Raw genomic sequence first — 72,089 nt, 5'->3', positions numbered from 1 at the left:
GATGGCTTAGTGGTTAGAGAATGAGCTTGTGCGCCTTTATAAGATGTCCAATGAGTTTGATTATTCCCATTATCACACGTAATAAATTTCTATTAGGATCCGATCTTATTTGATCCAAAAGTTTTCTATTTCATAGGCCGAAGATAATTACCATATGAGATGGGGCTTCCTTCTAAATACAAAAAAAAGAGGGAAATATGTAGATGCATATGATCTTTGTAATATTCAACCATTGAAGATTCATGTTGATCATGAGGATTTCACAAGCTTTCTCCAGTGAAGTCTGGAAAGTTAAAAGCTTGCTCGCTGTAGTTTCTAAAGTCTGATATTTGCCAAACAAAAAGAGAGCAACATCAAGAATCTCTCAACAGAAAAAATGTAAGACCGAAGAAAATAAGGGGTAGAGCACACCCTTCACCAACAGACAATACTGATTCAAACGAGGCGTGGGCCAATCAGAATTAAGAAAAAGCGAGTGGTACTTTCGACTGATCTTTTATGACTACCATGTCGTGGAAGTACGAAACAGCCTGCCGAACTTCGAGTGCCTTGACCGATATAATCAGTGGGCACGCCTTAACTGCATTGCTGGTTCAATCTTTTTGATAAGCAGGGAGGAGGTGCGTGAGTATTGTACAAGAGTGAGAGAACTGGTGCTCAAACTGTTGGGAGCCATATCAGAAAGCTTGGGGCTTGAAAGGGAATACATAAGCCAGAACTTGGGCGAACATGGTCAGCACATGGCTATGAACTACTATCCACCATGCCCACAGCCTGAGCTCACTTACGGGTTGCCCGGCCACACTGACCCAAATTTGATCACCATCCTTCTTCAGGACGACGTGCCTGGGTTACAAGTCCTTAGAAATGGAAAATGGGTTGCTGTCAATCCCATCCCCAACACCTTCATTGTCAACATAGGAGATCAAATGCAGGTACTTTGGCTACATTCTTTTAAACCATGTCCAAGTATGAGATTCTAAGCTAATGAGGAAGAGAATTTGGTACGACAATTTATTAAAAGTGGAAGTAGCGACTCTTTTAGCTAAGTACAAGAAACAAAATCAGCATAATTATTCTGGCCAATGAAGATTGATTCCATCTTTTTGCACAAGTTCATCAGTTGTTTTCCTAACAAGTCCAAGAACTGGACATGATTGTTGCTTGAATCAGGTCATTAGCAATGACAAGTACAAGAGCGTCCTTCACAGAGCAGTGGTAAACTGTAACACTGAGAGAATCTCCATCCCAACGTTTTATTGCCCATCCCCAGAAGGCCTAATTCGACCTGCTCAGGGTTTGATTGACCACGAACATCCACCAGTTTACAGGAGCTTCACTTGGGAGGAATATTACCACAAATTCTATTACGGAGTACTCAGGACTGAATGTTGTTTGGACATGTTCAAGATACACTCGGCTTAGGATATATTTAAAACTTCTGGATGACAGTATATCAGGTCTAGGATATGCGTTACTATGTGTCAATCTGTTTAAGGTAGGGTACATGATATTATCAGGAATAAAGTGACTCTATGTAGACCAGATAACAGATCATTTTTCTAGAGCAGCCGGAAAAAAAGAGCTTAATGATATGTACCGATGATTAATCGATGATAATGCCGTGAGGCCGCCGACGTCAGCATAGAATACTTTGATTGCCATCGTGCTTACATGGGGACCGCGTGGGGGATGACGAGATGACGAGTGACGGACAGATGTTTCATTTATATAACGATGACGAGAAAGGTCAAAGATTTGAAAGACCTTCAGGTCGGCAGGGAATCCGCGAGAAGAGTCCTCGTGGGATCCACAATTCTGGAGAGAAAAAGAGATGCTATTTTGAAAAAATTTCAGTCGGAGCCGAGAAGCAACCGGGGAGGTGAGCGCCTTCGAGCCGCAGAAGTTGTCGTCAACCTTCGCCTCCTTCGACGCCGCCGCCGCCGCCTCGCCGCCCTCAAAAAGCAGAATATGACGTCATCGTGTTGATGTGAGGCCGCCGACGTCAGCATAGAATATGCTCTACGGCTGTTTAGCTGTATTAATCATGCCAACGAATTGTGGCATCCCAAAATTTAAGTCATCCTCTAGAGAAATTAAAGCCTATAATTAGGTAATGAAATTACCTATGGTCTATGTGTTAGCCATTAGTTTTCTTAAGGCTAGGTGTTATTGTGCTTGTGTTTATGAATTTTGAATTTAGGACTATAGGATAAATTAATAATCTATGCTTGGCCATGCACTTTATAAATTAAATTTCAATAAATGAAATGTTGAAAGACTTTGGCCATGTGGAAAATTTAAAGTTTAAAATATTTATAAAAGAAATTTTAAAAAAAAAGAGAGAGGAAAATGTCAATTTTTAGGATGGGCGTTAGGCCCATTGGCCTAAGCTTTTAATGGGCCAAGTTGGCCGGCCCAATAGTGGCCCAAGAAGAGGAGTAGTCGCCGGCCCAAGGAGGGGAGGCCCAAGCCCAACTCCAAGGCCCATGATGCATGCAATAGGACAAGTGGCATGGAGGAGGTGAAGCATGGTGGACACTTGTCTTCCTCCACAATTACACTTGTCCCTCATGCAAACCTAGAGTGCATGCAAATATATACAACCAAAAAGAGAGAGACGGAGAGAGAGAGAGTGGCTTGTTCGGCCAAGAGAGTGAGCCGAGAGAGTGAGATGCGAGAGAAAGGGGAGGCCGAGAGAGGAGGAGAAGGAACCGTCGCCGCCCGCACGCCGTTCGTCCGTCGCCGGTGTGCCGTCTCTTTTGTTGCTGTCCGTCCGGTCTAGAGGCAAGTGGAGTCCTCTAGCTTCTCTTGCATGCTTATATGTTGTTTGCATGTTGAAATCTTGAGTGATAGATGTCAAAAACCGAAGCTTGGATGTGTGGTGTGTGAGTAGTGTGACTGTTTTCGTTCGGATCATGTGAGTCAGAAACTTGTTTGAGCTTGCATGTGTGTTTGGAGTCCGATTTTGGCTTCGATGTCTTCATGGAAGTTGTAGCTAACATCTTGTACTATAACTTAATGAAATTTCGTGGAAAATGATGGAGATTTGAGGGGTTAAAGTCTTGTTATACGGAGACCTCAGATCTGGAGAGTTTTTACTGACCTCTTGCTGGATTCATGGTTGCATGTTGGTTTTTGTTGAGAATCTCACTTCGGTTTCTTAATGAAAGTTGTAGGAGACATCTTAAAATATAACATAATAAAATTTTAAGTGAAATGAACAAGTATAACCTAGTGAATCGACTAGATCTTGAAGAAGATGATTCTGGTGATGTATTTTGAGATACCCGAGACTTCAAGGACCTAAATTATGACTCTACTTTGGTTATTTGACTTGGATCTCTTCATGAAACTTGTAGATCATACATTTATGTATAACATATCCAAATTTCAGAGGAAACGAAAGAGAATAGGTAGGTTAAATCTCAATATTTCGGAGATGTGTTCACTGGATGATGCGGTAATGGATCCAGAAGCTTCGTGAGGTTGTATAAAATAATATAAAAATAATATGGCTTGGAGTTCTTCATGAAAGTTGTGCGAGAATGTCTTGGCTATCACTATGTAAAATTTCGTAATTTTTGGAGGCCATATGGATATTTTAATCGAATTTATTCGGAAACCGTGCATTCTGGTTTCATCCGAGAAGCATAGGATGTTTTGGGAAAATTATGAAATTTTATAAAAATTCAATTTGGCCATGAATTTTGCAAGTAATTATCATCCTATGGGTTTGTTTAATAATTTCTTGAATTTTTATAATTTTGGGAGTTTATAGTTATTTAAAATAATAATAATAATAATAATAAATAAATAAATAGAAAAAAATAAATAAATAAAAAGGAATTATTTCATTGGCCATAGTTTCCATTTAATTAATTTATGTTGCATGTGTAATAAAGCTTTGATATGTCTATGATATTGAATTGAGATGCACATGTGATAAAGTCTTGATATGTCTATGATATTGAATTGAGATGCACATGTGATAAAGTCTTGATAGGACTGTGATATTGGTGTATGTATGACATTGAATTGTGATGCATGTGTGCCAAGTATGACTTGTTTGATGTCACGCCATATGCCATGTTAAATTGAGATCAAAATAATGGTAAATGTGGATAATGATAAGTGAGGAAGTGGTTGTGGTGGATGATGATGCTCGGTGGCCTAGTGGCGTAATTCTGAGATTCCCGGGAGTGTCGGGATGCCCGGTGGTATACGGTACGTAATTCCAGGGGAGGCCTGGTGGTATGTCGGTACATAATTCCGGAAGCCTTGTCGGAGGTCTTTGCCCGAAAGAAATGCCTCACGATGCCAGGATTGGGGTGCGAGATGCCTGGCTAGAAGGGTAAAGGCCGGAAGCCCCGTCGGAGGTTTCTCGCCGAAGGGAATGCCTCGTGATGCTAGTTGGGATGCGAGATGCCCGGAATGTGGGGGCCTGAAGCCCGGTGGCCATGAGATGGCTGGAATGCTGGGAACCCTGTCGGAGGTCTTTGCCCGAAGGGATGATGAAATTGATGATATGAGAAATGGGTGATGTGGTGATCAAATTTAAAGATAAAAGATGAAAATTAACCCATGATATGATATGCATGATGATGATGATGATGATGATATGTGATGTGATATGATGATCACCCATGATATGATATGCATGATGATGATGATGATGATGATGATGATATGTGATATGATGATCACCCATGATATGATATGTATGATGATATGGATGGTGATGATAATGATGATGATATATGATATGGCATGTGTATTGTGATGATGTCATGATGATGATGACATGTATGATGTAATGATGCCATGATGATGATGACATGTATGATGTAATGATGCTATGATGATGATGACATGTATGATGTAATGATGCCATGATGATGATGACACGTATGATGTAATGATGTCATGACGATGATGACATGTATGATACGATGATGATATACATGTATGTGTTATAAATTGATATGATGATGCATGATAGTATGCGCATGGCTTCAAGGTAAGTAACGCCTGCAATGCATGTATGATCTGCCTGATGCATTGAGTTGTTATTGGATTTCCCTATCTGCTGAGTGGTTGTACTCACCCCCTTTGGGGAATAACATTTCAGATTAGTAAATGGTTTGAGCGGTTGGATATGACCGCGAGGAGAAGGATAGCAAAGGAGGGAACCTTTGGACGCCGACACTAGTTCTTTGGACCTTAAGCATACGATTGTGGGAGGAGATGTCGGTCATCTTTTGAAGTGTAGCCGAGTATAGAAAACTACGGCATTTTGATGTACCGACTAAAGATGTCCATCTGCTCTATGTAAATAAACGTGTTCGGTTTTAACTTATATAAGATGTTTAGTAGGTGTGCATCGTTTTCTGAACATAAGGAAGGGAGTTGTTGGATGTGCTTCCGTATTTAAATTGCGCAAGGGACCGATCTAAAAGATGTAAACCCCCTATGTTGTATGGACCCGTTGCAATTGAAATGGTATCAGAGTGACATGTTATTAGGAAAGTAAATGGTAAGCAAACTGTGGCGACCCAAATCGGATCGGGGGCCGTCGAGGGGTGTCACACGAATACTTTGATTGCCATCGTGCTTACATGGGGACCGCGTGGGGGATGACGAGATGACGGGTGACGGACAGATGTTTCATTTATATAACGATGGAAAGGTGGACAGATGTTTCATTTATATAACGATGGAAAGGTGGAAAGAGAAAAGAGTGAAAAACGGAAACTTTGTCTGCCCTTTCGATGCTTACCGACACCATAAAAATTGACTCAACGTTGACGAGAAAGGTCAAAGATTTGAAAGACTTTCAGGTTGGCAGGGAATCCGTGAGAAGAGTCCTCGTGGGATCCACAATTCTGGAGAGAAAAAGAGACGCTATTTTGAAAAATTTCAGTCGGACCCGAGAAGCAACCGGGGAGGTGAGCGGCTTCGAGCCGCAGAAGTTGTCGTCAACCTTCGCCTCCTTAGACGCCGCCGCCGCCGCCGCCGCCGCCGCCTCCTTGCCGCCCTCGCAGCTCCCGCTGCCCTCCAAGGTCTAGTGGCTAGCGGATGATGTCCAGGTTTTTCCGAAACGCTCCGATCGTCTCGCGCTCTGTTTTTGGCTCCCGATTGAGTTGGGGGATTCGGTCGATTCCTTCTTTGTTGCCGAGCTCTGAGAAGAGCGATTTGCGGATGCAGCTTGCGAGGCAGGATTACTTGGAGTTGAGACAAGAGGCGAGCGAACTGTAGGGATATTCCAACGCGAAGCTCGATCGAGTCACGTGCTACCTCGGCGTTCTCGCCGACAAGACGCGGAAACTAGGTGAGGCGGTGCGGCGTCTGTTGTGCCTCGATGCGCGTTTGCTTTCTCATTTCGGTTTTTGACAGGTTCTGTGCTTTGTGTCAGATCAAGTCGCCCTTGAAGGCGAGGCAAAGCACCGCTCGTCAGTGAGAAGAGGAAGTTGTTCAATGAGTTGTTGACATCTAAAGGTCAGTCTTTGGTTTCTTAATTGAGTTTTCCCACTTTCCACACGAAGCACGTGGAGCGGAAGTATTTGGATACATGAGCCGATAATTAAGAAAATTTCTAGTTTGAATTGCAATTCATTTTCGGGATGATGTTCCTGTCGGATGGATGGGTAGAGATAGGTATGGCAATTTTGCCGTGTGTGGTAGGAGGACAAAACTTGAGTTTAACGAGTAAGATTGAGTTGGAATATGACTGATAGAGTTTTGGCAATGAAGTGCAGATTAACTTGAGATTGCACTGTTAGCTGGCAGTTTGTGATGTATTTTAGTGATCATTGTTAGTCTGAAAAATTGAGCTGTTTGTTAGTTCAGGACTGATTATGCCTCAGAGATTCATTAATCTGTAAATGGAGGCTAGATATCAAGAACATAAATGACTTTTTACTCTGTGTATCTTCTTCCTCCTCCGTTAGGATTAGTCTGATACTTTAATTGATATTTACATAGAAATTGAATCTCTTGGATTAAACTAATGGAAGATGATATAGCTAGTATACGTACCTAGAGGGGGGTGAATAGGTATATAAATGATTTTTCTCAATAATTGCACAATATGCAGGCAGTTGATAGATTTGAGACAAACAATAATCAAAGTAAGACTCGAGAGAAGGGAAGAGAAAATTGAACACGCGGTTTATAGTGGTTCGGCTTATTTCAAGCCTACGTCCACTCTTCTCGCACCGACAGCTATTGGCTGGATTCCACTATGAACAAAGAGATGTTACGGCGATGTTCTCTCTTGATTTCTCGGTGTAGATGATCTACCACACTCACTCAAGATATCAGTAAGTATAGACACTCTATGTGTATACAATTTCGCTCAAAATGTATCGACTAATAATCAAGGTGCTTTAGACTCTGGAATTTCTCTATCTGTCATGCACTAAAGCAACTAGAACGTCTTCCTTTTATACTCATTTATGCCATCATACCCGTTGGCACTTACCAAAGGAATTCCTCCAATCTACCCGTTGGACGGAATCAATCAAGAAGATCATTCGAGCTATTAAAGGAACTGACGATAGCCCATCAATCTTGTTCGCCCATACAATCAAGATCTTGGTTTCCAAGAATAGAACATTCCAAGAATATTTCGTCGACCATCGGATCTTCAAACGATCTTGATTACGAATAAAAGAATCCGTTATTTTTATTCAGCCAAGAGATCTTCTCCGAGAGGATAGGACTAAATCCTCAACCAAATACTTCGGCTCGATTGCCTTCGTCACGGATTAGAAAAAACTGTCAATGAGAATAGTCTTGAGTCTTGAGTCTTGAGTGCTGAGTCCGGTGATCCGAAAGTCTTCGACTCTAAACGAAGGTCTGTATTTATCCGGACTAGATTGATAGAAACGTTTTGTCGGCTTCAAAATATTCGGAAAGATTTCTCCAACAATCTCCCCCTTTTTGATGGTGACAAAACTTTCCTGTAGATTTAAACAACTTTGACCTGCAAAACATTACCAAAATGGCCATCTCATAAAGATTAATAAATCAACCAGACTCTGCATCCACAGAAAATCGGTTAGTCTTTCATGAGTAAGACCATACAACAACACTTGATATAAATGCGGATAGACAGTCAAACATCAAAATCCACACACAAGTCAGTCAAATTCAAGTTCACACCCAAGTCATACTCAAATATTCAAACACGTCAAAGTTTAAAGAGTTCTTTAAAGAGTTTCAAATAGAGTTCAAATTGCAATTCTCCCCCTTTTTGTCATCATTAAAAAGGTGAGAGAAGAGTCAAGTCTGCAGGGAACGCGCACAACTGAAATCTCCCATCGACCGGACTATGCCTTCCTGCCTCTTCAAGTCTTCCCGTAGATGAGCCACCTCTTCTCCTTTGGCATTGGCTTGAATTTGAAGAGCTAGGTCTTTCATTTGATCTGCCAGGGTAACAGAAGATGCTTGTCCAGCATTCTTCATGACTTGAAGTTCACATTCCAGAGCATAGATTTGACCATTGCCGGGAAGAACATCAAGGATATGATGAAAATCTGCGGTATTGTCCGTCTGTGTGCTTGCATTTGCTCTTTCGGATGGAGTGAAGGCAGACGATGGAACTTCGGTGTAATCGAGCAGATTTGGTGTTGACGTATCATGTCCTTCCTCAGGCATTTGAGAAGCCTGAAAATCTTCTGGATTTGCTGGTGAGCGATTCACACCTTCACTGTTGACAGCATGTGGAGTAGTCCTTCCTTGCTCGCTATCTCCCCTATCTCTAGGACCTCAATTGGGGAAGAGTGATGGTCATGCTCTTCAGCATCTTGATTCCCTTTCTCTGCGGCTTCATCTGCAGATTTTTCTTTTACTGCTTCTCCTTCTTCTTCAGCTTCTTTCTCTTCGTCTTCTTTCTCTTCCTCTTGTTGCTCCTTTGCTTCTCTGTTCTTTGGTTGTTCCTCTTCTTCTCTCTGTTCTTTTCTTCGCTTCTTTTCCTTTCTTCCGTCGTTCGTTGATTCAGGTGCAGAACGTGGGGTCCTTTTCAATGCGGAGATAGTGAGATCTTCCTCCTCATCTTCATCCTCCAAGATAAGAGTTCTCATCTTTTTGGATGGAGCACCCATGGGCTCCTTCCCTTTTCTCTTTGATGCGAAGATACTTTGAGTCTTCACTTTGAACTTCTCCATTGCCTTATTAAGCTCTTTCAAACGCATTTTTGTCAACATTTTCAAACCCACCACCATTTTGTCGCATGGTCGAATACAAAGAGTATGTGGAGGTTCAAAGTTCAAGTGTCGAAGATCTTGGTCACAAGACTGGATAAGGCAATTGGCCATTGTCCTTCACCATTGCTCGTACATGTGAAAGAGAATGGTGTGAGGGAGAGAGAACTTTTTCCCTAAATTGATCGCGTACATCAATTTCGCCTCGGAGTTAGACACGTCGGTCTTGGATGTAGACTTTGGCCCGATACTGATTGATCACAATTTTGTGAAGCAAGATGTTGATGGCATGCATTCTTGAGTAGGTAACTCTTCCTTCGTACTCCTGTCTTTGACAAGTTCCGGTGTGGTACGAGCGATTGAAACCTTGATTGGTTTATATCATCCTCTTTCAACTCCAATTATGTCTACGCCAACATGTCCACATCTACCTCATAGACTTGGTCTCGAACATGAAGGATATTCTATTCGCATCTAAAAAGCTAAGATTCGAATAGAAGTATGCTGTCAATTGCGCATAACCGTACGTGGTATCGGAGCAAAATTGCTCAAGTTGAAGCAGATTGAACTTCTCCCTTAAGTTCACATTAATGGCATCCAAGAAATCGAAATCAACACTCCTAGGGTTTATCACCCCTCGTTTCAATAGTCTGAAGAACAGATTCTCCTGTTCCTTTGATTTAAACAAATCCATCATTTTTCCCTTCACCTTCGCAGCAACACCCATTCTAGATTGAAATTCATTGAACATGTTATCATCATCGTTCCCGTCGGTCGGATTCGGTCCCGATATACGAGGTCACTTGGAATGTTCGCAAGTGCTTCCCTCAGCCTTTCCTTTGGGAGCAATTCCCAAATCCTCCATTCGTCGCAAAAATATATACTCATTCCCATAATTCTTATCCTTAAGGAAATCATCTATATAGTTCAGCGGAGTCCTAATGCTCTTCAACGCACGATAGAACTTGTAAATAAAAGAGGGTTTTTGGACTCTTACAGGGTCTGCGTCCTCGATTATTTCTTCCTCCGGTTGTTGACCCACACCTTGTGGGGTAGATGATGAAGAGTGACGTGGTGGAGAGTGAATAGGGCTCATTGCTGACTCGGTAATTCTTCCTCTTCGGTGAGATCGAAATGGGTAGGCCCCTCCCTCATTCTCTGTGGTCCCCATTCGCAATTCTTGAATACTTTCTCGAAGAAGACATCCTTCCTTGTCGTTGAAAGATTCCTTTACTCGCTTTCCCAAGAAAAGATGACAACTTTCTCGAGGGTGAACACGAAGTAGAGACAGGATTGGGAGGAGAATGCCTTTTAGGGTTTTGAAGTTTAAGCGAGGAAAATCGTATATATATGTAACTCAGTTTAAAAAGGAAAAACCAATCGGCACAAAGGAAAATGAACCGACGCCTCTTTTAAAATCAATAACTGCCAAATAGAAGTTAATCTTTTTGAAAAGACAAGATTCAGTTTTTCACGGAAATTATAAATTAACTGAACTAATGATCGTACCTTTTCGAGATTGAATATAATAATAACTTACGCCTATAGCCATGAATGTCTCGAGTCGAGGGTTGGAGAGTCTCTAGACTTTAACTTCCTCAAGCTTCAAAATGTTGAGTCTGGAACGGATAAAATCGAATTGATTTTTCTCCAAAGGCTTCGTGAATATATCCGCTAGTTGATTTTTTGAATCAACAAATTGAATCGAGATTTCTCCATTTTGAACATGATCTCTAATGAAATGGTGTCGAATCTTTATATGCTTTGCTCTTGAGTGAATGATTGGATTTTTAGTGAGATTGATTGCGCTGGTGTTGTCACATCTAATCTTTGTGCATGATTCTTCAATTCCAAAGTCTTGTAGCTGTTGTTTTATCCATAGAATTTGCGAACAACAACTTCCAAGAGCTACATACTCTGCTTCTGTTGTTGAGAGAGCCACAGTGCTTTGTTTCCTTGAAAACCAAGACACTGTTCTGCTTCCAAGCAACTGGCAAGTTCCCGAAGTGATTTTTCTATCAACTCTGCAACCGGCCAGATCTGCATCTGAATATCCCATAAGATTAAAGTCTCCCTTCTTAGGATACCAAAGATCGATGCTTGAAGATGAAACAACGTATTTAATAATACGTTTCGCAGCACCGAGATGGGATTCTCTAGGATCGATTGAAACCTAGCACGTCTGCAAACACTCAACAAAATGTCGGGTCTAGAAGCAGTAAGATAAAGAAGTGAACCAATGATGCTCCTGTACAGCTTTTGATCAACTTTCTTCCCTTCTTCATCTTTGTCTATCTTCAAAGAACTTGACATCGGTATGTCGGTCTTTTTGCACTTTTCCAGTCAAACCTTTTGACAAGATCATTAGCATATTTTTCTTGATAAATAAAAGTTCATTCTTTCAATTGTTTTACTTGAAGACCAAGAAAGAATGTTAACTCTCCCATCATACTCATTTCAAACTCGTCCTGCATAGACTTAGAAAATTTCTTGCATAGACTTTCATTAGAGGATCCAAAAATAATATCATCCACATATATTTGAACAAGTAAAAAACTTTTGTTTTCCTTTTTGATAAATAAAGTAGTATCTACTTTACCTTTGACAAAACCATTTTGTATTAAGAACTTACTTAGCACATCGTACCAAGCTCGAGGTGCTTGCTTTAAACCATACAAGGCCTTTTTCAGGTCGAAGACGAGTTTGGCTTCTTTGGGTCTTCAAACCCCAGGTGATTGTTCCACATAAACTTCCTCATGGATAAATCCATTTAGGAAGGCACTTTTGACGTCCATTTGGAATAACCTGAAATTTTTATAACAAGCAAATGCAAGTAATAGTCGAATAGCTTCTAACCTTGCTACTGGTGCGTAAGTCTCATCATAGTCTATTCCTTCTTCTTGTGTATATCCCTTGGCCACGAGTCTTGCTTTGTTTCGTACGACTCTTCCTTTCTCATTCATTTTGTTCCTGAACACCCATTTAGCTCCAATAACAGTTTTACCTTTTGGTTTAGATGTCAATTCCTAGACATCATTAATGTTGAACTATCTGAGCTCTTCTTGCATAGCTTCAATCCAGCTTTCATCGATAAAGCTTCTTCTATGCTCTTTGGTTCAATTTCAGAAATGAGAGCCACAAAGCACTAGACTCTTCACGCTTTTTGGATCTGTGCGAATTCCTTCATTAATTTCGCCGATAATGAGATCTTTGGGATGACTAGACTTATGCTTCCGATTCTTGGTTGATTTGTCCAGTTGATGATCTCTTTCTTTATTTGAATCTTCACGAACAGCTTGATGCTGGTCTTCCAGAGTCTGAGATGTTTCTTGAGTTGTAAGCTTTGGAGGGTCTGGAGCAGGTTTAGACTCTTCATGATGAGTCTGACTGGATTCATCTTGCGTAGAGTCTTGAAATTTGACATTCATTGACTCCTCCACAGACTGGCTCTTTTTGTTATAGACTCTGTAGGCTTGGCTTGATGTAGAATATCCAAGGAAGATGCCTTCATCTGATCTTTCTTCAAACTTACCAACTCGATCTTTTGCATTTTTCAATATAAAGCATTTGCAACCGAATACATGAAAGTATGAAACAATAGGCTTCTTATCTTTGAATAACTCATAAGGGGTTTTCTCTAGAATAGGTCTTAAGAAGACTCTATTGATGATATAGCATGCTTTGAAACAGCTTCAGCCCAAAATCGTGAAGAAATCTTACTTTCAATTAAAAGAGTTCTAGCCATTTCTTGAAGAGATCTATTCTTTCTTTCAACAACTTCATTTTGCTGAGGAGTATATGGAGAGAAGAACACATGCTTAAAGCCGATTCATCACAAAATTTTGTAAAATCTTGATTTTCAAATTCACCTCCATGATCTGTTCTTATACTTGAGATAACATATCATTTTTCATTTTGAACCTTTTTAGCAATTTTTTCAAAATACGAGAAGGTTTCGGACTTACTTGCAAGGAAATATACCCAAGTGAAGCGGGAGTAATCGTCCACAATTACTAGGCAATATTTCTTACCTCCAATGCTCTGGGTTCTGTTTTCCCAGAATACATGGAGTGCATGGATCAGTCTTTTGGTATGGTAATTTGGGTAGACCTCGAACAAGCTGCTTTGATGAGATTTTGGCTAATTGCTTCATATTGATATGACCAAGCTTTCTGTGCCATAAGCTTGCTTCGTCTTGAATTGAGATTAGGCATTGTGATTCATTTGGTTTCACATCCAGAAGATAGATATTTCCATGTCTTCGACCCATGAAAGACTGAGTAGAGTCTTTGCGATTCGGAACATGTTCCTTCTTGAAAGAAGATCTTAAAACCAAGTATCACACAATTGGCTAATGCTGAGAAGATGTCCTTCTACTAGGGAAACATTACTTATTGTGAGATTTCCAATTTTTACAGTTCCAAATCCCACAATACTTCCTTTGCTTTTCACTCCAAATGAAACTTTTCCACCATTTACTTGAACAAGCTTTATGAAGCAATTTGAGTTTCTCGTCATGTGTCTTGAGCATCCACTGTCAAGATACCACTTTACCTTTTTCTTGATGGAGACCTACATTTAAAATAGAGTCTCAAGCTTTCTTTGGTACCCAAATTTTCTTGGGTCCTTTGGTGTTAGTATGATAAGCAAGATATTAGCCCATACTTTCTTAACGGGTTTCCAAACCGTAGGACACTCTTTTCAAAGTGATCCGAACTGTTGCACTTTGAACACCAAGGCATTTCGACCTACAAACTTTACAAAAACTTTCTTGAAATGATTTTTGTAAGCCTCTTTCGAGGATCTTTTCTTAATTCTTTCTTTTACTTTAGGAAAATTAATCAAGGGAATTGTTTCTGCTGTCATACTTAGACCGGACTTATTGAAGTAAGGTCTTTGAGCTGAAAGAATTTTTTCAAGTTTTTCGGACCCTATTGAAAATTTCTTTGAAATATTTGATAAGTCAGTTTTTAAAAGGGCATTTTCTTTCAAAAGATTATCTTCATTTTCTTTCAAAAGATTATCTTCATTTTCTTTAAGAGTGGAAACATTCAAGTCTAAACTTTTAACTCTTTCTTCTAAAACATTTTCCTTTTGTTTTAGAGCTGAGTTTTCCTTTTTAAGTTCGAAAATTCTTTTGAGAGAAGTCTTAAGACTAAAACACAGTTCATCAATGTATTTAGAAACTTTGACAGGAATTTTAAAATTACTTGCCTCAAATTCACTGGGTTCGAGTCGATCCGAATGCGAGTCCAGTCGATTGTGCCATCGGACATAGGTTGGCATATTCATTATCACTTTCTTCACACTCGTATCACTCCAGTGGTTTCGGCTTTGAGAGCTTTTCGAAACTTTTCAGCTTTTCCTCTCTTCTTCTTCGAAGAGGACAGTTGGGTCTGATGTGTCCCTTTTTCTTACATTAAAAGCAAACTACATCTTTGTTTGGTTCCTCATCATCAACAGACTTGGTCTCGCTGTCTTTGAAAACTTTGTTTCTTTGAGTTGAACCTTCTTCATTTTCTATTCAGTTTTCCGAATCTTCTTATCATGAGAGCAAGCTCCTCATCGTCCATATCATCTTCAGAATCTGTATCATCAGAATCATCATTTGATTTTAATGCAATGGATTTCTAACCTTTTGGATCTTCATCTTCATTAATTCGTTCCACTTCATAAGACTGAAGAGTTCCAATTAGCTCGTCGACAGATAGTGGCATAATTCTTTGCGTCTCTCTTATTGAAGTCTTTATGTGATTCCAATCATTGGAGAGTCCACGCAGTAGCTTGTTTACCTTCATGGGATCAGAAATTGTTTGTCCTTGATTCTCAAGACCATTGACAATATTTGTAAAACGGCTAAACATGTCGATTATAGATTCTCCTGGTTTCATTTTGAAGGCTTCATATTGACCGAGGAGAATGTTAATTCTGGTTTCCTTCACTCGTCTGTTCCTTCATAGGTGATATGTAATCTGTCCCAAACTTCTTTTGCTGTTACACAAGAAGATATTCTGTTATATTCAGTTGGTGACAAAGCACAATATAAAGAGTAAATTGCTTTTGCATCGAGTGCTTGTCTCTTGATTATCTCTTCCTGAGTCATTCCGCTGGTCTCAACAGTTTCTTTCCCTCTTTCAGAGACTGATGCAGCTCTAGGAGTAATTCCTTTTTCTACAACGTCCCATTCCAGAGGATCCTTTGATCATAGGAAAGCTTTCATCTTGTTCTTCCAGATGTTGTAATCCTTTCCATCAAAGTAGGGTGGTCTGGTATTGCTTTGCCCTTCCACCAGCCCTGGTGCTAGCATACTAGCCATGGATATTTTACTCTGAAGTAAAACACTTCAAATAAAGTGAGTACACTTGCTTTGATACCAATTGATATAGCTAGTATACGTACCTAGAGGGGGGGTGAATAGGTATATAAATGATTTTTCTCGATAATTGCACAATAACAGATAGTTGATAGATTTGAGACAAACAATAATCAAAGTAAGACTGAGAGAAGGGAAGATAAAATTGAACACGCGGTTTATAGTGGTTCGGCTTATTTCAAGCCTACGTCCACTCTTCTGCACTGACAGCCTATTGGCTGGATTCCACTATGAACAAAGAAATGTTACAGTGATGTTCTCTCTTGATTTCTCGGTGTAGATGATCTACCACACTCACTCAAGATATCAGTAAGAATAGACACTCTGTGTATACAATTTCGCTCAAAATGTATCGACTAATAATCAAGGTGCTTGGACTGAATTTCTCTATCTGTCATGCACTAAAGCAACTAGAATGTCTTCCTTTTATACTCCTTTATGCCATCATACCCGTTGGCACTTACCAAAGGAATTCCTCCAATCTACCCGTTGGACGGAATCAATCAAGAAGATCATTCGAGCTATTAAAGGAACCCGACGATAGCCCATCAATCATGTTCGCCCATACAATCAGGATCTTGGTTTCCAAGAATAGAACCTTCCAAGAATATTTCGTCGACCATCGGATCTTCAAACGATCTTGATTACGAATAAAAGAATTCGTTATTTTTATCCAGCCAAGAGATATTCTCCAGAGAATAGGACTAAATCCTCAACCAAATACTTCCATTTCGGATTGCCTTCGTCACTGGATTAGACTAAAACCGTCAATGAGAATAGTCTTGAGTCTTGAGTCTTGAGTGCTGAGTCTGGTGATCTGAAAGTCTTCGACTCTAAACGAAGGTCTGTATTTATCCGAGACTAGGATAGAAACGTTTTGTCGACTTCAAAATATTCTGGAAAGATTTCTCCAACAGAAGAACTCCCAAGAAATATGATTTTCAGACAAGAGTCCAGTCACCTCTGATATAATTTCCATTTGGACTCCTTTCACATCATCAATTCACCATTGATTGCCCAATCACTAGATTGGTCGACGTAAGTTATACTAATAGTGTTTAAGTGAGAAGGACGATCATCTTCAAGCCATTTGGTTGGCTATGAGTGCACGAGGTGCACACACGTTAATTAACTGTTTGGTTTAAAAGTTGGGCTATTTGTTAGTTAGTTGCTGAGGGACTATAGTTCAATTGGTTACTCTCTCATGGAAGCACAGGAATCGATCAAGATAGGGAATTCCTTTGTTCTTTGTGTGCTCTCTTCTCTTACTATAATAATTTGTTTCAACAGCTCTTCTCTTCAATTTCCAGTCCTCCCTTTTTGAGGCTGTACGAAGTTTTTTTGTCAGAAATTTATGGGTATTTTCCTTTCCTATAATGATTTGAAGATGCTTTTAATTTCAGGGAACATAAAGGTATTCTGTCGTTTGAGACCATTATTTGACGATGTAGGTCTCTTTGCTGTAGAATTCCCATGTGATCTTACTATCCATGTCGACACTGGTGATGAGACTAGTACCAATCCTAAGAAGGATTATGAATTCGATAGGGTGTATGGACCTCATGTTGGACAGGGTGAGCTAGAAAATGATTAATTTTGTTACATAACAGGCAGCATTTGAAACTTTTTTTGGTATATACTAGCTACATGGCTGGTTTGCGTGGAGGTTTGTTATCTTACAGTAGGACTGATGCATGTGCAGCTGATATATTTAATGATGTTCAACCGTTGGTTCAATTATCTTTGGATGGATTTAACGTGTCAATATTTGCTTATGGACAAAGTAACTTAGGAAAGACGCACACTATGGTCTCTCTCTCTCAAACATGCTCCCACTGAATATTATCTCCCTATGAGCTAAATATCCAAATATTTTGGTATGGCTTTTTGGATAAAGTATTTTGTTTTTCATTCTTATTGTATTCAATAGGGTACTGATCTGGAATGAGGATGTGTTTTGTGAATTATGCATGTATGGCTGCCATTACGGGCACGGTCCATTAATGCAGATACTTCTGTCAGATATTGGTCTTATGTCATGTCTGAATTTAAGGAGCTAAAAGTTCTTCTGCTTGCATTTCTTAGATCTGATTGTCATTGGTTTGATCTTTGGCAATCATAGTTATCTGAACGGGGGCCTTTGTAACATTATGATGAACCACGTTCACCCACCATGTCATTCCACAAAATTCTGATATAGAAGTTGACATGATAGTGTTTTTTTATGCTTTTCAGGAAGGATCTAGCCATGATTGTGGTCTGTATGCTCGTTGTTTTGAGGAGTTCTTCGATTTAGTGAATTCAGCTGCAACTGCTACATCTAGATATGACTTTTCTGTCACAGTTTTTGAACTCCACAATGAACAGGTTTCTTTTCTTTTTTACTCACCATAAATAGCTTCAAGTTAGGTGTTCTGAATGTGTACGTTTTGTTCTTGATGTAATCGTGCTTCCACATGCTTATTTATGTAGGTACGAGATTTGGTGCATGAATCAGGAAGGAATTCATCGAAAATCTGCATGGGATCTTTGGATTTTTTTGTCGAATTTACACAGGAAAAGGTCGACGATCCATTGGATTTTTTGAAGGTTCTGAAAGACGCATTTCAAAGTCGAGGAAATGATGTTTTGAAATTCAATGTTTCTCACTTGTATGGTTTGAATTCCACGCACCCTCTCTTGTTGCTTTTCTGGGTTTTGTGCTTTCTTGATATATTATGATGACAGTGTTAGCTAGAAACTTCATTTTGCTGAAGGGCGAATAAGTGTGCATTTTTTTCTTTTTGAAAGAATTAAAAAATAATTCGTGAGGATACAAAGAATGAAAAATAAATTTGAGCAATTAGTACAGGTATACCGTAATGTCTACTGTTATCAATTACCTTTTCAATGGATCAGAAAATAATTTCTGACCAAAAAAACAATTAGTACAGATATACCGTAATGTCTTCTGTTAAAGCACTTTAATACAGAATTTCTGGCCCCTGTGAATATTTCTATTGTTTGTCATCAAAAAGAGGAAAAAGCACTGAATTTTTGCAGGTGCGTGTCTTTATCTTATTTAGGCCAATGATGCGAGGAAGGATTTGTATGATAAAGAGAAAGAATTACAAGATGTTAAACAAGAGGTTTTGGGGCTAAAACAAGCGTTGAAAGATGCAAATGATCAATGTGTCCTCCTTTTCAATGAAGTTCAGAAGGCATGGAAGGTCTCCTATACTCTGCAGTCAGATTTGAAGGTGTGCAACTTCATAGTGGCATTTCTCCAAGTTTTGTGTGGAACTTGTATGATGATCAATTACTCCGGTTGATGGTTATGTCATTTGCACTTCTGATTAATGCTGGCTTCTCTGAGGAAAAATGTGTCCCAGATTTATTTGAGCAACCTCTTTGAACAAATGTCTTTCTTCAGGGAAATGCCATGGTCACGAACATGGTCATGGTCACGGTCAAGGCCATGATCATGATCACTGGCATAGTGGAGATGGTCATGACCATGGAAGCCATGACCATAATGACGAGGATCATGCTGGACCTAACCCAAAACCCCAAGTCACAGCTGATGCACATCACCACCATCATTATAAAGAATTTCTGGAACATCATCATGAGCATGATCATCATCATGGCCATGAAACAGATCTTACAGAGCCATTGGTCAAGGCTTGCTGTGATATCAATAGCGAAAAGAGAGTGGGCCGAAACAGAAGAAGCAATGGAATATTAATGTACAGGGTGCTTATCTTCATGTGCTAGGAGATTCGATTCAGAGTGTTGGCGTGATGATTGGTGGAGCGATCATATGGTATAAGCCCGAGTGGAAGATCATCGATTTGATATGTACCCTTATATTCTCAGTGATTGTGCTGGGCACTACAATAAGAATGCTTCGGAATATTTTGGAGGTTCTCATGGAGAGCACACCGAGGGAGATTGATGCCACAAGGCTGGCACAGGGTCTGTGCGAGATAGATGATGTGACTGCAGTGCATGAGTTGCACATCTGGGCAATAACAGTCGGGAAAGTCTTGCTGGCTTGCCACGTTAAAATAAAGCATGAAGCCAATGCGGACAGGGTGCTGAACAAGGTTGTTGACTTCATCAGAAGAGAATATAACATCAGCCATGTCACTATTCAGATAGAGCGTGAGTAGATGTTGAGCTAGTGAGATGACCCATCTGTAGTTAGGCATCGATGCACTGAATATATGTGGAGATGTTTGAAGGATCTGGTGATTCAACTTTTCTCGATCACAAAGATGATGAGCACCTACACTATGTTTCCTTGAGAAGCCAGCTGGATCAACACTGAGGTTAAATTTCATCTCTTAATTGTCCAGTGGACATGAAACCTTTCACCATGTATAAAATGCAGTGTGCACGGCCCTTGTTCGCAACTTTTGGACATGCTACCCATGCTTTTATATTGCCTGTGTTAATTGATCTCGAGTAGATGTTTAGCATATGCTGAATCAGGGCTGGGATGCGAATTGCGATTGCAGCCTGGACTCTTTTTCTCTCGCTAGGTAGAAAATATTTAACAACGGAGTGAGCATCCTAAATGGAATGGATCGTATTAGTCATTTTTCCTTTTGGGGTGCATATTCGATATTAGAGTCAAATGATTCTGGATTGCCACAAAATTTCTGCACACTAGCTCATACATTTCCATGCCTCATTTCGTTAGTATTCCTTCGGTTCCTCATTTCGCATTCATTCCTCCGGTAATTCCCTTTCCACCACATTCGCTTGCGCTAAGTATGCAGGAGCAATGGCAAAGGATCCATCCTGCGAAGGTGGCAAATGTCTCTCTCATGAGTTAAGACGGCAGTGTGAAACTTATTCTGTGATTCCTGAATGCCAATGCACCCCTTTGTGAGAGACTAGAGTAGCAAGAAAGTGGTAATAGCCTTACTGTATACTTGGGAGATGCAGAGAGTTGTAATAGCCTTTACTTATGAAAATTTTCATCGCGGAAATACTGAAATTCCACTAACATTGCATCCTCGTCATCTTTTGCCCTACCGCGTTGCTCATGCTGAGAGGCGGTGTGAAAACTTTTAATGTAAGTCGATCATCGACACCGGTCACTCCTCACCAGACCGACGGGTCCAATTCTCTCTTGTCCGAGACTCGGAGCTGGCCAGCTTGACATGGAAAGTCTATTTTTTGGGGCAGAAATCCAGAAGATACTCCCGAGCGTTCGTCACAATTTGTCACATGAACAACTCGATGGTCATCCTCTTCGCCTTCAGGTCTTTTGTTTGCGTTGCCCAGTGAGCTCGAGTACCTCGGTTGTCTGGTACTCCAGAATTGTTGCCACGAAGGCAACCGTGGGGCTAGCAGCTTTCATTTCACATCTCATGGGTTGCCCCGACACTGCTGTTAGCGGGGATCCAATTAAGCATTAGGACTAGGGTCATTTAATTGGGATGGAGATTGGGCCTCAGCAATTAAGTGTCGATAATCAGCCCCTTTACTGTTAGGGACAGAGCATCAGAAACTCGAATCTCACTATACTCTAGGGTGCTGTATGATAACCATCCCAACAGTAACTGATTTTGATTTTTTGTTCTCAGGAGCAGCTTCGAAACAAAATCGCGTTTGGTAAAATTTTTGTTCCCGGGAACAGATTTGAAGTAGAATCAAGAATAAAAAAAATAAAAATTGATTATTGTTTCGGGAATAAATCTAAGAATTAAGTCTTGTTTCATTTTCTCTTCTTCTTCTTCTTCTTCTTCTTCTTCTCTTTTCTTCTTCTTCATCTACCGCCATCTTACGATCGCCTTCCGCCGTCTGCCGTCTGTAGTTCGTCGCCGTCATCGCTGTCAACTAGTTGTTGGCAATCGGTCCAGCGAGCTTGCTGGAGGCAAGCCTAGCCACTGGCAAGGCTAGGCAAGCCTCGCAACGCCTAGTCTTGTCGGGGCTGGGCAAGCCTCACGACGCCTTGGCCTCGGCGGTGGCCGACGGGCCAGGTGAGCCTCGCTGGTGGCTAGGCGGGCCTCGCCCGGCCCGCGAGGCTCGGGCGGGTCTCGTAGAGAGCCGGCGATACTTCGGTGAGGTCGTTGGCCACAAGAAGAAGAAGAAGAAGAATAAGAGAAAAAAAGGAAAAAAAGAAAAGAAAAAAAGTAAAAAAATGTTTAAAAATTAAAATAAATTGATTTGGAACAATCAATGAGTACAAGACTAAACACAATTTTATGCTAGAATAAAAAAATTTTGAACAGTCACCAAACGATTTAAAATATTTAGAAATTGTTACCGAGAATAGAATAAAAAATAATCATTTTTTTTATCATAATCTATTATCGAAACAAAATTGTTACCAAACTCACCCTAGGAGACCCGAACCTATTTCTTCATCCTGTAATGTCCCAACTTATTAAATTTAGCAGAAGTATGTGGGTAGGGTGTCAATGGGTCGGGTCGGGTCGGGTAGGGTTGGGTTGCTTTTTTTTTTTTTTTTTTTTTTTTGGGGGGGTTCGTTAAATCCTTTTAAAAGCTTGAGAATTTGAGGCTGCAGTTCTTCGTCACGAAGCTTCTCAATCTTAATTAATCGATTTAAAGCAACTTTCTTCTAGGTGCTTGGAACCAATGCTTCTGTCAAGGACTCGCTGCAACCCGCATAGACACATTGAAGCCTTTAGCTTCGATGATACAGAGATGGAGAAGACATCAAATGCAGCAACTCTTTTACCTCGTATTTTTTTACATTAGAAAACCTGTCTTTGTGAAAAATGTAGCACAACCATCTATTGTATTGATATTCCCACCATAAACCTGCAGACAATGGACATATAAATAAATAAAATGACGTGAAACCTAAGACAACATAAAAGGAGAAGTCCATGAATAAACTCGATCGTTTTTTTCTTGTATAAAGCTTCATAACCATGTTTGTCTAATTCAAGAGCGAAAAACTCCTTGAAATGATCACTTTGAACCTGGAAAAGAAAACATATCTGTTTTCAATGTACCAAACATGCCAAAAAGGGAGGACAAAACTAATAGTCGATCTCCACCGACGCATGAGGAGGAGGCCTAGTTAACATTCTGTTCTTCCAAACAAAGTAAATCTGATCAACATACATCCTCTTACTATAAATTCATTTCCCATTACTCTATCTACAAAGTAAAGAATCTGCCACAATGGCTAATATATTTAAACAAAAACAGTAATTTAGCAACTTCATCTAGAAAAAAACTAGATTCTCTACAAAGACCTTTTTTGCTTCAATTACATAAACAACAAAATTAAGATGTCCGCGACTTGGAACTTCCATTGAGAATAGGAATGCTTATCTCAATGTATACCAGATAATTATGATGGAACTCCAGCTACCAGTCTAACAAGACATCAATAAGTAACACGAAAGAAAGCACTCGTGTACCAATAAATTGGTTGATGGTTTTGTGAGAGTCTATGATAAGTTCTTTGTCTGCTCTTCTTCTTTTCTATTGTTTGTTGTTTTGTTTAAAGTACAATTCAGCTATGCTTTGTTCTGTCAGGATTGGGTGGTGTTTCGCCAAGGAGTAGAATGTGGCTTTCAAGGGAGAGTCAATAAACAGGGAGGTATGTCATATAAAGAAAATATAGTCCTCTGTTTCTACTTCCCTTTGCATTGTAAAAATGAACTTTCTTTTGTGATTGTAGATCCCAGTCTGTTTGCGATAAAAAAATATGCGCTATCTGCTTCCATTATGGATATCACTCATGTCATGTGGGATATGAACCTAAATTAATTTGTCAAGTTGTTGTGTCTTATTTGTTGTTACATGTGAAATTGCTTCTTTTCAGAGACACGAAAATCAGAAGTGGGGTACTTAAACTTATGCGCAAGATCTAACTTCAATTCACAGCCTTCCGCTCTCCAAGAAAAGGAATCACATTTCCATGATAAACAAGTATACTCCGACAACTCACATCACCTAATTAGCACAAAAAGACGGCACATTTTGCAGCACTTTTTCTCTCGCGAGCATCTTCGCAGTTTTTTCATTCTAGCCTAATCCTGGAAAGAGAGAAAAGATGCTCTCTCGAAGTCAAGCTGCCGAATCTCTTCTTTTCTTGGCAAACACCAATTACACAAATCCGACGGCAACTCTCCGATTCTTGTTCAGCTTCCTAAATCCAACTCCACCCGACGACTCACCCCATTTCCCGAAATCATCCAAAGCTAAAGAAGACGACGCAGAGAAACCCATCAATCATTTTAGCTATAAATTTCGGCGGAACAAGAACGCCGCACTCGCTCGACATGAAAACCAAACAACTCGCAGGAAACAAAACGAAACGAAAACCCGAAATCAAGAAGCAGCGGATCAAACCTATGTAGAGCGTAATCGAGGACTACGGGGAGAAGCGAACCTTGAAATTCCACTCGGAAGCTGTATCGGAGCTCGGGGTCGAGAGCCGATTCGTCCTCCTCCTTAGCGTCGTCGGCAACGATCGACGATTCGGCGGCGGCTAGGGTTCCGGCGTTGAGACGAGGGGTGGCGACGGAGACGGCGAGGCGGAGGCGCGTCGACGGGCGTCGACGATCGATTGATTCGGCTGTGGCTAGGGTTCCAGCGGTCGTGAGCGTAGGCACAGTCGTGTCGTCGGAGAAGAAGGTGGAGCCGAGAAAGATGAGAACGTGTTTGTGTTTACTGTTTATGTTTGGATTTGGAGTTATCGTGTTTCGGGTCGAACAATGTTCCGACCCTAACCGACCCTAAACATATCTTCATTGCTTGTTTTATGTCTGTGTCTCAAACAGTATCAAGACCCGAAACAAGTATATTACTTGTTTCGTGTTCGGGTCGGGTCGGGTCGGGTCGGGTCGGGCTTTTTGACACCCCTAGTGGGTAGGGGAGGGGAAATGGGGGAGGGCACTTTGTAGCTGAAAAGTATAGTTATCCACCATGAAAAATTCAAACATAAATGTATTCCCATAGTTTTACACTTTGAAGAAAGATTAAAACAAAACGTGTCTAAATCGCTTAATCGCAATGTATATAAAAGCGCACGCCTACGTCAGCACGCATTTGGAAATGATGATCAAAACGGGCCGAAAGAGCGGATGAAGAACGAGGGCACTTGATGGGCAAGATATGAGCCGTATATCGACTAGAAAGCGATCGGAGCTCCGTAAAGATTGGAGCGTGGAGAGAAATGGCCCCTTTCTCGGCTGTATCTTTGGCTGATTCGATTATGATGCTGTCGACATTGCAGCTCAGCGGGGACAAAAGTGCTAGGAACCCATGTGCCTTGCCTTTCTGACCGCGGGAAGATAATGTGGCCAATTATTTGAAAGCACCGATTGTATGAAAAGCTACTCTCGATTAAGACCACACGCACATGTTAAAGGGTTGACCTCAACCGGTTCACGGACTTTCAGAGAGTTACGTGATCTTTTAAATAGTTGAGTCTCTACATTTATGTCCTTAAATTATTATAAAAATTCTATATCTTTCTAACTTTTTGATATGTACAAACAAAATACTTATGAGTCATGTATGTATGACAAGCAGAAAAAAGAAAAAGAAAAAGTCAAATTAGACTTTTCTTTTCTTGAAAATTGGGTGGTTAGCTCACTGGCGACCTCCTTTGGGCTATCATAAGGGTCCTGTACCTTGCACGGATTCTTCAGTTTCAGACCACTCGATAAGCTCACTACATCCCACCAAAATTCTATCTGTTGAGTTGTATATCTATACAAAATATGCTATAACTAGGTAGTATAATACAAGTTATTCAGAAATTCGCTTACGGCAAGAATTGAACTCGCGATCTTGTGAAATACAAGGTATCTCATTAATACTAGGCTTGCCACTTTGGTGATCAAAGTACATTTATCTTGAAATACTTACCTGCCCTTTTTTTTTAACTCCCTTCATTTGTCGGTTTTCTTGAAGATTGACTTACACATACATGTAAACTAATGACTGGACGCTAAAGCTAAAATTGGACCAATAGATGCAGTTAAATGACAGCAAAATTGGTAGGTTTCTCGAGGTCAAGATCAGTCGAAAGAGAAGATCAATTTGTTATTTTGGTTGGCCGAAGCAAAGAGTGCTGGTATGAGTATGGAATTTTAGGAGTACTGAGAAATCTGAGATAGGACAGCAATGACATTAATCGAGACCAATGGCATCTCATTAACCAATCATCGTTACATATGTAGAGATGAAAATTTTCATTGAAGATATAAAATGTCTCCTCGCCATTTGATTTAATCAGTCAATATTCAATTACTTAATAATGGAAATCCATTTGTAAAAGAAAATAATATGAAAATACTTTCTGGACTGATGTTTCTCCATATATTTTGATATCATTGATAAAATCAAGTAATAGAGGTTGCATGTCTATTAAATCGAGTTATTAAAGTAGGAAAAGAATTGAAAGTTTCCAATTGCGTTGTGAATCAGAGGTTGTACATTTATGTCATTTGATATCAATAAGAATTTTTTTCTTTTGGGTTGATAAGAAATCTCCATTCATTATCAAAATGATACATGAAGGGGAACCTTAAAAGTCAAAGTAACATAGCAAGTTCATAGACTCTAAAACAAACAAAAAACCATAAATCAAGGTGTTTCATTAGAGCATGATTGTCAAAGATAATTACAGATTTGTCTTTTAATAATAGATTTGAGATTGCATCTAAACAAAATGATTGGCGGCCAAACACCGAATCTCACAGTACCATCAGTGATAAGCACATGCTTGGATCTTCATCTATAATTACGACTTTGCCTTTCGATAGTGTGTGCTTAGGTTTGGTGTTCTTAACACCATCACCATATGGGGACATCATAGACATGCTTAAAAAACTCAGATTTGACACTCGTGAGAGCGGGCTCTTAAGCCAATGCGAAGTGCCAAAACTCTAAACGAAAATGGGTTGATGAGCATATATTTGACATTAAGGCTGCTGTAAACACCAATAAAACAGGAGGTGGAGTATTTACTCATCAAAACTCCAAAATTTAAAATTAGATTGGAGAGAAAAGCTCCAAATTTAAGATTGACACGGTAATTTATTTATATGGAACAACCTGATTTTTCTCCACACCAACGCTAAAACTCTAAGATCGAAGTTTAGAATAAATTCTAAGCCGAGGGTATCTTGAACATGTCCAAGCAACATTCGGTCATAAGTCCTTTGTTCCAGAACGTGTGGTAATATTCTTTATAAGTGAAGCTCCTGTAAACCGCAGGATGTTCGTGGTCAATCAAGCCCTGAGCAGGTCCAATTAGGGCTTCTGGTGATGGGCAATAAAAGGTTGGAATGGAGATTCTCTCCCTGTCAGAGTTCACCACTGCTCTATGAAGTATGCTCTTGTACTTGTCATTGCTAATGACCTGAATCAGTAAAAAAACATGTCCAGTTCCAAGACTTGTTGGGAAAACAAATGATGAACTTGTGCAAAAAGATGGAATCAATCTTCATCAGCCAGAACAATCATGCAAGTTTTGTTTCTTTCACTAAGCTAAAAAAAAAGGCGCTCCTTCCTGTTTTTATGATATGTTGTACCAAATTCTCCTTATTAGCTTTAGCGTCTCATCCTCGGACATGTTTCAAAAGAATGTAGCCAAAGTACCTGCATTTGATCTCCCATGTTGACAATGAAGGTGTTGGGGATGGGATTGACAGCAATCCATTTTCCATTTCTAAGGACTTGTAAACCAGGCACGTCGTCCTGAAGAAGGATGGTGATCAAATTCGGATCGGTGTGGCAGAGCAACCCGTAAGTGAGCTCGGGCTGTGGGCATGGTGGATAGTAGTTCATAGCCATCCGCTGACCATGCTTGCCCAAGTTCTCGCTTATGTATTCCCTTTCAAGCCCCAGGCTTTCTGATATGGCTTCCAACAGTTTGAGCGCCAGTTCTCTTACTCTTGTGCAATACTCTCCCACCTCCTTCCTGCTAGTCAAGAAGATTGAACCGGCAATGCAGTTAAAGTGTGCCAACAAGCCAAGACACTTGAAGTTTGGCGAAAAAATCGAGAACTTTTAGGCATGCTCTTTCTAACTTCCGCAACGGGGGTAGTCATAATAAATCACTGGAAAGTACTACTTTCTTTTTCTTGACTGGCTGACATTCCACGTGGATCAGTATTGTCTATTGGTGAAAAATAGGCTCTTCCCCTTATTTTCTTGGGTCCTACATTTCTTCGGTTGAGAGATTCTTCTCTTTCAATCTTTTTGTTTAGCTAATATCAGACTTTAGAAATTACAGTGGTCAAGCTTTTAATTTTCCAAACTTAACTGGTGAAAGCTTGTGAAATCCTTATGATCAACGGGAATCTTCAACATTCGATGTTACAAAAATCATGCGTGTCTACATATTTCCCGTCTTTCTATTTAGAAAAAAGCTCCACCTGATATGATAAAAATCTTGGGCTTGTAAAATAGCCAGAAATCTTGTGGATCAAATAAGATCGAGCCATGATTTGAATGAATGATCCAAAAAAAAATTGCTTACATGTGATGATAGTGATAATTGAACTCATTGTGGATCTTTTAAGGATACACAAGTTCGTTCCGTAGCCAGTGATGCATTCCAATCGAAAAGATATATTAAATAATTAATGTTGAATATTTGAGTCAAAATAAATAAATAACATGAGGGTAGCTTTGTTTCTTACCTGAACGATGGAGGATTCGTCGGCCACTCATGCATGTATTCTTCAAGAGGGTAGCAAAGGAGTCTCAAGAATTCTCTCCAGTAAGACACCTTCTCGGTCTTGATATTAAAGCTAGTCCAGAGCCTGGTCGATTCCGACCGGTCATCGGAGTAATTCTTCAGCCTCTCGCTCTCTGGCAACCGGAAAAATTCCCCCGCTATGTTCATGATGGCCTGCACCATCTCTTCCTGTATCCCATGGTTCTTGATCTGCCAAAGAAAATGTTGAGCAGAACCACATGAGACAAAGCAAAAACTCATTATGGGATGATCGCATCCATCAAGTTTTAATTGATACCCTTTTGCTTAATTAGCATTTTTTTAGCTAGCCCGCACTGTAATATTCTTATGCCGTACCTGAAAGAAACCATCTTGTTGACATGCTTTACCAATCTGTCTGATAATATCATCACGGTTGGGACCAAAGAGGCCTTGGAGATCAATTAGTGGGATGGTGGAGGCATCTGAGGCCTCGACCTCAGTGAGGTTAGGGCGGTCAGCCTGGGGCCAGATGTAATTGTTGGGCACGCGGTCGATGAGCAAGAGCTTAGTGGCGGGCGTAGCCATCCTGCTCAGCACTGCAAATGATATATCTTTTTGCTGGACACAGAACTTGAGGGAGTCTGCATTTATAGAGAAAACATGACCCATTCTGGCAGATCCGTGTACTCCCCATCCAAACGACTAGAAGGTTGATAGTGCAGGAGATAAGCCTACGTAGGTGAAGATGTCACCAGCCCTATGTCAGCCAATGTGAAGATGAGCTCTCGATGCAGTTAGGCGTCGTTTGAAAGGGAGACGAGAACTATTCGTCCGTTCTCATTCTCACCATTAATCATTGACTTAAAAAAGGACGATGACGTGATCATGCTTACGTGGGGGTCGCCGACGTCAGCTTGTAAATTGCCCAGGTAAGAGCTGTACTTAACCACGCCAACGAGAACTTTGCCCGTCATTAGCTTCTTTCGTACGCATTGAGATGGCGAGATTGGGCGACGATGATGGCCACGACAGATCTTCTCCATATCGAGTTTCGAGGACAAAAATATTAAAAGCGACAGGAGTGACAAAGGACAATTCGTTTCGCCTTTTGATGCTTAGCCGCGATAAAAATTGATCCAATGTCGACGAATGAGATCAAAACTTAAATATCTCGAGGTGGGCAGTAATTTCATCGTCAGCCGCTGTCTATAAATCTGTAGATTACATTTTAAATGGGAGCCCAAGAAAGTAATATTATGAGAAACTCTAATGTTTTGGTTCATTTGTAGTTTGAATATTCCTCATCATTCGCCCAAGGCCGCTAGTTTCTTCTGCAGCTTGTAACTTCTTTTCCCGCCCTTTATAATAGCCTACATTTCTCGACCATTATTATTATTTGGGGCTTTTTAGATTTTCGGCTCCATATAATGGTGATCGCGCTGGCTTCATCATTGAATGGGTCGTTATGATTGTAGTCGAAATTTTGGCTCCATGACACATTTATCTTTTTATTGATTTATCCATCTTCACTTCAACTTTAATTTTTCTATCAATTGAACCGAGCGTCGTTTATCAACATTTCGTGACTCAACACTAAATAATTTTCTGTAGCTTGATAGCAACTTCTCATCACCTTTGTCGATTATTTGTAGTTACCAACCAAAAAGATTTAACAAAATTTATGTCAATCGTGCCTTGTTCAATCTATTCCAATCTGAGTTGACGGTTAGGAACTTGAAATTTTTTAACGTCAACAAGTTCAAATTGCGAATCTATGTGTCCATACTTATTTTTTATTGGAAATCAAGTGGTTTTCATCAATTTCAATATGAAGAGTACAACCTATTTTATTCTCATAGGATGTGCACAATCTCAAATTTATCCTTCTTTTTTACAAAATAAAATTGGTCGTTATCTTTAATGGGAGGGAAAAATGGTAAATTCACATAAAATTCGTTTTTTCCTTCATTTCCCACGTCTTTCCAACAACACATTTCAGATCTCAATCATTTGTTTACACTTCGCTTTCCTCCCATTCCAAACAACAATAAACAAACTGTTTTATTTATTTTTATTTTTTTATCTTTCTATCTCAATTTTCTTTATCTTTATTTCTTTACTACCTTTTTCTTCCCTCACTTAAAATCCTTTCAAACGATGGGTTAATCGAGGAATGTCACTATGTCCTTATCAGCAGTAAAGGCCTTCGGCTGGCCCTTTGCTCGCAGACCCAACATAAGGTAGCAGATTGGGTGGTCAAAATCCAAATCTAAAACACCCTCCCTTCTAATTGGGTATCTATTAAATCTTTGATTAAGAATGAAACTCTTTTTTCGACCAAAATAATAATAATAATAATAATAACCGGTAAAGAAATAGACACATATTCTCAGTTTCATCTTAGACCCGGTACTAGATTCGGAATCATATGAAAGTTTTAAATAAACGCTAAGCCGAGGGTGTCTTGAACATGTCGAGCAACACTCGAGCTAAGCCTCCATCCCATAATCTGTGATAGTAATCTTCGTATGTAAAGGTCTTGTAGATAGCAGGACGTTCATAATCAATCAAGTCCCGAGCATGTCTAATAAGTGCATTTGGAGATGGGCAATGAAATTTCGGGATGGATATTTTTGCCGATCACAGCTATTGACACTCAAATTTTGGCAACCTAGTCATTTATTTATCGCATTAAAAATTATGGATTAATTTTTAACCCCTAAACAAAAATAACATATAGTTTTAGAAGCATTCATTATTTAGTTTATATTATTTGTTTTATTGCATTTGCATTGGATTGACTGACGATAAATGAGCGTTAATTTTATGATTTGAAGATAGATATATTTTGGAAAGGATTTGTTCTATTCTTACAATATTGGATGATATGCCGGGAGATATTACTTGGCAAAAATAAAGGTTTCGGATGAAATATTGAAAAGAGATAAAAGAGGATATTGCACGTAAGTGCATGTGTATCGACGATATATTCAGGAGGTTATGAGCGAGCAAAAATTGATTTTCATGCATATTGAGAAAAGGAAATTTGAAGCTGATATGGGCAGCTGGGAAAAGTTGAAAATGAAATGAAACATTCAAATAAAATCCTTTCTTGGCCTATAAAAAGAGGGCTCGATTACGGACGGAAAGGGGGTCACAATTCGTGAAAAAGAGTCTCTCCTCGTCCATCTCCCTCATCCATAGAAGTCAACAAAAGGTAGCCACCTTTTCTTCTTCTCTACAAAGTGCAGAGAAAAGGAGGAGTCAGCAAAGTACAGAGAGAGAAGGAGAGAGTGGACGCGAGACGTAGAGAAAAAGAAGAAAAAAAAAGAGAGAGAGAGAGAGGAGAGGTCGTCTTCTTCAGGTTCCCCGGCTCCTGGCAGCTGCTGATTCGCCGCCGCCTCCCTCCTACCGGCGAGCTCCGTCGCTGAAGCCGCAGCAGTCCGCCCGCTCGTCGCCGGAGCTCCTAAAGCCGTCGCTACTGCTGCCCTCCGCCCGGCGCCCGCAACCTACAGCACTCGTCGCCGCGCCCTGCCGGTCGCTGCACCCGTCGCCGCTCCTCCGCCTGTCCGCGCTCCACCCGTCGCCGCGTCGACGTTCGCCCGTCCCCCGTCGCCGCGCTGAAGCTCGCCCGTCACCGCGCCTATCGCCGCGCCTCCTCCCGTCGCGCTGTTGGCTGATCCTCGCTGAACGCCGCCCGTCGCCGCGCTCCCGAGCACCCCCCAGCTGCAAGCCCCGCTGTCCTGAGCCCGTTGGCCCGACACCGGCCTGCTCGCTAGCCTACCAGCCCTTCCTCTTGAGTTGCTGCGCCTGAGCTGCCATCACAAAGCCGCGACGAGCTTGACCGGGAGCTGCTGTTGCATTCCTACCACCCGCTATCACTAAGCCGACCCCGACGCAAATCGTCATTTGCGAATCCCAGCACCGGTCCTTTTAGAGAATTAAAATGCAGTCAAGGTAATTTTTCTTAAATCAAGTTTCGGTATTATGGCTTAAATTGGAACACTCGATGCTAATGTTGATTATATGAATGTTTTAGGCATTATTTGTAGGGTATTGTCATCTAGAAATCACTACAATTACTAATTCGATCCGTAAAATGTCGGATATTTTTTTTAATTATATTGATTTTTTGGCACTTTGATAGTATTTTAACTTTTAATTCATTATAATTATTAATTTGATCCGTAAGATTTCAAATTGAATTTTTAATTATTTTGAACTTTTTTACATGTTGTGATGTTTGGGATTAGAATAATTGTTAATTTAATCTGTGAATTTTTTCAATTATGCTAACCCTTCATTTGATGAATATCCTGAGTAGCTTGGATATAATGCCTATATGATGATTGCTTGTTTTGGAAAATACTAAAAAAATCAAATCTTGCATCGGAATATTATGCCTTCATAAATTAGGATTTCATTTTTTTAATTGCACGCTTAGATAATTTTGTAATAGATTAGGATAGAATCTAAAAACTTTTTTTTTTTATATTATATATAGATAGGGTCTAATATAGTTTTCCAAGATAGGACATGGTTAAGTCAAATTAGTCCCTAAAATAGACTAGAAAATTATTCATTTTAGATAGTTTAATTAGGTTTTTTTATTACGAATTTTAATAAAAAATACAAAAATATTAGGTGCATGTCAAATAGTCTGCATATTAAGTTCATTTGATTAGAAATTGCTTGTCAATAGAGTTAGGTCATATAGTTAAAGCGCACGTCATATAGTAAAGTTCTAATTTCAAGATAAGAAAATACAAAAAAAAAAAAAAAAATTGCTTGCTTTGTGTGTATAATTCTTTTAATGCAATTTATTTGATTCATTGAATGTTTAATAATGGTTGTGCATTCGCGTAATCACCCCATTGCATCACAATGATTTAGGTTAAAACCAATCCAGTTGCCCGCAAAGATAATTGTTGAAAATAAAAAGAATGGTACCAAAAGAGTATTAGATAAATCTAGTGTAATCAAGTTCTCGTACCCAATTTATCCAGTTCGTAAGAGTTATACTCATGTGTCTGATCGATCTATTATAAACTGATTAGTGGCGACTCTTTGATAAAATTCAGTCCATTAGCCAAACCTTAGGTGGAACACCTGAGGTTAGGTCGTGACAGTTGTTCACCATGGCTCTAAAGCGTGGTCTAGTACTTGTATGTAGATTTGACAAAAAGATGGAACCGATCCATCTACTGTGATTATTTATTGTTATTTTCTTCAATTAAATGTACACTTTTGATCTCCAGCTTGAGTAAAAAAATGCGCAACTTCCATCTCAACCTTTTATTTTTCTTTTACTATGTTGGAATGAAAGTGCTGGGAATGGGATTGAAAGCAACCCATTTTCCATCTCCAAGAACTTGTAAGTCGGGTGTATCATCCTGAAGGAGGATAGCGATCAAATTCTGGTCACTATGGCCTCGGCAACCCGTAAAGTAGCTTTGGCTGTGGACCAGACACGGCGTAATGCCATGTGCTGATTATGTTTTTTCAGGTTCTTGCTCTTGCAATCCCTTGCAAGCTCCAGGCTTTTAGGCCCATTTGGTTCGGCTTTGGGGAAATGCTCATGGGAGAATGTAAATACCTTTGAGGTAAATGGGTTTTCCGAAATGCTAGACTGTGACATCCTGAAATTCGACCTCGTTTCGATAAAATGAAATGTGCATATTGTCGGCGCGCCTATGGTCATTTTTCTCTGAGCTATTCACGAGTTAACTAACCTATTGGGTGAAGCCGTTAAGGGATATATATCCACGGTAAAATCCCTAAAAGCTACCTAATTTATTGGATTGGACTAAAATCTCGTCCGATTGATTTTAATCATGAAATTTCATTCGGTTTTGAGAATCGAATATTCGAGCGTATCACAATTCATTTTTAGGACCGTCTCATCATCCGTCAAATTATTGACGAGCCCGAAATTTCAGGAAAGAAATTATCAGAGGAAAATCGAAGACCGAAAGAAATTAGAGTGGGAAAGAGAAAAAGAAAAATAAAATAAGAGCAAGGATATTATATTATTTTGTTTTTCTCTCTCTCCTCTCTCTTCTTTTCTCTCCCTTTTCTTTCTCTCTTTTCTCTCTTCCCTCCTTTTTCCTTCGTGCGGACACCCCTCCCCAGGCCGACTCTCTCTCCTTTTCCCTTGCCGTTTTCTACTTTGCTTTCTCTTCCCCATTTGACTTTTCAACCATTATCTCTTCTTCTCTCTCTCTCTCTTCTCCCCACTCCCCCTCGTGACCGAAAGCTCCCCTTCTTCTTGTTTCTTGCTCGTGAAAACCAGAAACGGAGGAAGGACAGCAGCTCACCGAAGATTGGACCAGCCGCCCGTGCCGCCCTCTGTTCAGCTCGATTCAGCCATCACAAGCCACGATCCGACCACCTCCGGCCACCGTGGGCCACCGCTCGGCCTCGCCAAGCCGCCACCTACCTTCCCGACCCCTTGCCGCCCCCAACCAACTCACTTCCTCTCTGTTTTGCAGCCAAACCAGCAACCCACCGAGTGGGTTTCCAGCACACTCGTGGGTGGTTTTGGGCCGTTTCCGGGACTCGAACCCGAGCCGTGCTTTGGAAGGAATCGTTCATCGCGCCGTCCCCGTCGGATTGATCCGATTAGCGCGCGATTCCGACGAGTAATCTCACTAATCCTTGCTTAGTGAGCTAATGACACTTATTGGTTGTTTAGTTTTATTTAATTAGATTTAGATTGTTAGATTAGTGTTTATTAGTCAATTGTGATACAAATTAGATAAATTGAATATGTATTTAGCAAGTAGACATGGTCTACTATTTATTGAGGGTAGCCTGGGATTTTTCCCGATCCTAATCGGGCTTCAATTTGGTAATTCGGGCTTAAGTGGAATTTTGGCATTTAAATATTATTTTTCGGAATTAATTAATTAATTAATTTATTTTTTGAAAATTCAACAGGGATGGCCAGTAATCGGAATATTATGCTGATCACCATGACAAAGTCCGTTTATTTCATCGGGCTTTATTTTAAGCTAAATTGAATTTCTTGTATTTAAATATTAATTTTCGAAATTAATTATTTAATTATTTATTTTTTTTTTGAAATTCAACTTGGATGGCTAGTGGCCGAATTTTTATGCTGATGATCGTGGTGTAGCCCGTTTATTTAATTGGGCTTTATTTTGAGCTAAATTGGATTTATTGTAATTAATTATTAATTTTCGAAATTAATTAATTAATGATTTATTTTTCGGAAATTAAGGTTGGGTTATTCGACGACCGAAATTTCATGATGATCATCGCGGTGAAGTCCGTTTATTTAATGGAGCTTTATTTTGTGTTGAATTGAATTATTTGCAAAGGATGGGAATTATTCTTTAATTGGAAAATCATTGGTTATTAATTGAAAAATAACCGGACATCGGTTGATAATGCCAAAACTATTTGAGCGGACTATAGAAAATGTGGGAGTTATGGAAAGGAAAATATTAGATTTTGGCTAAGGCCAGCCGTGTGTCCACACACGATATTTTATTGAATATTTCTAATACGAAGAAATGAGGTCAAGACATTACTTTAATTGAGGAAGTTAAGTGCGAGGCACAATGTCATTGGGCCGTGAGGGATTAATCGTGTGTTGGCTTATAGTTGAAGCAAGATGATTATTGGAAGTTGATGTGATGTGATGTGTGTTGTGTTGAGGAAAACCAATGGATCATGAGCAGGTAAAAGACTAAGTACTACACAAGTAGAAGACTTCGTGTGAGTTACCTCTAGTGCCTGATACCATTGCTTATTGTAGTTAAGGGCTAAGTGTTACATGACGACTTGAGTCGCATGGGAATTACCTTTAGTGCCTTATAGCATTGTTATGCATAGTGAATGGCTAAGTGCTACACGATGGCAAGATCTTATGTGAGTCACCTCTAGCGCCTTATCCTATTGCATTTTGTAGTGAAGGACTAAGTACTACACGACAGCGAGATTTCGTGTGAATTACCTCTAGCGCCTTATACTATTGTTATTTGTGGTCAATGACTAAGTACTGCACGATGACGAGACTTTGTGTTGGGGTCACCTCTAGCGCCTTTAGCCTATATTTGAGTGGGAATGTTGAATGGGAATGTTGAGATTAATTATCGAGTATAGATGAAATCATCGATATGGTTTGATTCGTTTGTCATGGATTGACTGATTGAACTGAATTGGCCGGGGAAGGGTCATCGTTGACATGTAATCGACCAAGTCGATTGATCATTGTTTTTATCTGATGTTGTGAATTGCTTGATTGAATGGAAATGACCGTGAGTGGTCTTGTTGATATGTAATTGACTGGGTCGATTTGATCGATGCTTCGATCAGTGATGTGATTGCTCGGGTGTTTATTTGAACTGTGCTAATATGCAGGTGTAATCTGAGGCCAAGGTAAGTCCTCTGCCCTGTGCGTGTTTAGGTAGCCTATAGTATAATAGTTTACTAATCGGGCCTTAGTGGGGTAGAACTCGCTGAGACATAGTCTCATCCCGGTTTGGGGAAAACATTTCAGGACCTCGGTGAGGAGCTAAGGAGGAGGAATCTGAGAAGGAGAACTCTGGGGTGAAACCTGAGGAGAAGAATTTTGGAAGAAGAAGATAATACCGAAATGAATCTTAAGTACGACCTAGATAGACTGAGATTCCATCTTCTTTTGAGATCTCAATTTTGATGTGAATAGTAATGAAGTACTTTGGTTTGTGTTTTGTATAAAAGTTTGGTTATAAGTTTCAATATGAAAAATATGGCATTGCTTTTCTATCCCATCGTATTTATTGTCTGGAGATTATAACTGCTTCCGCATATGCTTAATAAATGAAAGGGTCGGCGATACATAATCCTGGGATATCGCATTATAAAATCGACCAAGTGAGAAAGATGTGTGCATGCCCGAGGATTGGGGCGTGACATAGACTGTTTGGTAAACTATAACTAAAAAGTGATTTAGGAAATGTAATACTATTTGGTAAACATATATTTGAAAACCTTTTAGTGTTACCAAATTAAATTTTTTAGTTTTAGTATTTTTAAAATTGCAAAAAGAAACAATGATTATATAACCTTTTATATTTTCATGTTAAAAGTAATATAAAAGATATATATTAGTAAATTTATTTAAAAATTATATTAAAAGAATTTGATTATAGAGGAGATGCAAAGCTCAACTTTTCGTCTAGGGTTCTTTTAGGTTTGTTTTCAACTTTGAATAATTTTTTTTTAAAAATTATTGTAGTATTAATCATCTTTGTTAATTAATGATCATTCTAGTGTATTGATAAAAAAGTTGGGCTATTGATTGTCAAAAGATAAAAATAACAAAAAAAAGAGGTGAACCCACCATTTGCAAAGAGTTTTTATTATTTTTTTAAAAAATAAAAATAAAATCCGATAAAACTCCGTCGCCGATCAACGCGGTTGGGATGTGGGGAAGATGATTGGTTTAAAAAAAGTTAACGGATGAATAGTAAAGATGGACTTGCATTTCGGAAATTAAAAGCCCAAAGCGGGTGACTGCTTTTGGGCTTTCAAGATTTCAAGGTCGATTTGGCCAATGACACTTTCAAATACTGAACCAAATATCTAAATTTTTTCCCAAGGACTTTTAGGGCTAAAAGTTACTTGGGAATGCTTAATCAAATGAGGCCTTTATGATACGGCTTCCAATGGATTGCCCACCGGTTCTCTCTTGCTATTGTGCAAGACTCACCCGCGTCACTTTCTCGCTAGCCAAAAAGATTTGAACTAGCAACAACAAGAAACATGTGCCGACAGATTATGTCGGCACACTTGGAATTTTTAAGGGTTAATACCTTAAAAACTCCAAACTGGTACACTTGTGACAAATTTACCCCAAATTATTTTTTTTTGACCATAAAAACTCCAAACCGGTATACCCGTGACTATAAAAAAAAATCCTAAACCTTGGTACATCTATGACAAACTTATCCCAAACTAATTTATTCGACTGCAAAAAACTCCAAACTGATAAATTTGTGACAAATATACCCTCCGCTAAATTGAAATAGTATCACAAAAAATCACAAAAATTGTAAACGATGACAAATGGAGTGTAAAATCCCAAATTGGTAGACCAGTCAATTGTCACGTATTATTTAACTTAATAATTTGACGGTAAAATTTAATAAAAACTAACATATGGTAAATTTATCACAAGTATACCAGGTTTGGGGTAAATTTGTCAAAAATATACTAGTTTAGGGTTTTTGGTGGTCAAAAAAAATAGTTTGAGGTAAATTTGTCATAGTGTGTACCAGCTTTTGGGTTTTTCAGATATTAACCCAATTTTTAAAAGAAGAATCGAGGTCAACTTTTGGTAGGCTTGTTTTTCCGATTCTGACGTGTTAGTGAAAATCAATCACTAGAAAGTGGACCTTTTCTTTCCTCTCCCGGGTGGGCCAGTGAATTTTTCTGGATTTGATGGTAGATTCGATTAGCATCATCCTTTAATTACCGTCTGTTGGTGAAAAGTACGCTTTCTTCCCCTTTTATTTCTTGGGTCTTATGCCTTTTTTGGTCGAATTGGGTCCAATACTTTAGCTGTTGAGAGATTCTCGATGTTGCTCCATTTTGTTATACAAATATCAGACTCTAGAAAATTACATTTTGGAGAATGCTCCCGACTTTTAAAAACTTCACTTGGAACCCACCCACTGGAGAGCCGTGTGCTTTAAGTAGTTAAAATATAAAAGGAAGAGTCGATTTTGTCTTGACCTTGATGTGATCTCGTATTTGCCTACCAAGGCATTTTCCATAGGTCGTCATGTCAAATTACATTCGTTCGGGTCAACAAAGTATGTGTTTCGAGATTAAAGCAGAAAACAATTGGATCATGTAATTAAATTAATGCGAAATCATCAGAAAAATAAACATTAAATAATAAAAACATTCGAGATTTACGTAATTTGGTTTAAATATTGATACCTACTCTAAAAGAAAAATTAGCAACAAATAATTCATTAATAATCGGAGTTTCAGAGTTACAATTATTTATATATTTGAGTGTTTTCCACACTTAAATTAACTATTCAATTGGATGCAGATCTCACGGTACAAATCATGGTGTGTTCAAGAGCTTCATCTTTTTTCGTGTGCCAAAAGTTCTCTTTGCTCTTTCTTCTTCTTTGTGCGTTCTCACTCCCTATGCTTGACCCTATCAGCCTTTTTCATCAAAATGGACAACTCAATCTTGCCGTCCGATGTCTTGGCCAAATATTGTGTTATAAAAATGCATGTACCGTAATGCTCCACAACTCGAAGTTTAGAATAAATTGACACGATAATTTATTTATATGGAACAACCTGATTTTTCTCCACACCAACGCTAAAACTCTAAGACCGAAGTTTAGAATAAATTCTAAGCCGAGGGTATCTTGAACATGTCCAAGAAGTCGAACCGCCGTGGAAATTTGAGGAGACGGTAGTTGCTCGCTTGCCTGACGTCGCCAGGCTAAAGTCGATCGCTTCCTTCGATGGCTTCTTGCGTGGTCCTCTCTGCGTGTTCTAGTCGTCGTTTGATTCTCGTCGGGTTTTTCTTTGCTCGTGGGAATTCGATCGATGGGTTGTTTTGCGAATGCAGTCTGAGAGATTATGTCGATTTGTAGCGGGAGGAGGAGGCTTTGGACTTTTTCGGCGGTGTGCAGGGCGTGTCTGTGGGTATTTTGCGAGATGGGTTTTGGTTGTGGTGGGTTCAGTGCGAGTTTCTGGGCTTTGCATGGCTGATGCGTCGCGTGATTCTCAGCATCTATCTCTGGAAGACTTGCTTGCGTCGAGTTTTGCGAGGGGTGTTGTATTTTCCTGGTTGCGGACATGGGTTTCTTTTTTGTTGTTGTTGATGTTTTTGTTTGTTGTGTTTACGCGCACGCTTGATAGAGATTCAGCAATTGAGAATTCGTATGTTCGAGGTTTGTTTCTGCGGTTGTTTTGTTCGTTGGACCTTGTGAAAATTCTTTGCTCTGTGTTTTTGTTTTTTTTATTTATTTTACTGTCAATTTGCTCCACATGCCTGGTTTTTTGGGTTTTCCTTGCATAATTTTAGGTTTCAGTGTTTGTATATGTGGTGGAAGTCATTGAGGAGTGCATCCGATTTGCCGGAGTGGATAGGTTTCTATGATTGCGATATTTTTGCTTGGTTTACATGCTTGAGTGGTGTTTTCTTCTACTTGAAACAGAGTGGATCCAAAATTTGTGATGGCACGTTGAATTTCAGTGGCGATTGTTGCTTGGATGGTTGATAACGCCAGTTATTTTCTGTGTCGCTTGTGCTTTTTTTGATAACTATCAGGGTGACCCATGGAGTTGACTATGCTGGATTCAATGTATTTTGAGCAAAGTGTCCTTGCTTTTCAGAGTTTGGCTGCTCTGAGTTTTTTATTCTACTTTAATGCATAACATTTGATGAACTTCTGCTTTGATGCCTTGCATAATGACAGCATAAATGGATGATGATTGAAAAGAGCCAGGAGGATTAAAATATAGTGAAAAGTGGACAAAACTTCTGAAAGTGACCCAGTCACGGACATGGTCCATGGGATAGTAGATTTCGCACCATGCTCTATCAGTTATGGCTTGAGTCAAACTAATTACATCTGCTCAAAACTCATTGTTACTGAATCTTTGCAAGTCTCAGATATTTCTGGCTTTCAAATTATTTATAAGGATGTGAGTTACAATCTTATTTAGTTCCAAGTGTCCCAATCCGAAGTCTGATTAGTCTGAAACATGGACGCTGGAGAATCTTGGATAGTGTTTAATTGTCATGTATGGGATTAGTATATAGAGTTCAATTATTGTTTTCTAGATTTTAGAGTCTCCTCTGATATAGATGTGAAAAGGATGCGGCATTGTATATACTTGAGAGGGATGGGGAGAAAAGTGTCTGCAGTGGGAATCTCAGTTTTGCACTCATTTATGACATTTTGGTATAGCTGTACGTTTTTAGAATTTTATGGTATTAATTAGTTACACAATCCATATGTGTGTCAAGACATTGGTAAGATTCCAAGCTTAACAATTTTTGTTTTGAATAAAATTCCTGTTTACTTTTCATTCAGTTGCGCACTCACCAGTTAATTTTGTGGAGTGCTACTAATTTTTGCATCATGGTAATCGAGGAACTTATAGGTTAGCAAAAGAAAGATAATAATAATTCGGCATTAGTGAATACTGTTCCTCAAGCTAGTTTCATCATTACATTAATAGTTGCAGGCTGTGGTTTGGCCAACAGTAGTTGCATCACTAGCATCAATTAGGAATTTACATGTCATGCTTCCAAAGAATGGACAACTAGATGAGAATCTTGCTGCATTATGGTATATGCTTTAGAGACCACATGCAGAATTGTCCCAGTTATCTGGAAATTAATATGCTTTCCAGTTGGGTTTGTATATCAGTCAAAAGGTGAGTATTCAGATAGGAGGCGATGTTTGGGCCATTGACATATGTGTTGAAAATTCTATACGTAGATTTAGATACTCATTTAAAGTGCATTAGTTTACGGTCATGATGGTATGTTCAATGGCTTTAGTTTGAACTTTGAAGTAACTAGAATTCTAAATGTTCATTGAGAGGCATTTGAGGCTTCCTTTTTTGATGGATATGAAGGTGTACTTTGGAATCTGTCTTTTGGGAATCTTGCATCTACCAAAAAAAGATTGCTGAGGTATTAAATTGTGATACTTTTTAAGATTAGACTCAGTGCTATTCACAGATTGAAATACTGGAATATGAAATAGAGAAAATTCAAACGATAAGTTTCCATAAGATACTTGTCTTTTTGGTATTAGACTGGAATTTTAGGGTAAGCTACTTTTTTCCTTTTTCTTTCTTTTATTCTCTGCTTTTAGCATAGAGTGATCCAGCCTTTGAAGTGTAAGTTTCTTCTTTGATTCTATGTGGCATGGGGCTTATAATTTGGCACGTCACAATCAAATGACTCTGCAAGCTGCATATTTTATTATTCAACCATTTGACATCACATTTTCTTATGCTAATCTGTTTTTCATGTGCGTGTATTTTTATCTAGAGATTCTTCTAGATTACTCTTGTTTTAATGTAAAGTGGGTATATATGTTATATGAAATACTTGGCATTTGCATTAAATCCTTTGACATGTTATTCTGGGATTGTTTTCAGATGGAAGCTCGGAGTGGTGAAAGTGGACATATAATTGAAGTTTGTGGGGAAGTGCCAGCAGAAACAGGCGCAGGCAGGATGAAAATTTGTGGTGAGGCACCCTGTGGATTTAAAGATTCTAGTGCCAGTTCTCAAGATGAAAAGGAGCGGTCAGCATCTATGAGGAAACTTTTGGTGGCAGTTGTCCTCTGCATAGTATTCATGGCCGTAGAGGTTGTTGGAGGCATCAAAGCGAACAGTCTAGCAATTCTAACAGATGCAGCTCATCTATTGTCAGACGTTGCTGCATTTGCTATATCCTTATTCTCTCTGTGGGCTTTGGGATGGGAGGCAACACCTTGTCAATCCTATGGTTTCTTCAGGATTGAGATTCTTGGTGCTCTTGTGTCTATTCAAATGATATGGCTTCTTGCTGGGATTCTCGTATATGAAGCCATCGAAAGGCTGATCCATGATACAGGTGAAGTTCAGGGTTTTCTAATGTTTCTTGTTTCTGCCTTTGGTTTATTGGTTAATATTGCCATGGCACTCTTGCTGGGTCACGGCCACGGTCACAACCACGGTCATGGTCACAGTCATGGTCACGGTCAAGAACATGGTCACGGTCACGGTCACGGTCACGGTCACGGCCACGGTCACGGCCATGGTCACGAACATGGTCACGGTCACAGTCAAGGCCGTGATCACGATCACCGGCATAGTGGAGATGGTCATGACCATGGAAGCCATGACCATAATGACGAGGATCATGCTGGATATAACCCAAAACCCCAAGTCACAGCTGATGCACACGGTCACGGTCAAGGCCATAATCACGATCACCGGCATAGTGGAGATGGTCATGACCATGGAAGCCATGACCATAATGATGAGGATCATGCTGGACATAACCCAAAACCCCAAGTCACAGCTGATGCACATCACCACCATCATGATAAAGAATTTCTGGAACATCATCATGAGCATGATCATCATCATGGCCATGAAACAGATCTTACAGAGCCATTGGTCAAGTCTTGCTGTGATATCAATAACGAGAAAGAGAGTGGGCTGAAACAGAAGAAGATATGGAATATCAATGTACAGGGTGCTTATCTTCATGTGCTAGGAGATTCGATTCAGAGTGTTGGTGTGATGATTGGTGGAGCGATCATATGGTATAAGCCTGAGTGGAAGATCATTGATTTGATATGTACCCTTATATTCTCAGTGATTGTGCTGCACTACAATAAGAATGCTTCGGAATATTTTGGAGGTTCTCATGGAGAGCACACCGAGGGAGATTGATGCCACGAGGCTGGCACAGGGTCTGTGCGAGATGGATGATGTGACTGCAGTGCATGAGTTGCACATCTGGGCAATAACAGTCGGGAAAGTCTTGCTGGCTTGCCATGTTAAAATAAAGCATGAAGCCAATGCGGACATGGTGCTGAACAAGGTTGTTGACTTCATCAGAAGAGAATATAACATCAGTCATGTCACTATTCAGATAGAGCGTGAGTAGATGTTGAGCTAGTGAGATGACCCATCTGTAGTTAGGCATCGATGCACTGAATATATGTGGAGATGTTTGAAGGATCTGGTGATTCAACTTTTCTCGATCACAAAGATGATGAGCACCTACACTATGTTTCCTTGAGAAGCCAGCTGGATCAACACTGAGGTTAAATTTCATCTCTTAATTGTCCAGTGGACATGAAACCTTTCACCATGTATAAAATGCAGTGTGCACGGCCCTTGTTCGCAACTTTTGGACGTGCTACCCATGCTTTTATATTGCCTGTGTTAATTGATCTCGAGTAGATGTTTAGCATATGCTGAATCAGGGCTGGGATGCGAATTGCGATTGCAGCCTGGACTCTTTTTCTCTCGCTAGGTAGAAAATATTTAACAATGGAGTGAGCATCCTAAATGGAATGGATCGTATTAGTCATTTTTCCTTTTGGGGTGCATATTCGATATTACAGTCAAATGATTTTGGATTGCCACAAAATTTCTGCACACTAGCTCATACATTTCCATGCCTCACATTTCGTTAGTATTCCTTCGGTTCCTCATTTCGCATTCATTCCTGCGGTAATTCCCTTTCCACCACATTCTCTTGCGCTAAGTATGCAGGAGCAATGGCAAAGGATCCATCCTGCGAAGGTGGCAAACGTCTCTCTCATGAGTTAAGACGGCAGTGTGAAACTTATTCTGTGATTCCTAAATGCCAGTGCACCCCTTTGTGAGAGACTAGAGTAGCAAGAAAGTCGTAATAGCCTTACTGTATACTTGGGAGATGCAGAAAGTTGTAATAGCCTTTACTTATGAAAATTTTCATCGCGGAAATACTGAAATTCCACTGACGTTGCATCCTCGTCATCTTTTGCCCTACCGCGTTGCTCATGGTGAGGGGCGGTGTGAAAACTTTTAATGTAAGTCGATCATCGACACCGGTCACTCCTCACCGGACCGACGGGTCCACTCTCTTGTCCGAGACTCCGAGCTGGCCAGCTTGACATAGAAAGTCCATTTTTTTTTGGGGCAGAAATCCAGAAGATACTCCCGGGCGTTCGTCACAATTTGTCACATGAACAACTCGATGGTCATCCTCTTCGCCTTCAGGTCTTTTGTTTGCGTTGCCCAGTGAGCTCGAGTACCTCGGTTGTCTGGTACTCCAGAATTGTTGCCGCGTAGGGAACCGTGGGGCTAACAGCTTTCATTTCACATCTCATGGGTTGCCCCGACACTGCTGTTAGCGGAGATCCAATTAAGCATTAGGACAAGGGTCATTTGAAACAAATTGGGATGGAGATTGGACCTCAGCAATTAAGTGTCGATCATCAGCCCCTTTACTCTTTAGGGACAGAGCATCAGAAACTCGACTCTCACTATTCTCTAGAAGGCCCGAACCGATTTCTTCATCCTGTAGTGGTCCCAACTTATTAAATTTAGAAGAATTATGTGGGTGGATGGGGAATGGAGGAGGGCACTTAATAGCTGAAAAAGTATAATTATCCACAGTGAAAAATTTAAACATAAGTGTGTTCGCATAGTTCTACACTTTGAAGAAAGATTAAAAAAAATGTGCCTAAATCGCTTAATGACAGTGTATATAAAAGCGCACGCCTGCATGCGTACGCCTTTGAAAATGAGGATCGAAACAGGCCGAAAGAGCGGATGAAGAACGAGGGCACTTGACGGGCAAGACACGAGCCGTATATCGACTCGAAAGCGATCGGAACTCCTTAAAGATTGGAGCGTGGAGAGAAATGGTCCCTTTCTCGGCTGTATCCTTGGATGATTCGATTATGATGCTGTCGACATTGCAGCTCAGCGTGGACAAAAGTGCAAGGAACCCATGTGCCTTGCCTTTCTTACCGCAGAAGAGAATGTGGCCGACACTGTTCCTAAAGAGATAACCGCTGCTTGAGGCCAATTATTGGAAAGCACCGATCGCGTGAAAAGCTACTCTCGATTAAGACCATGCGCACGCGTCAAAAAGGTTGAACTCAACCGATTCATGGACTTTAAGAGAGTTACGTGGTCTTTTAGATAGTTGAGTCTTTACGGTTGTGCCCTTAGATTATTAGAAAAATTCTATATCTTTCTAACTTTTTGATATGTACAAACAAAATACTTATGAGTCATGTATGTACGACAAGCAAAAAGAAAAAGAAAAGTCAAATTAGACTTTTCTTTTCTTGAAAAAAAAAAAGGAGGGGCGGTTAGCTCGCTAGCGACGTCCTTTGGGCTATCATAAGGGTCCTATACCTTGCACGGATTCTTAGTTTCTGACCACTTGGTAAGCTCATTACATCCCACCAAAATTCTATCAGTTGAGATGTATACTTGTATACGTTGTAACTAGATATTTATTCTGAGATTCGCTTGATCTTGTGAAGTACAATGTATCTCGTTAATACTAGGCTTGCCACTTTGGTGATCAAAGTACATTTATCTTGAAATCCTTACCTGCCCTTTTTTTTTACCTCCCCCTTCATTTGTCGGTTTTCTTGAAGATTGACTTACAGGTACAGGTAAACTTATGACTGGACGCTCAAATTGGACCGATAGATGCAGTTAAATGACAGCAAAATTGGTAGGTTTCTCGAGGTCAAGATCAGTCAAAAGAGAAGATCAATTTGTTCTTTTGGTTGGCCGAAGCAAAGAGTGCTGGTATGAAAATGGAATTTTAGCAATACTGAGAAATCTGAGATAGGACAGCAATGACATTAATAAGACCAACGGCATTTCATTAACCAATCATCGTTACATATGTAGAGATGAAAATTTTCATTGAAGATATAAAATGTCTCCGCCATTTGATTTAATCAGTCAATATTCAATTACTTAATAATGGAAATCCATTTGTAAAAGAAAATACTATGAAAATACTTTTTGGACTTATGTTTCTCCATATATTTTGATATCGTTGATGAAAATCAAGTAATAGAGGTTGCATGTCTATTAAATCGAGTTATTAAAGTAGGAAAAGAATTGAAAATTTCCAATTGCGTTGTGAATCAGAGGTTATATATCCATGTCATTTGATATCAATAAGATTTTTTTTTTTTTTGGGTCAATAAGAAATTTCCATTCATTATCAAAATGATACATGAAAGGGAACCTTAAAAGTCAAAGTAACATAGCAAGTTCATAGACTCTAAAACAAACAAAAAACTATAAATAAGGCATTTCATTAGAGCATGATTGTCGGAGATAATCACAGACTTGTCTTTCAATAACAGATTTGAGATTACATCTAAACAAAAGGATTGACGGCCAATCACCGAATCTCACAGCACCATCAGTGACAAGCATATGCCGGATCAACATTTGTAATTACTACTTTGCCTTTTGGTGGTGTACGTTGAGGTTTGGTGTTCTTAACAATATCACCATATGGGGACATCATAAACATGCTGGAAAAACTCAGATTTGACACCCGTGACACCCGTGAGAGCGGGCTCTTAAGCCAATGAGAAGTGCCAAAAATCTAAATGAAAATGGGTTGATGATCATAGGTTTGACATCAAAACTGCTGTGAACACCATTAAAACGGAAGGCTGAGTATTTACTCATTAAAAATCCAAAATTTAGAATTAGATTGGAGAGAAAAGCTCTAGATTTAAGATTGGAAGAGCAAAACTACAAGATCTAAATCTAAATCAAAGAGTAAGAAAAGAAACAAAAGAAAATAAAAGGAAAAGGAACTAGGAGAAGGGAGAGATTTTGGTCGAATCCTTCCTCTTCGAAGTGAAAGCGATGAAGAAAGATTCAGAGAGGGAGAGAGAGGAGGATGGCCGCCGGGGTGGGGGGGGGTGGGGAGGGGAGCATGTCAATGAGAGTTGACACGATAATTTATTTATATGGAACAACCTCATTTTCTCCACATCAACACAAAAACTGCAAGACCGAAGTTTAGAATAAATTCTAAGCCGAGGGTATCTTGAACATGTCAAGCAACATTCGGTCCTGAGTCCTCTGTTCCAGAACTTGTGGTAATATTCTTCATAAGTGAAGCTCCTGTAAACCGCAGGATGCTCGTGGTCAATCAAGCCCTGAGCAGGTCCAATTAGGGCTTCTGGTGATGGGCAATAAAAGGTTGGAATGGAGATTCTCTCCCTGTCACAGTTCACCACTGCTCTATGAAGTATGCTCTTGTACTTGTCATTGCTAATGACCTGAATCAGTAAAAAATCATGTCCAGTTCCAAGACTTGTTGAAAAAACAAATGATGAACTCGTGCAAAAAGATGGAATCAATCTTCAGCCATAACAATCATGCAATTTTTGTTTCTTTTACTAAGCTAAAAAAAAAAAAAAAAAAAAAAAAGTCGCTCCTTTAGAGTCTCATCCTGGACATGTTTCAAAAGAGTGTAGCCAAAATACCTGCATTTGATCTCCTATGTTGACAATGAAGGTGTTGGGGATGGGATTGACAGCAATCCATTTTCCATCCCTAAGGACTTGTAACCCGGGCACCTCGTCCTGAAGTAGGATGGTGATTAAGTTCTGGTCGGTGTGGCCCGGCAACCCGTAGGTGAGCTCGGGCTGTGGGCACGGCGGATAGTAGTTCATAGCCATGTGCTGACCATGCTTGCCCAAGTTCTTGCTTATGTATTCCCTTTCAAGCCCCAGGCTTTCTGATATGGCTTCCAACAGTTTGAGCGCCAGTTCTCTTACTCTTGTGCAATACTCTCCCACCTCCTTCCTGCCAGTCAAGAAGATTTCACCGGTAATGCAGTTAAAGTGTGCCGGCAAGCCAAGACACTTGAAGTTTGGCGAAAAAGTCGAGAACTTTTAGGCATGCTCTTTCTAACTTCCGCAACGTGGTAGTCATAATAAATCACTGGAAAGTACCACTTTCTTTTTCTTGAGTGGCTGACATTCCACGTGGATCAGTATTGTCTATTGGTGAAAAATAGGCTCTTCCCCTTATTTTCTTGGGTCCTACATTTCTTCCGTTGAGAGATTCTTATTTTTCAATCTTTTTGTTTAGCTAATGTCAGACTTTAGAAAGTACAGTGATCAAGCTTTTAATTTTCCAAACTTCATTGGTGAAAGCTTGTGAAATCCTCATGATCAACAGGAATCTTCAATCGTTTGAATGTCACGAAAATCATGCTTGTCTATTTAGAAGGAAGCTCCAGTTGATATGGTAAAAATCTCGGGCTTGTAAAATAGCTATAAATCTTGTGGATCAAATAAGATCGAGTCATAATTTGAATGGATGATCCAAATAGAAATTGCTTACGTGTGATGATAGTGATAATCAAATCCATTGTGGTTTTTTTAAGGATACACAAATTCGTTCCGTAATCACTTAACCATTCCAATCAAAAAGATATATTAAAATAAAACATTAATTATGTCAAATATTTCAGTCAAAGATAAATAAATCACATGATGAGAATAAGCTTTGTTTATTACCTGAACGATGGAGGATTGGTTGGCCACTCATGCATGTATTCTTCAAGAGGGTAGCAATGGAGTCTCAAGAAGTCCCTCCAGTTAGACACCTTCTCGGTCTTGATATTAAAGCTAGTCGAAAGCCTGGTCGATTTCGACGGGTCATCAGAGTAATTCTTCAGCCTCTCGCTCTCCGGCAACCGGAAAAATTCCCCCGCTATGTTCATGATGGCCTGCACCACCTCTTCCGGTATCCCATGGTTCTTGATCTGCCAAAGAAAATAATGAGCAGAACCACATGAGACAGAGCAAAAACTCATTATGGGATGATCGCATCCATCAAGTTTTAACTGACACCCTTTTGCTTAATTAGCATTTTTTAGCTAACCCGCAGTGTAATATTCTTATGTCGTACCTGAAAGAAACCATCTCGTTGACATGCTTTACCAATCTGTCTGATAATATCATCACGGTTGGGACCAAAGAGGCCTTGGAGATCAATGAGTGGGATGGTGGAGGCATCTGAGGCCTCGACCTCAGTGAGGTTAGGGCGGTCAGCCTGGGGCCGGATGTAACTATTGGGCACGCGGTTGATGCCGGGCACGCGGTCGATGAGCAAGAGCTTAGTGGCAGCCGTAGCCATTCTGCTCAGCGCTGCAAATGATATATTTTTTTGCTGGACACAGAACTTGTGGGAGTCTGCATTTATAGAGAAAACATGACCCATTCCGGCAGATCCGTGTACTCCCCATCCAAACGACTAGGAGGGTAAGTGAAGACGTCACCAGCCCTATGTCAGCCAACGTGAAGATAAGCTCTCGATGCAGTTAGGCGTGGTTTGAAAGGGAAGCGAGAGAACTATTCGTCCGTTCTCATTCTCACCATTAATCATTGACTTAAAAAAGGACGATGACGTGATCATGCTTACGTGGGGGTGGCCGACGTCAGCTTGTTAGTTGTCCAGGCAAGAGCTGTACTTAACCACGCCAACGAGGACTTTGCCCGTCATTAGGTTCTTTCGTACGCATTGAGATGGCTCCATATCGAGTTTCGAGGACGAAAATATGGAAAACGACAGGAGTGACAAAGGACAATTCGTTTCGCCTTTTGATGCCTAGCCGCGATAAAAATTGATCCAATGTCGACGAATGAGATCAAAACTTAAATATCTCGAGGTGGGCAGTAATTTCATCGTCAGCCGCTGTCTATAAATCTGCAGATTACCCTTTAAATATGAGCCCATGAAAGCAATATTATGAGAAACTCTAATGTTTTGGTTCATTTGTAGTTTGAATACTCCTCGTCATTCGCCCCAGGTCGCTTGTTTCTTCTGCAGCTTGTAACTTCTTTTCCCGCCCATTATAATAGCCTATATTTCTCGACCATAATTATTATTTGGGGCTTCTTAGATTTTCGGCTCCATATAACGGTGATCGTATTGGCTTCATCATTGAATGTGTCGTTATAATTGGAGTCGAAATTTTTGGGTCCATGACTTGGACACTTATCTTTTTATTGATTTATCCATCCTCACTTCAACTTTAGTTTTTCTATCAATTGAATCAGTATCATTTATTGACATTTCGTGACTCAACACTACATAATTTTCTTAGCTTGATAGCAACTTCTCATCACCTTTGTCGATTATCTATAGCTACCAAAAAGACTTAACAAAATTTTTGTCAATTTTGTCTTGTTAAATCTTTTCAAATCTGAGTTGACTGTTAGAAATTTGGAAATTTTTACTGTCAATGAGTTCAAAGTGTGAATCTACGTGTTTATACTTATTTTTCGTTGGAAACCACGTGGTTTTCATTGATTTCGACATGAAGAGTACAACCTATTTTATTGTCATTGATGTGTACAATCTCAAATTTACCCTTCTTTGAGGGAAAAATGGTGCCTTCACGTAAAATTCATTTTTTCCCTTCATTTTCCATGTCTTTCCAAACAATACATTTCAGATCTCAATCATTTGTTTACACTTCGCTTTCCTCCCATTCCAAACAACAAAAACAAACTGTTTTTTTTATTTATCTTTCTATCTCAATTATCTTTATCTTTATTTCTTTATTACCATTTTCTTCGCCCACTTAAAATTCAGGAAAAGTACCAAAAAAGTCATAAACCTATTGCATTGATACCAATTTAGTCTTAAACTTTTCAATTGGACCAATTCAGTCCTAAAATTTTTAATATTGGTACCAATTCAGTCCATCCGGCCAATTTTGGCTAGTCGGCGATGACGTGGTAATTTTAATGATTTTTTTAATGATTTTTTTTTTAAATTTGTATTAATTTTTTATTTCCTTTTATTTTCTGCTTTCTTCTTTGCGGTTGTCGGCGAGGGCCACAAAGCCCTCGCTGCCGTCGGCGAGGGTCGCGGCCTCACTCGGCCTCTCCCGAGCCACGGAGGCGGCTTCGTGGATTTGGGCAAGGCCATGGCGGCCATTGCTAAGAAGGAGAGGAGGGTGTTGGGGGGTCGCGACCCTCGCTCGGCCTAGGGTTTCGTGGGCGGCGAAGATCGGAGGGAGGGTGTTGGGCGGCGGGCTAGGGTTTCGTGAGATCGGGAGGAGCGGGGCGTGAGTTGCAAGAGGTGGGGGACTAGGGCCTTGAATTGGGATTTCATGGAGGTGAGGGCGGCGGTGATGAGGTTGAGAAGCTTTGGGGTCGACAGCGAAGGAGGCGCTAGGGACTCAGCGGCAAGGCTAGGTCGAGGTTGAGTGAGGGTCGTGACCTTTGTCGGCGGTTGTCGAGGCCTCGCGGCCCTCGCCTCCGCCCGCGATGGCCGCAATGGCCTCACCAGCCGTGGGCAAGGCTGGCCTTGCCCGGATCCGGCGAGCGCCTCGCCGGCGACTTTGGGAGGCGGGCGAGGGCCGTGGCCCTCGCCCAGTGGCCGGTGAGCCTCATCGGAGGCTCGCCGGCAACCACGAAGAAGAAAGCATAAAAGAAAAGGAAACAGAAAAGAAAAAAAGAAAAAAAATTAATAAAAAATAATAAAAAAAATTCGAAAAAATCATAAAAATTGCCACGTCAACGTCCGGTCACCGGCTGACATTTACGTCAGCGTTGGTCCGCCAAAATTGGCCGGATAGACTGAATTGGTACAAATATTAAAAGGTTTAGGACTGAATTGGTTTAATTGAAAAGTTTATGACTGAATTGATACCAATACAATACATTTATGACTTTTTTTGGTACTTTTCCCCTTAAAATTCTTTCAAACAATGGGTAAATTGAGGAATGTCACTAGGTCCTTATCAGCTTTAAAGGCCTTTGGCTGGTCCATTGCTAGCAGACCCAAAATAAGGTAGCAAATTGGATGGTCAAAGTCCAAATCTAAAATACCTTCCCTTCTAATTGGGTTTCCGACCCTCCTCAAGCCATCTTGGATTTATTATACTCTGAAATTCAATTCTTGTATCTATCAAATATTTCATTAAGGATGAAACTCTTCTTTTGACCAAAAAAAAAAAAAAACAACCGGTAAAGAAATAGACACATTCTCAGTTTCATCTTAAATCCAGTACCAGATTCCGAATCATATGGAAGCTTTAAATAAACGCTAAGCTGAGGGTGTCTTGAACATGTTTGAGCAATACTCAGACCTAAGCCCCCCATCCTAGAATTTGTGATAGTAATCTTCGTATGTAAAGGTCCTGTTGATAGTAGGACGTTCATAATCAATCAAGTCCCGAAGTCCCGAGTAGGTCTAATAAGTGCTTTTGGAGATGGGCAATGAAATTTCGGGATGGATATTTTTGCCGTGTTGCAGTTCACCACGGCTCTAAAGCGTGGTCTAGTACTTGTATGAAGATTTGACAAAAAGATGGAACCGATCCATCGACTGTGATTATGTATTGTTATTTTCTTCAATTAAATGTACACTTTTGATCTCTAGCTTGAGTAAAAAAATGCGCAACTTTCGTCTCATCCTTTTATTTTCTTTTACTATGTTGGAACGAAAGTGCTGGGAATGGGATTGACAGCAACCTATTTTCCATCTCCAAGAACTTGTAAGCCGGGTGTATCATCCTGAAGGAGGATAGCGATCAAATTCTGGTCACTGTGGCCTCGGCAATCCGGAAAGTAGCTCTGGCTGCGGACCAGACACAGCGTAAAGCCATGTGCTGATTATGTTTTTCCAGGTTCTTGCTCCTGCAATCCCTTCAACCTCCAGGCTTTGATGATATGGCTTCCAACAGTTTGCCCACCGGTTTTCTCTTGCTCTTGTGCAGTACTCACCCGCCTCACTTTCTGCTAGCCAAAAAGATTGAACCAGCAACAACAGTAAACATGTGCCGACAGATTATGTCGGCACACCTGGAATTTTTAAAGGAAGAATCGAGGTCAACTTTTGGTAGGCTTCTTTTTCCGATTCTGACGTGTTAGTGAAAATCAATCACTGGAAAGTGTACCTTTTCTTTCCTCTCCCGGGTGGGCCAGTAAATTTTTCTGGATTTTGATGGTAGATTCGATTAGCATCATCCTTTAATTACCGTCTGTTGGTGAAAAGTACGCTTTCCTCCCCTTTTATTTCTTGGCTCCTATACCTTTTTTTGGTCGAATTGGGTCCAATACTTTAGCTGTTGAGAGATTCTCGATGTTGCACCATTTTGTTCTACAAATATCAGACTCTAGAAAATTACAGTTTGGAGAATGCTCTCGACTCTTAAAAACTTCACTTGAGAACCGACCCCATCACTAACTGGAGAGCCGTGTGCTTTAAGTAGTTAGCATATAAAAGGAAGAGTCAATTTTGTCTTGATCTTGATGTGATCTCGTATTTGCCTACCAAGGCATTTTTCATAGGTTGTCATGCTAAATTACATTTGTTCGGTAAACGAAGTATGTTTTTTAAGATTAATGCAGGAAAAAACCGGATCTTATAATTAAATTAATGCGAAATCATCAGAAAAATAAATATTGAACAATAAAGATACGAGAGGTTTATGTGATTTGATTCGAGTGTTGGTACTTATTTTAAAAGAAAAGTTGGCAACAAATAATCCACTAATAATCGAAATTTTAAAGTTACAATTATTTACATATTTGAGTGTTTCTTATACTTAAATTAACTATTCAATTGGATGTAAATCTCACGGTACAAATCATTGTGTGTTCAAGAGATCCACCTTTTTTCATGCGCCAAAAGTACTCTATGCTCTTTCTTCTTCTTCATGTGTCGTCACTCCCTATTTTCGACCTTATTAGCCTCTTTCATCAAAATAGACAACTCATTCTTGCCGTCCAATGTCTTGGCCAAATATTGTGTTATCAAAAAAACAAAATGCATGTACCTTAATGCTCCACAACCTAAAGTCATTCTTCCCATCAAACTTCTTAATTTCTACATTTGCTCTAAACATAATTACAAGATTTGATATTTTCCATATTAATTTTACAACAATTGATATTAGAGCTTAAGATCATATTTTTTGGATTTTGATTTGAGTTTTTGCTTGTGTAATTATTATCCAACAATTTTATTGTTAATTTAACTGCAAGATCCTATTAGTTTCCACAATATTGATAGTAAGCCCTGAACCACCTATCTCCCTTCCTTCGCTCAACATGTTAGATGCGATATGGGCAGGAAAAATTAAGTCATGATAATACGGGCTAGCCTCTTCTTGTTGCGCCAAAAGTCTTACCATTTTTGATGGATTTGTATTTTCACGTGCCTTTGGAACTCTGAAAGATATTTTGTACCCAAAACAAACAAGCTACCAAGCTGCATCCCTTTCAATTGGGCTTCAACGTCATTTTAGAGAATCACTGTCTTGTTTGACAAGAGTCCTCAACCCATGAATACTTCAGAGATCACTAGTGTTCTATATATCTCGACCTAATATTTTTCCCTAGTGGTTTGAGTGAGACACGAGCCAAACTCGAACCTACCGTCGTTCGCCTTATCAACAAACACGAAACTATTCCTTGACCGCTAGGGCCAATCTCAAAGGCTTCCTGTTTTTCGTGCGCACAAACCCATTTATGAAAAGTTGATAGAGATTAAAATAAATCGAAGGATGAGAATAATTAGCTTCACATTTGTCAATGACCTGAACGATTGAGGATTGGCAAGCCACTAAGGTAGCAGTGGAGTCTCAAGAGGTCCCTCCAGCTAAACGCCTTCTCGGTCTTGACATTACAGTGAATACTGTACCGAGGAATGTATGCTTATCAATACAATCTCATTATTGAGAAAAACAAGCTATTGAACAATAAAATATATGGAATAAAAATATAAATTGGATGCGTTGAATTTATGTAGTTTGATTGATGGGACCTACTCCACAATGTGAGAAGCACCCAATTTCTTTGTGAATTAAGCGATATAATGGGGATTACAATAACACCCGAGTCACTCAAACACTTCAAGTAATTCCAATTTCCAATTACATTCAATACCTCACAATAATGTTTAGCCCTTATACTTCTTCATGAAATAATCTCCCAAAGGAATTCACAAATTCTAAACACAAGATTGTCACGATTTCAAACACTAGAGATGTAAGGTATGGGCATGTCAAACAATTGATTATCACAGACAAAAGTTCATCTTGGAGTGCTTAAAGGTGTAATTCACGAAGAAATCGCCTCTAGGATGCTCTTCACAAAGAAGATTCACTTCTTATATATGAAAGATTTGAATCCAAAATAGAAAACCTACTTGAATTGTGTTTTCTATTTCCTTTAATCAGCTAAGGCAAACATAAATTCAAAACAAATCTTAAAACCGAATGTGTCTCATGAGAATTTGCGGATCTAAAAGGTAACGTGAACAATATGCACACACTCATTTGTGCCAGAATTTCACCAATTCGACACTTGCCATTCAATCTCTTACGAAGACATGGTTATCTTGTCATCCAATAACGTGAGTGAAGTGGTCAGTCACCCGGCTTTGGTCAAAATGGAATTAATGTTGAAGCAGGTGTGCATGGTTCCAAGAGGAAGCAGGAAATCAATTTGTTCTTATCATGCTTACCCTAAATTATTTTTTTTATGCAAATATGTGAATATCATTAATCAGATGAGGTACAAAAACTTAGGGAAATCCCTTAGCATTTCAAAAAGACTAATTATGCGATAAGATGGAGGAAGGAAGCCTTATCTTGATTGAATGACCTTTTGGTTTTGTATTGAGTTATACAGGATATATTTTAAAAAGAAAAATAGATCACACAAGTGGAGGGTTTGCTTTTTCATGATTGGAGGCTAGCCACTTTCTTATCATGAAATTGATTAGTTAGGTAAGGCTTTAAAAAAAAGGTGGTTTGTATAATTCTATGAAGCTCAATAATTAGGTAGAGGATAGGTAGGATAGGTAGAGTAAGACCTTCTGGAAGTGTACTTGGGTCTTCATTCATCCTTAGGTCTCCTTGACAGTGTGTATGTGTGTGAGAGAGAGAGTATCCATCAGTGATCGGAATAGCTATCATATGATATGCTGCGTAAATGTCCTATACTAACTATTACAGTTTTACTTGTTCGTGATATGTCCGTAATATTACTGCAAGCGAATAATGTAACATGTAAAGACCTATTACCTATAACGTCATAGCAGAATATGCAATTAGACATGGCGATAATGTATCGTTTTGTTTTTCCGTTACAGCTTGCAGTTTTTTCCCATACAAATGGGTAACATCAACTACCATAAAATATCTCTAAGAGCAAGAGGGACCTTTCGAATCCGTAATCACAGTCGATTTCATTCTAACAGTGAAAGAGTCTATGTAGCTGAGGAACAGAGGTGAAGAAACTGACAGTGCACAACTCCGGCAGACTGATTTTCTGTTTTCCCAGGAGCATTTATCTCAATGAATCAGCCTAACATCAAGGCCCAACTTACTTGAGCTAGAGAGGCGACCGACCGATGTTCTTGGGCAATCATCTTTTGAAGTACCACCTTTCTAGTTTTCAAAAAGATATGCCGGAAAGAGTTGAAAATGTAGTCCCTTCCGCCAGAAAATGTCTACAAATCTGACAAAGAACCTCAATTCAAATTCGAACTCATGCAATTGGAGAGAGAATGCGTTTGATTAACTAGTACACCACATGGCTACCTGTCTCTAGACTCACGAATGCCTAGATGCATTGCATAATGTCATTTAGGTACGGATTTTATTGCAGTTTAGACGTGAACCGGACTTTTCAGGAAAAAACAACCTAGAAAGCATCCATTCGCCTAATTGAGACATCAAACATCAGTTGTCGTATTAGTTTGGTAAAAAGCCTACAAACAATGTAAAATCAAATGAAGAAACGTTTATTTCCAAGGCTATACTGCACACATGGTGACTAATCTTTGTTTATGTGTCCATGGAAGATGTCTACTTACCAGAATAAATGCATCTTCTTCAGAGGAATAGTAGGAATACCTGAAATGGGAGCTCCCAATGACACAGGCATTTCCAAAAATCAGTGGGTCGTCAATGCGGAAAACCTCAAAAGGCAGTTCCCTGAACGCCCTTTCAAATGGACGTCTTGAGTTTCCACCAAAGCAATCACGCTGCCGATGTTCATGTCAATCAAGCAGAAGATTATGATCTGTCTTCTGAATGTAACGGTGTATATGAATCAGAGAGATCATAGCAAAGAACTAGAGAACAACTTGAGATTGAGCTGCATGCAGCTAGACAAGAAGAAAATGAAATCCCCCGAACTCTTTAGGTGGAGACCAATCTCGCTGCAAAGGAGCTGGCCTTACGATAATGTCTATAAAGCGCAGTTAGGGTGCATTATTCCCGTTTACGGCATACTGACTCACAAATTGGCCCAATCGCAAGCCAGGTGCAGATTAGCGGAAAGCGTTATGTGTTTGGAATTTGAGGTTATTAACGTGCACATTGAAGAACTAACGGGAATGCAAGTCAATAGAAGGAAAATCTTGATGGTTCTCATTCAAGTTCTTAACTGCTCGAGGACTAAACAGCCTAAGATGAAAGGAATTGGTTCTCCATTACTTTCAGAAGAAAGAGATGATGAGGCAAAACGGGTTCCAAGAAATGTTAGCCAATTGCTTAGATGCATTGACTGAAGCAGTGTTTCACTGCTTCTTTGTGTACTCAGTTCGTATTCTAGTATTAGTTTCGATGAGGTTTCATCGAAGAAGACCAAATGACAATTAATATCAACCAACGACAATGATTAAGCTTCAAACTGTTGATTGCACAAATACCTGATGAAAGTACAGACAGTGCTTCGCTATGATAATTAAAAAGGGAGAATCCAAGTCATCTAAAGGGAAATTGTTCCACTAAGATGGAATATCAAATGCCAGACAATTTCTGCACCATATGACTTGGTGATATCGCAGCCTTGAACATTCTTCAAGAATGAAATCTGTAGTGAAACATCAATGAGGGGCGCGAAGCATAGCTCCGCTAAAGATACCAGTGGCTTCAATGTAGTGTTCCATGCGCCTAGAAATGCAACTACTTTCACTTCCACTCAAACTTGATCCTGGCTTAGCAATACATTTTTCGAAGCACTTTCCCAGAACAGTCTGCACAAATAAATGAAAGCGAAAAAAAGTAAATCATGAGAAGAAAACAAAATCGAGACATAACTAGAAAAGCAAAATCGGTAGCAGCAGCATATACAAGCACTAGGAGAATGTCACCCACATTAAAGTACTAATTCATCGCACATGAACCTGCCACTAAAACCAACCGAAACCCACACCCACTAATCAACTTAATAATTCAAACAGAAAAACAAGCAACGATCTATCCTGTTCTCACCACCGGCAAACTGTGAGCTTTCTAAGATGGAACTTTTGAGTCACTTCACATGTCACATGTTCTATCTGCCTTCTTGCCCGAGTTAAAGATTCTTTGATGGTCAGTTCTTTAAACAAAGTATACATCATCAGACCATGGATTTTGCCCTCTTTTGAGTTTTAGTCATTCTTCCTCCATATGTTAGGTCCACCCACTTTTAACTCATTCTACCAGTGTTTATATTCTTCCTACTACCTTTGGGATGAAGTGAGTGCCCCTGAAACAGAAAGCAAACTTCGTTGGAAGCAGAGCGTTTGGTGTAACTACATTCAGTCCTCAATGTCCACTGGACTCTAAACCCAGCATTGGCAAGCATGGACAGGTTCAGTACTTTGGACAAGAAAGGCCAACCGCACTAAACTTGGCAGTAAGTACCGAGCAGGTCGCAACTATGCACGTGGGTGGGGAATCGATGCTTAAAGTGCCAGAGAAAGAAGCCAACACTGAGGATTCATAAAACAAGGCAATCGAAAGCCGAGTACGATAACCTTCAAGTTCCCACCTTTATCTTTTTTGGGTGCGAGCGTGTCAAACTCTAAGGCAAATTGCAAAGCTGTGTAATTTCGACATCTGCCGAGTGAGGCTTGATCGAGATAAGTGATCAAATGTTCGAACGGGTTCCTCCCATCACCGGATTGAAATCTCGAGAACAAAACCAACTTTTTCAATGACTAAATTTACATGTTTGATCCGTAACCTTCGGTCATAGAAAGGACTAAATTTCGTTTCCCACGTTGTGTAGGCTTTGGAACTGAGGCCACAAAAAAGGAGGCATGTTCAAAATCATCTTGGGCCCGGCCCGATACCTTTCAAATTACAAAATTCTTATCCAGTGTTAAACCGGTTTTATTACAAGTTCAATACAAAAATATTACTTGTTTTTTTTATCCCCTTTTGAATAACTTGTGTCCAGGTCTCTTTGTTATAGAGTTTAAACAAAAAAAACTTAAACCAATAAATGGAAAGAGATAATACATATATAAAAAGTATACGAACCTTTTAAGGTGATCTGAGAAACTTTTCACACTCTAAAAGTTATCATGACCAGCACAGTACTATGTGGTACTAAAAGGCTAATACCGCAAAAAATCTCAAATCGACATCCAAGCCACATTTATCCTAAATTTATTTTTGTGTCATAGAAAATTCCAAATAGATATACTAGTGTTACATGTACCCCAAATTAATTTTGGTATCATAGAAAAACGCAAATCATCAAAATCTTAGATTGAAAAATTTACTAGAATCTATTAATTTTCCCCTAAGAGCTCCCTTAAGTTGTGAAAATTTGATAAAATTCATAATTTTTTGTAAAACAAAAATTTATTTAAAGTAAATGTAACCCTAATTTGAGATTTTTTGTGAGCCATCTGAAATACACTAGCTATCCTCCCAAATCACTTTCCCTTTGGGTTGTAAACAATCATGTGCCTCCGCGAAGATCGACGGATAACTACATGAGCCAATATGGGTTTCCTCTTTTCCCTTTTCTTAAGTTGGAATTTTTTATATTTTACTAAAATGATTTATTTTTGTTTGTTCATCTCTTGGCTAAAGGTAGTTAGGATTTAATTTTTTAATCATCTTATTCATTTGTTTGTAAGCAAAAGTTATGAAATTGTTCTTGATTATATCAATTGTTGTATATTTTTATAATTTCTCTTTATCAGTATAGACAAGTCAACATTATAAATTACTCAATCTTTCAGTTAATACATGGATTAGGAGATATTACATACTCCAAACATTGTATCAAAGCATCTATATCTTTCCCTTGAGAGTATAATGCATATAAAACTCACAAAACGACTCAACCTTTTGTGACATAGGAAAAAAAAATACAAAAGTGACTAGAACTCGCCAATTTTTTACAATATAATGTTAATGTAGAAGAATGTTCTAGTTAAGAGAGCAGGTCAAACATAGGTGGTTCAAACATGAGAGAGAAATTTGTTAAGGTACATGTGTAAAGATGTTAGGTGAAAGAAGCGTCATATCGAGAATATGTTGTAATACGGATGCACGTGTAAGGGTGTTAGGTAAAATAAGTGTCACAATAAAAAATATGTTGTAATATGAGGATGCTAGTAAATGAATTCTAGCATTGATGGTCATTACATGGCCACGCAACATTCGCGACCTGAATTAATAGCGAGCTCATATGTTATATTAATAAGCTGAAGAGGTCTATTGTGTTCATACCTTGTGGTTGAATGACAATGTATATGTGACAATTCATTTTCAAATTATGAATAATAATTTATTCAATATAGGCTCTTTCATTTGTTTTGTCTATCTGTATTTCATAATTGATCTCAATGAGAAGCGTGGACAACTTCTTCTTCTTCTTCTTCTTCTTTCTAGATTTGAAGAATGATTCAAACAAACTTCTTATTCTTCTTCTTCTTCTTCTTTCTAGATTTGAAGAATGATTCAAACAAAACATGCCTAAATCATATTATTAAGATATATATAAAAATACATGCCTACATTGGTATGCGTTTGAAAATGAATGTCAAAACATGCCAAAAGAGTTGATCAAGAACAAGGATAGATGCGTCAAATATCGATACCAAAGCAATTAGAGCTTGGTAAAGATTGGAGCATGGGTGTTGGAACCTGAAAGATAAAGGAGCTTTGAAGGTTTTGGTGAGGAGAGAATGCGAACATACAAGAGAGAATATAGTATTCAAAATGTTTTGCGAAGGCTTAATATAGAGTACACGCCACACTCTTAAAGTGCATTTGATACAACTTTCTCAAAAGACTTTCAACCTCCAAAGCCTCTTGAAAAACTGTTGGGGTGTTGGTAATTTTTCTGAAGGAGCTTTTGGCCGAAAGTTGGCATTGGAAAAGCTGAAAGCCTAACTTTCAAAATTTCACCAAATGCTGAAACTAGTTTTTTCTTCCAAAACTATTCTCACAAATTATTCAAATTTTCAATTTTGTCCATCGTTATATCTTTTTAATAAAAAAACATGACCCAAACCTTTCGCCAATTCGGCAAAGGGCTACTGCCGCTGATGAACCAGATCTCGAGTGAGCTCTAGCGAGGGTTGCTCAACCCAGATAGCACATGACCCAGGCGATGACCGCTTGGGGTTGGACAAGCCCTTGCCCAGGTCTCACGAGGATTGTGCAACCCCAAGTGACCACTAGCGAAGGTCGCATGACCTCAAGCAAAGGTTATTGGAGGTTACATGACCCGCGCGACCTTCAACGACCCTCGCCTAAGGTTGCAAGACCGAGGTGCCAAGGGTCGGTGCCTAGGTCCACTACCTTGGGCGACCTCCACCAACAGCCGCCCGCATCAAATCTAGCTCATTAGTAGCCATAGCCCTTCATTGCACCGATGAAGGGTTTAGATCTTTAAAAAAATATATATATATATATACAAAATTCATTGCAAAGGGGTTTTTTTTTTACCAAACATAACTTGAACTCAAAGTCCATTTATAAAGAGTTTTTATCAAATATAATTTGCATTTCTTCAAATAGCTTTGACTTTCAACATTTGCATTACACTCAAAATCCCTTTACAAAGCTAATCTAAATGCACTTTTACAAGCTTAACAATACAAGCTTTGTTAAGCTCAACTCTCTCTCTCTCTCTCTATCCTTCTAAAGCTCTCTCACTTTCTTTGAAAAAACACAAAAAAAAAAAAAACTAACGTAGGTATACATATTTATAAACATGTCCACCACCTGAATTTCACCGCCTTTGACTTCAAATATACAAGAAGTAAAGTTGAACTTTTCCTCTTGTTTTCCATTTTCAATGTGAATGGGAGTTGCCGAAATTTTGTCCAAGGCCAAGTCCAACTTCAGCATGCTAACCAACTTCATTTTGTCATAAAAAAAAAAAAAACAATTCGGGTCTTAAATGTTGGGCCCACCACTTAACTTCATGCAAAGCTGTTTTCATAAGAGTTACTTTGAGTGTGGGAACTCCAAAACAATCCAATTCTTGCACTTTGTTAAAAATAAAACGCGAAAACGTCATAATCTTACAATTTACGTCAACGCAAAATTATCGAGAAATAAATGAAAAATAATAAGAATATCAGAAATTTAATTTACGTGTTTTGATTCGAATATCAGTACCTACATCCATGAGGAGAGCCAGCGGCAAATAATTCACTATAATCGAAGAATCAGAGTTTATAATCACTCACACGCTCAAGTGTTTCCCACACCTAGATTTAACCATAAATCCAAAGTGTTTATAAATAAATAACTTACTTGGACATAAACTCACGGCCCAAAATTATCGCGCGTTCAAACTTTAAACAAAACACTCTACGTAAACCAAAATAAAAAACTCCAACATTCGTATTTGGTCCGTGTACGTACGGCTTCGCGTTCTCCTTTTCTTGATCGTGTAGGTGGCTCCTCTCCCAAGCGGCGTGTTCTCTGGACGTGCTGCACCTTATTCTTCGTAGGCTTCACGTCACTTTCTCTCTTGTAGGGCTGCACGTCTCTTATATGTGTGCGCGCCCAAAGGTCAACAATTTGATCTGGGCCCACCACTTTATCTTCAACGTGAACAAGCTTTTGCATAGGAAAGAAATCTTACTTTATTTTTTTATCTCCCTTACACAGTGTGCCTCTTCTTTTTGTCTATCCTCCTTGTTTCGTAAATCTTCAACGAGTCCAACGAAACTTCTTCATCCAATTTGAAATCTTCTTAGAAAATTTTTATCAACAAATTTGATTTAACAAATTATTATCTAAATTCAAATTCGAGACATTAATTTAACACACTCAAACCGTCTATGCCACGTACAAGGACAAGTCCAAGTAAAATTTTCTTTAATCTAAATCAATTTTACTACTTCCAACATGACGCTCCCTTTGAGGATGTGCCTGGATGACTTCTTGATCATCCTTGGATCGATTACAATTGCGAATGGAACGGGTGCCGTTTGTCTTTGCTCATCATGAGGGATTGGCCATACAATGTGCCAACACATGGGCGTAGGCCAAGAGATAAATATTGTTGGAGAAATCTTTCTGGAATATTTTGAAGTTGAAAAAACGTTTCTATTAGTCTAGTCTGAAGTTTTGCAGACTCTTCTATTAAAGTCCGAAGACCTCCCGGACTATCGACTCAAGACTCAAAGTCTATTCTCATGACGCTTTCATTAAGAAAGGCTATTTGGCCTTTAAGGATTTGGCCTTATTGACTAGAGAAGATCTCTTGGCTGGATATGACATAACGGATTCCTTTATTCAAATCAAGAATGATTAAAGATCCAATGATTGGTGAAGTATTCTTGGAATGTTCTACTTATGGAAACAAGATCTTGATTGTATAGGTGAGCATGATTGATGGGCTATCGACATGTTCCTTTAATAGCTCGAATGATCTTCCTAATTGATTATGTCCAACAGGAGGATTGGAAGAATTCCTTTGGTAAGTGCCAACGGGTATGATGGTACAAATGAGTATAAAAGGAAGACGTTCCAGTTGTTTGAGGTGTGCACGATAGAAGAATTCCAAAGTCTGAAGCTCTTTGATTCTTAGTCAATTTACTTATTGAGCGAAATCTTGTACACAAAAGAGAGTCTATATTTTGAGATACCTTGAGAAAGTGTGGTAGAATATCTACACCGTGGAATCAAGGGAAAGCAAGGCTTTGTAACATCTCTTTTGTTCATAGTGAAATCCAGCCAGCCAAGTGGGCTGTCGGTGCGAAGAGTGGACGTAGGCTTGGAATAAGCCGAACCACTATAAACTTTGTGTTCAATTTTCTCTTCCCTACTCTCTGCTTTACTTTGATCATAGTTCGATTTGTTAACTAAAGGAGAGCTTCCTTTCTGTTATTTGTCTAGTATTGCTTTCATATCTCGAGAAATTATTTTTACACCTATTCACCCCCCTCTAGGTGCTTATACTAGCTATATCAATTGGTATAAGAGCCTGTGTACTCACTTTGTTTGAAGTGTTTTACTTCAGAGTTAAAGATCCATGGCTAGTATGCTAACTCCAGGGCTGGTGGAAGGGCAAAGCAATACCAGACCACCTTACTTTGATGGAAAGGATTACAACATCTGGAAAAACAAGATGAAAGCGTTTCTACGATCAAAGGATCCTCTGGAATGGGACGTTGTAGAAAAAGGAATCACTCCTAAAGCTGCATATGTCTCAGAGAAAGGAAAAGAAACTGTTGAGTCAAGTGAAATGACTTAGGAAGAGATAATCAAGAGACAAGCTCTTGATGCAAAAGCAATTTATTCTTTACATTGTGCTTTGTCACCTACTGAATATAACATAATATCTTCTTGTGTTACAGCAAAAGAAGTCTGGGATAGATTACATATCACCTATGAAGGAACTGATCGAGTGAAAGAGACCAGAATCAACATTCTCCTCGATCAATATGAAGCATTCAAAATGAAATCAGGAGAATCTATAACTGACATGTTTAGTCGTTTTACAGAAATCGTGAATGGTCTTCAAAATCAAGGTTCACCAATTTCTGATTCCATGAAGGTAAACAAGTTACTGTGTGGACTCTCCAAGGATTGGAATCACATAAAGACCTCAATAAGAGAGACATAAAGAATCATGCCACTATCTGTCGATGAGTTGATTGGAACTCTTCAGTCTTATGAAGTGGAACGAATCAATGAAGATGAAGATCCTAAAGGTAAGAAATCCATTGCATTAAAATCCAATGATGATTCTGATGTCACAGATTCTGAAGACGATATGGATGATGAGGAGCTTGCTCTCATGATAAGAAGATTCAGAAAGCTGAACAGAAAAGAAAGAAGATTCAATCCAAAGAAACAGAGTTTTCAAAAGCAACAGACCAAGTCTGTTGATGATGATGAATCAAACAAAGATGTAGTCTGCTTTGAATGTAAGAAAAATGGACACATCGGACCCAACCGTCCTCCTCTTCGAAAAGAAGAAATGAAAAGCTGAAAAGAATCGAAAAGCTCTTAAAGCGAAACTTGGAGTGATACGAGTGTGAAGAAAGTGATGATGATTATGCCATGTATGTCCGATGGCACAATCGGATTCGAAATCAAACTCCGAGACAGACTTAGATTCGGAGTGAATTTGAGGTAAGTAACTTTAAAATCCCTGTTAAAGTTTCCAAATACATTGATGAGCTGTGTTTTAGTCTTAAGACTTCTCTTAAAAGGATTTCGAACTTAAAAAGAAAACTCTGCACTAAAACAACAGAAAATGTTTTGAAAGAAAAGTTGAAACATTTAATGAATTTCTACTCTTAAAGAAAGCGAAGATAATCTCTTGAAAGAAAATGCATTTTTAAAAAATGACTTATCAAATATTTCAAAAATATTTTCAATAGGATCTCGAGAAACTTGAAAAATTCTTTTAGCACAAAGACCTTATTTCAATAAATTTAGTTTAAGAATGACAGCAAAAACCATTCCTTTAATTGATTTTCCTAGAGTGAAGAAAAGAATTAAGCAGAGACCTTCAAAGACATTTTACAAAAATCATTTTCAAAAAGTGTTTGTAAAACCAGTGGGTCGAAATGCTCTCAGATGTTCAAAGTGCAATAGTGCAGATCATTTTGAAAAAGAGTGTCCTATGGTTTGGAAACCTGTTAAGAAAGTATGGGCAAAGACCGCATATCATACTAACACCAATGGACCCAAGAAAATATGGGTACCAAAGAAAGCTTGAGTCTTTTTTTTTTTAAATACAGGTCACTATCAAGAAAAAGGTAAAATGGTATCTGGATAGTGGATGCTCAAGACATATGACAGAGATTCAAATTGCTTCATAAAGCTCATTCAAGTAAATGGTGGAAAAGTCTCATTTGGAGGAAACAACAAAGGAAAAATTGTGGGATTTGGAATCAGAAAAGATTGGAAACCTCACATAAGCAATGTTTCCTAGTGGAAGGACTCAACTACAATCTACTCAATATTAGTCACCGTGTGACACCGGTTTCAAAATCAACTTTCAAGAGGGAATATGTTCAGAACCAATAAAGATTCTACTCGCTCATTCATGGGCCGAAGACATGGAAATATCTACCTCTTGGATGTGAAACTAGATGAATCGCAATGTCTAATCTCAATTCAAGATGAAGCGAGCTTATGGCACGAAAAGCTTGGGCACATCAATATGAAGCGATAGCCAAAATTTCAGCAAAAAACTTGTTCGTGGTCTACCCAAATTGTCATACCAAAAGTCTGATCTATGTACACCATGCGTATTGGGAAAGCAGGTAAGAAATTCCTTTAAACCAATAAATCAAGTTTCCACTAATCGTGTACTGCAGCTTCTGCATATGGACTTTTTCGGACCAACCAGAACTCAGAGCATTGGAGGTAAGAAATATTGCCTAGTAATTGTGGATGATTACTCACGATTTACTTGGGTATATTTCCTGGCAAGTAAGTCTGAAACTTTCTCTTACTTTGAAAAGTTTGCTAAAAGGTTCAAAATGAAAATGGTATGTTATCTCGAGTATAAGAACATATCATGGAGGTGAAATTTAAAAATCAAGATTTTACAAAATTCTCGTGATGAATCTGGTTTTCAGCATGTGTTCTCCTCTCCATATACTCCAGAGCAAAATGGAGTTGTGGAAAGAAAGAATAGATCACTTCAAGAAATGGCTAGAACTCTTTTAATTGAAAGTAACATCTCTTCACGATTTTGGGCTGAAGCAGTTTCAATAGCATGTTACATTATCAATAGAGTTTTTCTAAGGCCTATTCTGAAAAACCTCCTATGAGTTATTCAAAGGAAAAAGCCTATTGTTTCATATTTTCATGTGTTCGGATGCAAATGCTTTATATTGAAAAATGCAAATGATAGAGTTGGTAAGTTTGAAGAAAAATCGACGAAGGCATCTTCCTTGGATATTCTACCTCAAGCAAAGCCTACGAGTCTATAACAAGAAGAGTCAATCTGTGGAGGAATCAATGAATGTCAAATTCCAGGATTCTATGCAAAATGAATCTGCTCAGACTTATCTTGAAGAATCTGAACCTGCTCCAGACTCTACAAAGTCTAAATCTCAAGAAGCAACTCAGACTCTAAATGACCAGCAACAAATGGTTATTGAAGATTCAAATGAAGGAAGTGATCATCAACTCCGACAAATCAACCAAGAATCGGAAACATAAGTCTAGTCATCCCAAAGACCTCATTATTGGCGACATTAATGAAGGAATTCGCACAAAATCCAAAAAGCGCGAAGAGTCTAGTGCTGTGGCTCTTATTTCTAAAATAGAACCAAAAAGCATAGAAGAAACTTTATCTGAAGAAAGCTAGATTGAAGCTATGTAAGAAGAACTCGAGACAATTCAGTATTAATAATGTCTGGGAGTTGACTCCAAAACCAAAAGGTAAATCTATTATTGGAGCTAAATGGGTTTTCAAGAACAAGATGAACGAAAAAGGTAAAGTTGTAAGAAACAAAGCAAGACTCGTGGCCAAGGGATATACGCAAGAAGAAGGGATAGACTATGACAAGACTTACGCACCACTCCAAAACCAAAAGGTAAATCTATTATTGGAGCTAAATGGGTTTTCAGAACAAGATGAACGAAAAAAAGTAAAGTCGTAAGAAACAAAGCAAGACTCGTGGCCAAGGGATATACACAAGAAGAAGGGATAGACTATGGTTAGAAGCAATTCAATTATTACTTGCTTTTGCTTGTTATAAGAATTTCAGGTTATTCCAAATGGACATCAAAAGTGCTTTCCTGAATGGATTTATCCATGAGGAAGTCTATGTGGAACAACCATATGGGTTTGAAGACCCAAGGAAGCTAGACTCAGTATTCATACTAAAAAAAAAAAAAAAAAAAAAGCCTTGTATGGATTAAAGCAAGCACCTCGAGCTTGGTACAACAGGCTGAATAAGTTTTTAATTCAAAATGGCTTTGAAAAAAGTAAAGTAGATACTACTCTGTTTATCAAAAGAGAAAGCAAAAGTTTTATGCTTGTTCAAATATATGTTGATGATATCATTTTTGGATCCTCTAATGAAAGTTTGTGCAAGAAATTCTCTAAGTCTATGCAGGATGAATTTGAAATGAGCATGATGGGTGAACTAACCTTCTTTCTTGGACTTCAAGTGAAACAATTGAAGGAAGTGACTTTTATTCATCAAGAAAAATATGCTAATGATCTTGTCAAAAGTTTGGACTGAAAATTGCAAAAAAAAATCTGATATACCAATGTCAAGTTCCTTGAAGATAGAAAAAGATGAAGGAGGAAAGAAAGTTGACCGAAGCTATACAGGAGTATCATCGGTTCACTTCTTTATCTTACTACTTCTAGACTTGACATTTTGTTTAGTGTTTGCATTTGTGCCAGATTTCAAGCAGACCCTAAAGAATCTCATCTAAGTGCTGCAAAGCGTATTATCAAATACATTGCTTCAACTTCAAGCATCGGCCTTTGGTATCCTAAAAATGGAGACTTTACTCTCCTTGGATATTCAGACGCAGATCTAGCCGGTTGCAGAGTTGATAGAAAGAGCACCTCGGGTACCTGTTACTTGGAAGCGGGATATTGTCTTGGTTTTCAAGGAAGCAAAATACGTAGCTCTTTCTACAGCAGAGAGCGAGTATGTAGCTCTTGGAAGTTGTTGTTCACAAATTCTGTGGATAAAACAACTTAAGAGATTTTGGGATTGAAAATTCATGCACGGAGATTAACTGTGACAACACCAATGCAATCAATCTTACCAAAAATCCAATTCTTCACTCAAGAGCAAAGCATATAGAGATTCGACATCACTTCATTAGAGATCATGTTCAAAATGGAGAAGTTTCGATTCAGTTTGTTGACTCAAAGAACCAACTCGGATATATTTACAAAGCCTTTGGAGAAAAATCAATTTGAAATCATCCGTTCCGGACTCAACATCTTGAAGCTTGAAGAAGTTAAAGTCTAGAGACTCGTAGTCTCGACAATCATGGTTCTTAACTGTAAGTTATTTTATTTTCTCTTATATTAAATCTCGTAAAGGTACGATCATTTATCCATTCATAATTGATTTATGCTATCTTCAATTTCCATGAAAAGTGCAATTTTTCCTTTTCAAAAAGAGTTAATGGCAGTTATCTATTTTTGAAAAAGGCAGTTATTTTTTTTAGAATGCATCTTTTAACCTTCCTTTACAACGTTTAGCATTCCCCCATTTCAACTAAGCGATATACAGTCGGTTCCTCTTCACTTAACTCCAAAACCCTAAAAAGCATCGATCCTCCATTCATGTCTTCCTCCCTTGTTTAATCTTCGAAAAAGTTGTCATCTTTCTTGGGAAAGTCAAGCAAGGAATCTTTCGAAGACTGAGAAAGATGTCGTCTTCAAGAAAGTCTTCGAGAATCGCAAGCAGGGGACCACGAAGAATGAGTGAGGGGCCTACTCACTTTGATCTCACCGAGGAAGAGGAGTCACCAAGTCAGCAGCAGAGCCCACAACATTCTCAGCAGCGTCATTCTCCACCATCTAGTCCACAGGATGCTGGTCATCAACAAGAGGAAGAAATCATTGAAGACGCAGATCCTGTAAGAGTTCAAAAGCCCTCTTTTATTTATAAGTTTTACCGTGCTTTAAAGAGCACTGGTACTCCATTGAACTACATCGATGAGTTTCTTAAGGACAAGGGATATGGAAATGAGTACATCTTTTTGTGAAAAATGGAGAGTTTGGAAATTGCTCCTAAGGGGTTGGCGAAAAAACCCTTGCAAATATCCCAAGTGATCCGCGTGTTGGGGGATTTAATCCATAGATGGGAATGATGATGATGACAGATTGTATAGCCAATTTCAACCGAGAATGGGTGTTGCGGCGAAAATTCGAGGAAAAAGAACAGAGTTGTTTAGATCGAAGGAACATAAGGATCTATACTCCAAATTGTTGAAGCGTGGGGTGATAAACCCTAGGAGTGTGGATTTTGATTTCTTTGATGCTGTGAATGTCAATTTGAGGGAAAAGTTCAGTTTTCTTCAACTTGAACAGTTCTGTTCTGACACCACAGAAGCCTATGCTCAATTAACTGCATATTTCTATTCAAATCTTAGTTTCTTGGATGCAAATAGAATCTCTTTCAGTGTCCGAGATCAAGACTTTGTAGTGGATGTGGATATGTTGGCAGATGTTATTGGGGTTGAGAGAGGAGATATCAACCCATCGGTGTCTCTATAGCTCGTGCCACATTGGAACTTGTTAAAGACAAATGGACGAGAGGAAGGATTTCCTACTCAAGGATCGTGCGTTCAACATTCTGCTTCACAAGATTGTGATCAATTGCCTTAGACTGAAATCAACTTCCAAAAATGTTGTTTCTAACTCAGAGGCAAAGCTAATATACGCCATCAATGCTGGGAAAAAGTTTTCTCTTCCTCACACTATTATGTTCCACATGTATAGAGCAGTGGTGAAGGACAAGGGCCAACTTCCTTATCCAGGTCTTGTGTCAAAGATATTCAGACATTTGAATATTCAGCCTCCACAAATTCTCTGTGTTCGACCATGTGACAAAATGGTGGTAGGACTGAAAATGGTGTCCAAAATGCGTTTGAAAGAGCTCGACAAGGCGTTGGAGAAATTTAAGGAGAAAACCCCTGTCAAATCTCATCAAGTCTCTTCAACAGCGAAAAGAAAATAGAAGGAGCCCATGGTTACTCCATCCAAAAAGAGAAAAGCTCTCATTACTGATGAAGATGATGAGGATGACCTCACAATTTCTGCTATAGCATTGAAGAAGCTGAGTCATTCTATTCCAAAATCAATGGAACGACAAGAGAAAGAAGCGAGAGGAGAGAAAGGAAGAAAAGAAGAAGAAGAAACAGAAGAGAGGAGCAAGAAGCGAAGAAAGGAAGAAAAGGAGAAAGAAGCTGAAGAAAAATAAGCATAGGAGGAAAGGTTTGAAGAAGAAGAAGAAGAAAGAGAAAATCAAGAGGAAGGAGAGCATGAGGAACACTCTTCTCCACCTGAAGCCATGGAAACATGGGGAGATGGTGAGAACAGAGGAATGTCCTCAT

The 72,089-nt window shown here is 39.2% G+C and overlaps 4 protein-coding genes, 1 long non-coding RNA gene and 1 pseudogene across 5 annotated transcripts in view; 4 read left to right on the top strand and 2 right to left on the bottom strand.

Annotated features, from left to right (window-relative positions):
* LOC108959225 (protein DMR6-LIKE OXYGENASE 2-like) overlaps positions 1-1,425 on the top strand; it is a 2,143-nt gene extending 718 nt beyond the window's left edge. Inside the window, exons 3-4 of the mRNA XM_039311433.1 lie at positions 614-935; positions 1,174-1,425. Of these exons, the coding sequence (XP_039167367.1) occupies positions 614-935; positions 1,174-1,425 (574 nt within the window). The remainder of the gene's footprint in view (positions 1-613; positions 936-1,173) is intronic.
* A 16,408-nt stretch (positions 1,426-17,833) lies between these two features.
* Positions 17,834-18,089, top strand: LOC104443084. The gene is made up of 2 exons (XR_005550531.1): positions 17,834-17,946; positions 18,052-18,089. It is a non-coding gene; the product is annotated as an uncharacterized LOC104443084 (long non-coding RNA).
* A 311-nt stretch (positions 18,090-18,400) lies between these two features.
* On the top strand, positions 18,401-20,028 carry LOC108959224 (metal tolerance protein A2-like). Its single transcript, XM_039310867.1, has 4 exons — positions 18,401-18,430; positions 18,645-18,818; positions 18,992-19,066; positions 19,263-20,028. Exons 1-4 carry the CDS (start codon positions 18,401-18,403, stop codon positions 19,731-19,733), a joined length of 750 nt encoding a protein of 249 aa, XP_039166801.1. The 3' UTR covers positions 19,734-20,028.
* Positions 20,029-26,677: 6,649 nt separating this feature from the next.
* Positions 26,678-28,819, bottom strand: LOC104443083 (protein DMR6-LIKE OXYGENASE 2). The gene is made up of 4 exons (XM_010056441.3): positions 28,610-28,819; positions 28,215-28,462; positions 27,169-27,490; positions 26,678-26,929 (listed from the first exon to the last, which is right to left on the bottom strand). Exons 1-4 carry the CDS (start codon positions 28,817-28,819, stop codon positions 26,678-26,680), a joined length of 1,032 nt encoding a protein of 343 aa, XP_010054743.2.
* A 12,143-nt stretch (positions 28,820-40,962) lies between these two features.
* Positions 40,963-44,333, top strand: LOC120292897 (annotated as a pseudogene).
* A 3,265-nt stretch (positions 44,334-47,598) lies between these two features.
* On the bottom strand, positions 47,599-49,955 carry LOC104428853 (protein DMR6-LIKE OXYGENASE 2). The gene is made up of 4 exons (XM_010041785.3): positions 49,712-49,955; positions 49,318-49,565; positions 48,277-48,598; positions 47,599-48,069 (listed from the first exon to the last, which is right to left on the bottom strand). Exons 1-4 carry the CDS (start codon positions 49,937-49,939, stop codon positions 47,599-47,601), a joined length of 1,269 nt encoding a protein of 422 aa, XP_010040087.2. The 5' UTR covers positions 49,940-49,955.
* Positions 49,956-72,089: the final 22,134 nt, after the last annotated feature.

The sequence above is a fragment of the Eucalyptus grandis genome, chromosome 4, assembly GCF_016545825.1.
Source record: "Eucalyptus grandis isolate ANBG69807.140 chromosome 4, ASM1654582v1, whole genome shotgun sequence".
Classification (NCBI taxonomy): domain Eukaryota; kingdom Viridiplantae; phylum Streptophyta; class Magnoliopsida; order Myrtales; family Myrtaceae; genus Eucalyptus; species Eucalyptus grandis.
Note: the sequence above shows the minus strand (reverse complement) of the source record. Positions and strands in the feature narration are given on the sequence as shown.

Coding starts and splice junctions, on each gene's coding strand:
- LOC108959224 (XM_039310867.1), top strand. CDS start 18,401: ATGAAAAATAAATTTGAGCAATTAGTACAG. Junction 18,819..18,991: donor CTCTGCAGTCAGATTTGAAG/GTGTGCAACTTC, acceptor GTCTTTCTTCAG/GGAAATGCCATGGTCACGAA. Junction 19,067..19,262: donor TCACTGGCATAGTGGAGATG/GTCATGACCATG, acceptor TGATATCAATAG/CGAAAAGAGAGTGGGCCGAA.
- LOC104428853 (XM_010041785.3), bottom strand. CDS start 49,939: ATGGCTACGGCTGCCACTAAGCTCTTGCTCATCGACCGCGTGCCCGGC. Junction 48,599..49,317: donor ACCAATCCTCCATCGTTCAG/GTAATAAACAAA, acceptor CTTGACTGGCAG/GAAGGAGGTGGGAGAGTATT. Junction 48,070..48,276: donor ACATAGGAGATCAAATGCAG/GTATTTTGGCTA, acceptor TTACTGATTCAG/GTCATTAGCAATGACAAGTA.
- LOC104443083 (XM_010056441.3), bottom strand. CDS start 28,819: ATGGCTACGCCCGCCACTAAGCTCTTGCTCATCGACCGCGTGCCCAAC. Junction 27,491..28,214: donor ACGAATCCTCCATCGTTCAG/GTAAGAAACAAA, acceptor CTTGACTAGCAG/GAAGGAGGTGGGAGAGTATT. Junction 26,930..27,168: donor ACATGGGAGATCAAATGCAG/GTACTTTGGCTA, acceptor TTACTGATTCAG/GTCATTAGCAATGACAAGTA.